General features: G+C 30.9%; 6 protein-coding genes and 1 long non-coding RNA gene across 11 annotated transcripts; 2 read left to right on the top strand and 5 right to left on the bottom strand.

The window, feature by feature from the left end:
* Window positions 1-1,047: 1,047 nt before the first annotated feature.
* LOC110661901 (transcription factor PCF1) lies at window positions 1,048-1,919 on the bottom strand. Its single transcript, XM_021820729.2, has one exon. It carries the CDS (start codon window positions 1,853-1,855, stop codon window positions 1,202-1,204), a length of 654 nt encoding a protein of 217 aa, XP_021676421.2. The 5' UTR covers window positions 1,856-1,919; the 3' UTR covers window positions 1,048-1,201.
* Window positions 1,920-4,951: 3,032 nt separating this feature from the next.
* LOC110661888 (phosphatidylinositol N-acetylglucosaminyltransferase subunit A) lies at window positions 4,952-19,433 on the bottom strand. Of its 2 annotated transcripts, XM_021820704.2 has the most exons (10): window positions 19,296-19,402; window positions 14,232-14,374; window positions 13,880-14,011; window positions 12,820-13,392; window positions 7,879-8,033; window positions 6,733-6,823; window positions 6,488-6,604; window positions 6,288-6,391; window positions 5,687-5,777; window positions 4,952-5,576 (listed from the first exon to the last, which is right to left on the bottom strand). In XM_021820704.2, exons 3-10 carry the CDS (start codon window positions 13,994-13,996, stop codon window positions 5,478-5,480), a joined length of 1,347 nt encoding a protein of 448 aa, XP_021676396.2. In that variant the 5' UTR covers window positions 13,997-14,011; window positions 14,232-14,374; window positions 19,296-19,402; the 3' UTR covers window positions 4,952-5,477. The 2 variants fall into 2 exon arrangements, with proteins under 2 accessions (XP_021676396.2, XP_021676395.2); XM_021820703.2 differs by lacking the exon at window positions 14,232-14,374 and having other exon boundaries at window positions 19,296-19,433.
* LOC110661887 (uncharacterized) lies at window positions 16,024-19,437 on the bottom strand. The gene is made up of 2 exons (XM_021820702.2): window positions 19,296-19,437; window positions 16,024-18,651 (listed from the first exon to the last, which is right to left on the bottom strand). Exon 2 carries the CDS (start codon window positions 18,591-18,593, stop codon window positions 16,434-16,436), a length of 2,160 nt encoding a protein of 719 aa, XP_021676394.2. The 5' UTR covers window positions 18,594-18,651; window positions 19,296-19,437; the 3' UTR covers window positions 16,024-16,433.
* Window positions 19,438-20,849: 1,412 nt separating this feature from the next.
* On the top strand, window positions 20,850-24,446 carry LOC110661886 (ruBisCO large subunit-binding protein subunit alpha). Its single transcript, XM_021820701.2, has 8 exons — window positions 20,850-21,032; window positions 21,245-21,428; window positions 21,875-21,996; window positions 22,150-22,357; window positions 22,448-22,593; window positions 22,695-23,001; window positions 23,266-23,717; window positions 23,902-24,446. Exons 1-8 carry the CDS (start codon window positions 20,979-20,981, stop codon window positions 24,187-24,189), a joined length of 1,761 nt encoding a protein of 586 aa, XP_021676393.2. The 5' UTR covers window positions 20,850-20,978; the 3' UTR covers window positions 24,190-24,446.
* A 13,831-nt stretch (window positions 24,447-38,277) lies between these two features.
* Window positions 38,278-47,295, top strand: LOC110650322 (P-loop NTPase domain-containing protein LPA1 homolog 1). 3 transcript variants are annotated; one of them, XM_021805256.2, is made up of 8 exons: window positions 38,278-38,632; window positions 38,844-38,992; window positions 40,803-41,065; window positions 44,565-44,646; window positions 44,875-45,300; window positions 45,383-46,120; window positions 46,324-46,434; window positions 46,698-47,295. In XM_021805256.2, the coding sequence occupies exons 2-8, from the start codon at window positions 38,846-38,848 to the stop codon at window positions 47,079-47,081; spliced, it is 2,151 nt and encodes a 716-aa protein (XP_021660948.2). In that variant the 5' UTR covers window positions 38,278-38,632; window positions 38,844-38,845; the 3' UTR covers window positions 47,082-47,295. The 3 variants fall into 3 exon arrangements, with proteins under 3 accessions (XP_021660948.2, XP_021660949.2, XP_021660950.2); XM_021805257.2 differs by having other exon boundaries at window positions 38,278-38,725; XM_021805258.2 differs by lacking the exons at window positions 38,278-38,632; window positions 38,844-38,992; window positions 44,565-44,646 and having other exon boundaries at window positions 40,930-41,065.
* Window positions 47,296-47,606: 311 nt separating this feature from the next.
* On the bottom strand, window positions 47,607-49,959 carry LOC110650323 (pentatricopeptide repeat-containing protein At2g28050). Its single transcript, XM_021805259.2, has one exon. The coding sequence runs from the start codon at window positions 49,820-49,822 to the stop codon at window positions 48,389-48,391; it is 1,434 nt and encodes a 477-aa protein (XP_021660951.2). The 5' UTR covers window positions 49,823-49,959; the 3' UTR covers window positions 47,607-48,388.
* A 10,206-nt stretch (window positions 49,960-60,165) lies between these two features.
* Window positions 60,166-61,865, bottom strand: LOC110650324 (uncharacterized). 2 transcript variants are annotated; one of them, XR_002493924.2, is made up of 3 exons: window positions 60,726-61,865; window positions 60,418-60,640; window positions 60,166-60,274 (listed from the first exon to the last, which is right to left on the bottom strand). It is a non-coding gene; the product is annotated as an uncharacterized LOC110650324 (long non-coding RNA). The 2 variants fall into 2 exon arrangements; XR_002493923.2 differs by having other exon boundaries at window positions 60,174-60,282.
* Between the last annotated feature and the right edge of the window lie 363 nt (window positions 61,866-62,228).

Below are 62,228 nucleotides of genomic sequence, written 5' to 3'. Positions count from 1 at the left end.
ATATATCTTATTTTACCCGTTGTATGATATGTGAAAGTATCGACTTAATTTCATAAAATTATTTGGTCTGAATGCTATCTTCTAATAGAATTTTTTTTAATTAAACCTGATTTATTATGGACCGACATTATATATGTATAATAAAATCTACTTATTAAATATATGAATACCATGTCTTTAGTTCACAGTAGACCAGATCTAAATAAGAATTTCACACCTATTAAATACATACATAAATTCTATATGTGTATATCTTTGATTCACAGTTAATTAAATTTAGGCAAAGTTTTCCACTTAGAATATTCCCCTCATACCCTTCAATACATGCGTATGCAGGCTTTGTAATTCTCCGTTATTTCCTTAATTAAAATGTGTTATAGCCGGCGATAAAGCCATGCATAGGCATACCCCCAAAAATATTTGCACCTCTTCCCCTCCATGCACAGTTATGCCTCTGTGGCTGGCGGAGATTGATCCAGCTCCGCCGAGGCTATCAGCACAGAAGTACACTGGCATTGCATAATGAAACGACTTAAGAAGTGTTGCATTGGCATTGCACTGAATTTTACAGCGTTAATTCAGTGATACTGGCGTTGTATACTTGGTCAGTTATGTGAGAGTGGAATAAAAAAAAAAATATCACCTGCAAAATCTGTTGTACCATTCCTGACTGTAAAAAGGAAAAGCTCTCGAGTTTATATTTTTGTTCTTATTCCTCTCCGCGTGGAAATCGAGGTTTGTTTGCAAAATTGCGACAGCAAAAGAAAAATGAATTAAAAGAAAATGGAAAAACCATTGAGTTGGCCATATCCAATTGCCATATGCAACCAAATATGGCAGCAAGTGTGGCTGAACCTTTTGAGACAACATCAAAGAAACTGAAACTTTATTACCAAAATTGGAGAATCTGTGTAATGATAACATGGATAAGAATGAAGTTTAAATTTTAAACGCTCTCTTTTGAAAGAATCAAGAAATGAAGTAGAAGTGAATTGTAAAGACTCACTCTACTCGAGACTTCACAGCCTGAAATAAAACACTTAGAAATTGAAGCTTATCTTCTGCATTCCACAGGCCAATTACATGCACTAAAATAGAAGGAAGAAAGAAAAATGATGCTATTGATCATATAAGATTATTATTATTTCTTTCATTTTAAGCTTTTACAATTCTAAAAGAGCACATGAAGCTGTTCGTTTTCTTACACTTGCACTTGCACCTCTCCCTCATGAACATTCACTGTCACCGATTGGAACATATCGTTGACAGGAAATTCCATATCAAAATTAGCAACCAGATCAAAGTCAAAGGATGGAAAAGCCAGTTCAGGCTTGGGAAACTCACAGTTCTTGAGCGATATCCCCTGGGCTTCAGGTACAGCAACACTTGACTCACAAGGGTACATAACTGTAGGACTTGAAAAATCCAAACAACCCAATGGAAGCTGACCAGAGGAGAAAGGGCTAATAAAGGTTGTGTTGGAAGCGGCAGCGGCAGCGGCAGGAGGAGGAGGAGGAGGAGGAATATTGGAAGAAGCACATATAGAACTGAAAACAGAAGCAATACCATTGCCTGTGGCTGCAATAATAGAAGGCTCAGCCATGCGTAGAAGCCACTCAATGGTCTCACCATCAGTCCTGTTACCAAGCTCACGAGTGAGCTGAAAGATCCTGGCAGCACAGATAGCCGGCAGTCGTATGCGGCGGTCTCGACCATTCACCTTGGAGTGACGGTCTTTTCTGGGCTTGGCATTGATGAGCTTGCTTTTTGAGGTAGTTGGAGTGTTTAGAGAAATGGGTTTTAGTCTTCTTGTTTCGGAGGGGCCAGGAAGAGTCATGACCTCTATCCTACCCATAAACTTTTAAGACATAGATTTAGACAAAACTTGTGTACATTATTTATACTAGTGGATTTGCAAGACTAGGGCTTTTAGGGTTCATAAAGAAGGTGGGCAATTTGAAGAGAGAGAGAGAAATTGAGCTGACAAAATTTGTTTGTCCAATCTGTGAATGTAATCTTCTGGTAGGTTTTGTACAAATGTTCAATGAAATCTTGAGGTGCTTTCTTTGTAACGCCAAAAGTGATGTAAGCCTTCTTGGGTTATTTATCTTCCATGCATTGACAACCATTGGATTGAAAGTTGGTGAATCTGTGATATTAATCCAATGGCTAATACACAAGGTAAACAGGCTTTAATTGATTTCTTAGGAAGGTGTTTGATGCTTTAGTTTCTTACTGAAAATAGATGATGAGAAATGGTAATGTGTGAGTTGTGTTGTTGAGGCTTACATTACCACATTTAAGACCTTACTTTGCTAAATGCACAAAATTGGTGTTTGCATAGGTGTCATATATGAACTTTTAGACTAATTTTTGCAGTCCGTACCTGAATTTTACTTCATGTTTCATTTATATCATTTAACTTCATTTTATTGCTAAAAAATTTTTGAAATTTTATTTTATTTCAAAAAAAGTTTCTCTAATCTGTAACGGTAGATTTTTATATTAAAAAAATTATTTTAAAATTATAGTGTGACGTCCATAAATACAGTTTCATCACTTTTTGTGAAAGGTAAATCCTCTTCTGCCTAAAAAGTTATTATTATAATGATATTGATATTTTTATGAAATAAAATTAAAATTTAAAAATTTTTTAATAATAAATTGAAGTTAATTGACGAAAGTAAAATAAGAGAGAAAATTCAAATACAGGCTATAAAAATTATCTAAATTTTTGCAATGTATTTAGCTTCTCACTTTATGAGGTATAAGTTACGTAGGAAAACCTCAATTTTGTCCCAATTAACTCACAATTTTTAAATAAATTTATTTTTTAAAAAAATTAAAATAATAATTTTTAATAAAAAATTTTTTTTATCAGAACTTTTACTTACTTAAATTTAAAAATTCCGAATTAATTAGGGCAAAAACTTTAAAATAATTTATTTAAACATAGACTAAAAATTCAATGAAAAAAATGAGCTTTCTTCCGATAAGTTATACACAAACCTTTCATATTTATATTTTAAAATATATAATTTTTTTTTCTTTATTTTGAATTATTAAATGTGATGAATACAATTTACTATAAACTCATCAGGTGCATTCTCACTTAAGTAACAAAATAAATTGAAAACAACCTGCTATATATATGTAAAAAAAAGATAAATTATTTTGTTAAAAAACAACTTATTATATATATATACTTGCATTGATACTGTAAGGCATTTAGTGGGTAAATTATATATATATTACTTCAATTTAAAAATGTATGACAGTAAAGTATTTAAATTTTAATTTATAATATACAACTTTCTTATTTTTAATTTGAGTAATATAAAATCACCTTATGAACTTCAGTAACTGATTTTCAGATTATTTATACTGACATGATATTTATTAAATTAAAAAAATATTATATTTTCATAAATTGATAATTTCAACTAATCAGGTTATGAGTTATTAAAATGTCAATATATGTAATTTTAATTGTTATATTGTGCGTAGATAAAAAAACATAATTAAAATTTTTTTTCTGATAAGTGTCAAATTAATGGAGAAAAAATATAATTTTTAATATGACAAATGTCTTATCGTCAAAAATAACCTAAAAATTGACCATTGAATATCATAGAGGGATTTTCTATTATTTAAATTAAAAATTAAAAAAAAATTGTATTATAAATTAAAAGTTACATATCCTATTATTACATATCGTAAATTGAAGTACTATCTATATAATTACATAGTGAATTATCAACTCAAATGTGTAATTTAGAAATGTATAACAGTAAAGTATTTAAATTTTAATTTGTAATATACAACTTCCTTATTTTTAATTTGAGTAATATAAAATCACCTTATGAACTTCAGTAGCTGATTTTCAGATTATTTATATGATATTTATTAAATTAAAAGAATATCATATTTTCATTAATTGATAGTTTCAAGTAATTAGATTATGGGTTACTAAAATGTCAATATATGTAATTTTAATTATTATGATTGTGGATAGATAAAGAACATAAATAAATTTTTTTTTCATGATAAGTGTCAAATTAATAGAGCAAAAATTTAATTATTAATATGACAAGTGTCTTATTAACAAAAATAACTTAAAAATTAATTATTAAATATCACAGAAGAATTTTCTATTATTTAAATTAAAAATTAAAAAATTTTATATTATAAATTAAAATTTAAATATCTTATTATTACATATAGTAAATTAAAGTACTATCTATATAATTAAACAGTGAATTATCGACTCAAATTTATGGTCTAAATATGTCTTTGGAACAATTATATCCTTCAAATTTTGTTTTGTTAAAAAAATCATCCATTCATCTAAATTTTATATTTAAATAATTATTTTTTAAAATTAAAAAAAAAATCTATTACATAAAAGTTAGAAAAGCATACTATTTTCAAATTAATTATTTTTTGTGTTTCATATTTAAATAATTAAATAATTATATATTTTAGTTATATAATTATTTACATTATATAATTGTCTAATTATATATTATTTAATTATTATTATTCTAACATTTTATATTTAAAAAATAAGTAATTACTTAAAATAAAATTTGAATTGAGAGATAATAAATAAATAAAATTTTGAGAACATAATTATTTTAAATTAACCATAAATTAAATGAAAGATATTTTGTTAACGAAACGAAACCTTAAAGATTAAATTGTTTCTCATAATAAATTCAAGCAGTCACCTGTGATTTTTCAAGATGAACTTGTAATTTACCCTATAATCTACTGGAGCTACTGGAGCATATCACTATATTATTCTCATGCATATTCTCTATCACCACAAGATTTCTAACTTATGCATTAGAGTGAAACCTCCAGCACTACGACGGGAGCCCTTTGAACTCTTCTTTAATTGCAGGTAACATTCAGCTTTGCTACATCAAATTCCAGAAACAGTCTGCAATCAAGAAAAAAGTGTTCTTATTTATAGGGCACGATTTTCTTCAGTTTAAGCCCTCCAAAAAATTGGGAAGGGAGTTAATAGCTTTCAGTTCTGAGAAAATAAATCCTAACATTCTGAGAATATCAATTCTTACAATTTTGTCAGACATCAAATGAACATTAAGGCTTTGAAATGCTTTAGGGGACTATTATAGCATTTACAAGCCTAGTCTAGCGGTAAATACACCTCACAACTTGGACAAGGTTCCAAGTTTGAGCCTCCCTCCCCCTCCTTTGTAAACAACACCCACCCACCATAAAAAATAATAATAAAAAAAAAGAGTAGCATCCATGCCATCTCTGTGCAATTTCCACCAATTCAGAAATGGAAGCTCGTCAAGGGATATGATCAGGTGGCCTTTTAACTTGGACATTCACTGTTCAGTTAGTATCTATTATATAAAGGATGACATGTTTCAGAAAAAATCTTCCCTCTCAGGGGCAGAGTCGAATAAAAGATACTCAGGAAAACTGAGTCTTCATAGATATCATCTCGAGCTTTGGACTTCACTGGAATTCAAGAACATCTCTCTATCTTGGTGATTGGAAACAGTAAATTCAGGCACCTCCTCAATATCCTCCGTTGGCTAATGGAATATGAAAAGAAAAAAAAAATTCAAATATCATACACGAAACAAGAGGTTTGCAAAAATGAATATAAAATGGTAATGTAAACATATGTAGGAAAAAGTCATACCTGCAATAATTGCACTAAACGCCATAGCAGAAAATCAATTATCATAACCAAGCAAAAAAGCTTCCCTGCCCAAGCACCACAGGAGAGATACCTAGAAATCAAATAGTTGTCAGCAAGACTGAGAATTCTTGATGAACTTCAATTGACTTCGAACCCTTATACATTGCATTCCAGCAGTTATAACTTCAAATTCACTATAAAAATTTTGGTGAGAGAACCATGCATGGCAGTAGTACAATTGCATTAAGCATCAAAGAATAACAGTACTTTTACGCATCATTGTGCTTCCAAGCAATTCTTAAGGATCTATATCATGAGTGATGACTAAATTTTATACTGGCCATCAATCCACCGCCACCCTCCTCCTTTATCCAGGCTTGAGACCAGCTATTTTTTGCTAACCACCAATTCCAGGAGATTAGATGGTTTAAATACTCTTTATGTTTAGATCACATAACCACCAAATACAAGCACTTCAAGTTCTTGTCATGCAAATAAATTTATAGAAAACAGTTCACCCAGTCGCCAAGATAAATCCATCTTAATGACTTGTACAAAATATGATTATCATCTAATAATAAATGATCTTATTGGTGCATACCGCGAGACTCGCTCTAAAAAATTTTGATTGGGGCATTTCAAAGCACGGTCATAGACAATCTCTGTTCTTTTGGCAACATCATGCCAATTGTAGAGTTTCTTCATCTGGCAGCAAACATTAAAACAAAAGGTTTGCAATTGCAAAAGTTGTAAAAATTTTCATAAAGATCTAAGTTATCATAAATAATGTACTTCACTTACACGCTCATGCATAATTTGTGGGTCAATTTTTGGAAGAAGAGAGATTGCCTTTTTAATTGCCTGTACCATATCACCAGGATCTGGTTCTGCAAGTACAATCATGTCATCTGGTAGGACCTACAAGGAGAAAAAGTTTGTATTTCCAGGAATTTAATCACTCCAACATGGTATTAGAAAAATATTCAAAGCTAATGAGATGCATAATCATATTAACCACATTGGAGAAGATGGCTCATGATACGTGCCTCTGGGACACCTCCGACGCGTGTACTGACTGTCAATAGTCCACAACTAGCAGCCTCTAATATTGCAATGCAGAATGCTTCTGTTAAAGAACTGTCAATAAGTGGCAAAAAAAGGGGGCAAAAAATTAAGGCAACCAAGAAAAAAAATAATATGAGAACAATTCAATGGAAATATGAAGGCATGCTAAAGCAATGGGATAAAGAAATATCTGCAGCGAAACTATTCAACCTGACTTAATAATGCATGAACCTACTGATTAATGCATGTGAATTTCAATTGCTCTCTCTATTTTCTTTTCTGGTATCATGCAGTTATTAAACAAATCATGCATTTGGAGAGTTCCTCTGTGTGTGTGTGTCCTCTTCCAATATCATGCAGTCCTAAAAAGTAACAAAGTATTTGGAGAGCTAAGTAGTGGGATCTGGTTAATTCCATGTCTTAAAAGCCAAGACATAGATTAGGACCATTATTATGTGCTATTATTAGGACTACATTAGATCAATACATGCCAAATTTTTTTTTTTCAGAATGAATTCAACTTTTCCAACTCCTTTAATAGATAGCTGAACAATTATAAACTTGAGCCAGGATGGATATTTCACAGAATCTCCACGCTTTGTGGTTCTATAAACTATTTGGAAGAACATTCACAAGCCAGCAAACTCTTCAAGGGGAGATGATAGATATTTTCATTAAAAGAATGAACCTCAACCCCCCAGTGTTTGTGCAACGTAGAAGCTCTGTTTAAGCTAGAAGTATGTAGTAAAACTGGTATCATTTACAATCTGTCTGAAATGAACTAAAGAGGGGTAGAGGACCAAATTTTCTTACCTTCTTTAAGGATAACAGCAATACACCCACTAGCTATTTTTATTTGCAACAAAGGCCCTACAAGCTATTGTTATAGTACTGTTTGTATTTGAAGTCAAGTCATACTGTCCATGACAAAGGAAGATTAACCTATAGTACACCAAACTATTTTTCTCTCCGACCAAGTGATCAACAGTTAAATCTAACTATCAGCTGATCAGAAATTGAAGAGACCTATCATATTGAAAACTTCACTTTCAAGTAAGTTGATCAAGTTACCAAATCAAATAGTATAAATTAAATTCAAAGTTGAGAAACTGTGGAACCTTTTATACCTGTTCAAGAATATGTGACCAGAAATCAGGACAGATCGCACACGTGCATGTGGCACAGCACCCAACATTTCAACTCGATCTTGAAGAGAATGTTTCTCCCTCATCTCTTCCAGCCGCACACGTTTAGGTCCATCTCCACCAACAATAAAACGAACCTGAATACAAGTTTCCCAATGAGTTGACAGGGAACCAAAATAACTAGAAAGATGGCACAATTCTGCTAAATACAGAGTTTCCATGTCACTATACTTTGTAAATGTATAGCTAATAAGAATAAAGAGTTTATCTCAATTGAAAGAAACACAGACTTCACAGAGGCAGTGCCTAGGTTCAGAACCAAGATACCATCCAGTTTATGTAGTGAAGCCTTGGTAGTTGGTAACCCATAGTTTACACATCAATTATAAAAAATGAAAATTGATGTTAAAAATATGAAATTTTATTAATGGACAATTACGTTGAGATTTCAGGAAATGGCTAAGCATTCTACATAGTGTGTCAAGAAGGTAAACTAAGTTTTGCTGATATAAATGAAACATCCAAAAGAGAATTATCCCTATGCTACAAATCTAATACAATAAAAAAGTGGAAGGGGAAAATAAGCCACTAAAAGAGTTTTCATCAAGAAACATCACTGAATTGAATAACATCCTATCAATCAAACCCAAAAAAAAAAACATCAACTCAACTCAACTTAACTAAGCCTTTATCCCAAGAATTTGAGGTCGGCTATATGGATTCTCTTTCTTCATTCTAAACAATTTTGGGTTAAATCCTCAGAAATGTGTAATGCTTCTAGGTCATGTTGTACTATTCTCCTCCAAGTCAGTTTAGGTCTACCCTTCTTTCCTTTCTATCCTCCAACCTAATGTGCTCTATTTAGGGGTCGCCACGGTTCAAGAACCGCCGGTTACGGTTCCTGAACCGCCGATTCAGGTTCAATGAAATTATGAACCTAAACCATACCGTCATGGGATGGTTTGGAAGATTGTTCCTAAACCGCCGGTTCCAGTTCGAGCCCTGGTTTAAAACGGTTTAAAGGACCGTTCGAAAAAAGACAATTCAAGACGGTTTGGAGGACAGTTTGGAAGCGGTTTAGAGACGGTTTAAGAGCGACTTAAATGAAAAAATTAGAGGAAAATTTTATTGATTTAAAATTTAAGTTATATTTGTAAAAATATTTTAATTTTTCTTAGAAATCTTTCAATCGAAATAAAATTAGAAAAAAAAGAATGAAAATAACTTATTTTTAAGAAAAATTTAATATGCAAAGACTTGAACTTATTAAAAACTAGAGATAAAATTATTATTATTTTTTTTAATTAGAAAAAGGTGCATGAACTTAATTTTGCTTATGTATCCCTTTAGGATTTAGAGGAATAAAAATTTTCAGTTATAAGTTGAGAGAAGAGAAATTGAAGTGATTTAGTCATGTGAAGTGTAGACATACGAAAACTCCAATTAGACAAGTAGAGCACATTGGGTTAGAGGATAGAAAAAAAAGAAGGGGTAGACCTAAACTGACTTGGAGGAGAGTAGTACAACATGACCTAGAAGCATTATACATTTCTGAGGATTTAACCCAAAATCATTTAGAGTGGAGCAAGAGAATCCATATAGCCAACCCCAATAAATTTTTGAGATAAAAGCTTAGTTAAGTTGAATTGAGTTGAGTATTTCTTGCCCTTTTTTTAAAAATTATATGATAATTGATAATTAAAAAAGTATAAAAGAAAAAAAATTAAAATAGAGGGTATTGAAAATTTTATTGAAGGTATAAAATAATAACAGAGTAATTGAGATAGTATTAAAAATTTTAGTAGGCATATAAAATAATAAAGTAGGGGAATTGAAAGAGTATTGAGAATTAAAAGGAGTGTAGAAAATAATTATTTAGAAAATTTGAGAGAAATTGAAAGAGTATTAAAAATTAAAGAGAGTATAGAGAATAATTGTGTAGAGAATTAATGATATATATATAAATGAATTAGGAGTGGAGTGAGGTATTTATTGAACTCTTTTGTATTTAAATCGCCAGTTTGATCCAGTTTCGAACTATCAGCTCAATCCGGTTCGAAATCGCCAGATCATGATTTATAAAAAATATGAACCTGAACCAAACCGTAGAAGGACGGTTTCGGTCCGGTTCAAAGCCGGTTCGGGTTTTGACCGGTTTCAATCCGGTTCAAAGCCGGTTCGTGTTTTAACCGGTTTCGGTCCGGTTTTGACAAAACCGGTTCCGGTTCGGTTCCGATTCGAAACCGGACCGTGGCCACCCCTAGCTCTACTTATCTAACTGGAGCCTCCGTATGTCTACGCTTCACATGACCAAACCACCTCAATCTCCCTTCTCTCAACTTATTCTCAGTTGGCACCACTCCTAACTTTTCTCTAATACTCTCATTACGGACTTTATCTAGTCTAGTATAACCATCCATCCACTTTAACATTCTCATTTTCGCAACTCTTATCTTAGACACATACGACTCCTTTAGTGCCCAACACTCACTACCATATAACATGGCCGGTCGTATGACTGTACGGTAAAATTTTCCTTTCAACTTATTGGGAATCTTGCGATCACATAAAACTCCGGTGGCACCTCTCCACTTCAACCATCCGGCTATAATCCTATGACTAACATCCTCCTCACATCCTCCATCTACTTGAAGGATTGAGCCGAGATATTTAAAGTGATTACTTTGGGGCAGTACCACTCCATCCAAACTAACTCCTTCCCTATCACCAGTTTGGCCTTCACTGAACTTGCAATGCATGTATTCTGTCTTCGTTCTACTTAACTTAACCCTTTAGCTCTAGAGTACTTCTCCAAAACTCTAGCTTTCTCTTTACTCCTCCTCGCGTCTCATCTATTAGAACTATATCATCTGCAAATATCATGCACCAAGGGATACTCCCTTTTATATGTTTCATCAATTCATCTAAAACTAATATAAAAAGGTAAGAATTTATAGCTGAACCTTGGTATAATCCAATTGAGATAGGAAAATCTCGTGTCCCCTCCCACTGTGCTCACAATAGTAGTTGCTCCTTCATACATATCTTTTAACACTTGTATGTACCTAATAGATACTCTCTTTTATTCTAACACTCTCTATAAGACATCTCCTGGAATACTATTATAAGCCTTCTCCAAATCGATAAAAATCATGTGTAGATCTTTCTTCACATCTCTATATTTCTCCATCAAGCTTCTAATGAGAAAGATCGCTTCCATAGTTGAACGACCGGGCATGAAGCCAAATTAATTGGGAGAGAGAAGTGTCATGACATAGTCAATGTTCCACAACTCTCTCCCACAACTTCATAGTATGGCTCATGAGTTTAATTCTCCTATAATTTGAGCAACTTTGTATGTCTCCCTTATTTTTAAAGATAGGTAATAAAAAAAACCTCAAATAATAAAAAAATTGAACTTTAACATTATTTTTAATTTCGAAAATGGAGTCTAATTGTGCGAGGCTTCCTATATTACAGGCTGGAAGGAGAGTCAGTGATGTAGGGCAGGTTAAGGAACCAGCCTATGGATGCTTTATGTTTGACAAATCTCAAGCAATTTATCGGTTTTAGTGTTCTTTTTAAGTAAGAAGGGACACTACACTTAAGAGTATGAATTAAAGCTTATTAAAGAGAGAAAGGAGAAATGCTGGTTGTTTTGAAACTACAAACAGTAACTGAATTGCAGTAGCAGCAGAAGAAAGAAGCAGTGGCAAACTGGAGGTATAGGGAAGGAAAAAGAAAAAGAACAAGAAGAGAGGAATATGAAGTAGGCACCAAGCCTTTCTAATCCTGAAGAAAAAAAACCACTTACATAGGTAAAGACAAACTCAATAACTAATCCTACTCCACTTGGAATTAGGACAACTAGAAGAACTAAAACATTACTAGATGGAAATAACATAATCAGTAATCATAATCATTTTGGGATTCCTCTCATTTTGGAAATAGGAATCCCAAACTAGGAAAAGCTCTAAAATAATTCTAAATAGGAATTAAATAATCATGAAACATCATGTACACTAACTATTAAGGACACTTAGACCAAATTTTGCCTTAAGTTTTCAAACAGGATAAATATCTTTCCCGAAATCTTGCCATGACAAGGCTACTGCATCAGTTTGATTGTAAACAGCCGTCCCCTTGTATTGGACAGGTTGTTTCTGTAGTTTGAATCCATGATCTCCAGGTCACTATGATGACCAGGCTATCTGCTCCCAGCCTCCTAGAAAATAAGTAATTATTTGAAAGACACCACCAAGAGGTCCTTCCTCTCATCCTTGCTAGTTCTACCAGAAGAGATGGGAATGACAAAAGCAACCTTGCTATTGCACACAAATGAGTAAATGATACATGAGAAAAAACTTCTTACAAATTCATGAGAAAAGAAAATGTAGGTGAAAATTGCACATCTCCCATGATTAGACCTGAATTTTCATGAGTTCTACATGAAAAAGCATTTTGGTTTAATCTAAGTGTACATCTTCCTCAGCTGATTCATAAAGCTTAGCTCCTAAGGAATGGAAATTATCAACCATTCTTTACACATTTACCCTCAGACATCAAGTTAACCTAACAGGACAAACATCAATATTTGCATTGGAACAACACAAATGCAAAACTACATAAGATTACAAAGTAAAATTAGTAGTGAGAGTATATCCTTCACAAGAACTATTCATACTTTCTTTTTGGAGTGTGGTGTTGATATGATGGGAGATAATAGTAATTTTGTTGATATATCATTGTGTAGATGGGCATATTCCGCACAGTTGCCCAATATATGCTGGTTTTCAATATTACTAATTGTTTATAAAGAAGCAAAACCATCCTGCCAATAAACCAAGAAAGTTAACCCAAACGCCATGTTGGCGTGAAAGCACAATTAGAAGTCCAAATGATAACATGGTCAGAACAACTTACATTTGGAAACAGATGGCAAACTTCTGGAATGACTTCAACGAGTAAGTCAGCACCCTTCCGATAAACCAATCTACTTATGACAACAATGACAATTTCATTACCACGAGGTCTCTCAGGACCAGGTTTGAACATGGCAGTGTCTACAGCATTTGGTATCACAAAGACCTTTTCTGGAGGTACACCTGATCGTAGCACCGTGTTTTCCTTGCTTGTATGAGAAACACAGATGGCCTGGCTAACATCTGCTAAAGTAAACTGCAATACTTTGTTCATGTGGATGCTTCCAACATCAGCAAAACCATAGAGTGAATGATCAGTAAAAACAACTTTGTATCCCATTGTACGTGCATGCATCAAAGCTTCATGACAAAGAGTTGAGAAAGCTTGATGACCATGCACCAAAGATATTTTTTCACGAATAAGAATAGTCCTTATAATTGGAAGTGTCCCATAAAAGGTTGGTAATGTGTTTTGCATAAGAAATGGTCTCCATGGTACATAGTAAACTTTCAGGCCACCAGTCATGTATCTGACCCCAGAGCGATTACCATAAGCATGAGTCATAACCACCACCTGAAAATTCTTGTATTAATTAGTTTATGCAATCAATAATATCTAAAACCAACTAGGAAATCAATTTTGATACTGATTTCAGGCAGACACGAGGCTCAAAATACAATACATTGGAAGAGAAATGATAAAAAATACCAGAAAAGAAAAGTTATATAAAGGAATTAAGACAGAAATAAAAGTAAAAATTTTAATGATATTCTACTTTTTTTTTCCTTTAGGGGGGTGTGTTGGGAAGCCAAAAAGAGAGCAAGGAAAGATGAGAGGAACCTTTTTAAAAAAGAAATTAATCTGTATTTTACTAAACAAAAGGATAAATATTCAAAAATAATTTATCTCCAACTGATTTCCCCTTTATTTCATTTCCCAACCAAAAATAAGGATATCCAAAATCTTCTCCCTTTTTCCCTGCATTCTACTAATGACTAAATAGCACAGCAAGCTAGAAGGAAAAGTTGCCAAATCTACAAACTGATTGACAACCTCTGACCTTGTGACCAAGCTTTAGTAGACATTGTGATAGGTAATAGATGTGGCTTTCCACGCCACCAAAGTTAGGATAGAAAAAATCTGAAACCATCAAGATTCGGTGCTTCTGATATGCCATTAGTCAATCAATCACCTGCAGTAAAAAAAATAGTCGTCAATAAGGACAGGATGTATCCATGGGGTAAGAACATGAAACACATGGACAAACTCGAGCACCTTACAAATTAAAGGAACACACTAATAAGCAATAACAGCATATACAAATAGTAATAATAGGCTCTAAAATTGTCAAAATCTTTGTCACACTGCAATTCAATCGTCTACATATATATGTAACCAGAAAGCACCCCTACCTTAAATTCTTCAACACATAAGCATGTAAATGATGAAACAAAGAGTTCTTGTCACTCGTTGCCAACACAGAATCAAGAAGTTTTTTTGATCTTCTTGATGACTTGGTGTCATGGCAATCATGGCTACATTTACCTCTTCATGGCTTAGGACAGATAACACAAAAGAATATCAGTACTTCCAACTGAAAGAAACCAATTGAATTTATGATACAAGTTCTACCAACTTACGTTGTGAACCAATATCAGCATGCAGACACATGCGCAAATGGGATCAGAATTTAATCAAATCACGTGGGAACTTAAGAGGTATCCGCTCACCACAAAATAGCCAAAAGCAGTAGAAAACATTCGTTTAAAGCACAGGGTTCAGGGGATGGAAAGAGAAAAAGAGAGAATGGCAATAGATGAGGGACACAACTTGGTGTATTTGGCATTGTAGGTACAGCTTCGACTGAGAAAAGCACTACCCAAAATGTTTAGATTAAAAGCAATTAAAGTTTTATTTTAAGACTTCTTTTCTTGCATGTTTTTTTTGGACATAATAGCTCAAAAACAACTCAAAGGTAGTTTCCAATTGCTTATGGGAAGCAGTTTCAAAAGCCCAAACCAGTTTAACAACGAAGAATTTGTATGTGAAATTAAAATAAGTAAAACCTATAGTTGAAAACATGGCATTCCTTTGGCTTTCTATACATAATGGAAATTTTTTAGATATGGAAAATATTATGAAGGATGATAAATAGCATCTCCCGTCAAGCTTTTAAAAAGTTGGTCTGAAGGCATTCAAACCAGATTTGGTAATTTATTTGCAGACCAATGCTCTAAACAAACATTATGAACTCCAGTCTAGAGAGACATCACCCACATCTCTTTTTTCTTATTCTATAAAAATCAATCCAAACCAATTTAAATGCGAGAAAGATAATTAAAGAATAATTCAACAAAATTTTCTTATGGCCAACTAAAATTTTGGCAGGAATCCTACAGAATATGAAGAAGATACACAATTCTCTGGATCTATAAATAAATGCCTTGTAAATAAGAATGAGTGAATCAACATAATCCCGTCCATCACTTGATGACAATACTATCGCAAATGCATCCTCTCTATTCTATCACACATTTTGGAGCTCTGCCTGCTAGGAAAGCTACTTTTTCCCTCTACTTCTATAATCGGTTTCCTCACACCAGCCAACAAGAAGTGACTTCATGATGCCCATTTCACCCAGGAGCAGGCAGAATATAGGAAATAAATTATTTCCCCCATTCCATATTAAAAGCAACAACCAAATTATGGATGAGAACATGATCACCAATCAGCCAAAATACTATCCAAGATTTTCTTTCCTCTATGTTAAATATTAGGAAAGTGGTAGACAAATTACATATTAATTCATTTCAATTAGGCTTATACAAGTGATCAGATTACTTTACACATCAAAATGATTAGTCAATTTAATGTTACAACTTAATCACTTATATTTATTATCTACCCTTTCATCCCCACGATGTGAAACTTAGATTCCGACACTCCCTTCTCACAATGTGTAACTTAGATTCCAACACAACCTTATGAGCAGCCAAAATCCACCGGCTCGAGTTTTAATACCATTTTAAATTTTAGAAAATATTAGATAAATTACATATTATTATTTTAATTCAGACTTATATAAGTGATCAAGTTACTTTACACATCAAAATAACTAGTCAATTCAATATTATAACCCAATCACTTATATTTACCATGAGATTTAGATGGATTCCGAACACTCAAGCAGTGGAGAGTCAATAATAACAACAAAAAATAGAGTTCTACCAATAATAATAAAGGAAGTGTCCAGATAGAAACAGTTCATTAATATCAAATAATATTATACAAACTGTTTTATCCCAATAATGTAGGGTGCTTGCCTCTCGCACTATCTTCATCTTGGCCCCGGTAATAATTTAAAACAATTAATTAAGGAAACGAATCCTAAAAGATTTCTGAGCTTGTGCAATGAATTTTATTTCCCTACATGAAATTCTTATAATCAGTATAATATCAGTCCCGAACAAAAGATAGGGCCATAAAAACTTTATATCAGTACATAACAACCCACTGTTCCAAACTCCAGGTAGATATGTAGATTGCAACAGCTTTAGCCTTCAGAAGATTGCAAAAGAGCCCAGAAAACACAATCATGTGATAGGACCATAAACTCAACGAATTACAGGTTTGCTGTTATAGGCCTCTCTTGCTTCAAGCACATCTGGGCAGTAACGCTCCACAAGAACTTCAACCTGTTCAGCAAATGACTTATTCCCGTGCTCACCAAGGTGTTTGACCATTTGGTTCCATCTCTTTCGGCACACATCACCAGATCTATGCTCCAGAAGATTATCCCAGTCCACATCTTCCATGCAGCAAGCGTCCAAGTCATAGAGCGCAATCACAAGTTGGTAGTCATCTACATCAAGCCATTCACCTTCAGCTACCATAGGTGAAGTTAATTGGTGATACCATTTCATGCAGCACATAGGAGTAGTTCTGGTCCCCAGCTTGTCACTGATAGCTGTCCAACAGATATTATCTCTCAACATACCATGTTTGGATGATCTCGTTTCCTCACGAGCTTTCATACGCAAATCCATGTTCACTAAATCAAATAAAGTCTGGTACTCCTCTTGGGACCATCGTCCCCTTTTCCTATTAGCAACTTTTATTCTACGCCATGTATCCTTGACATGAATCCTATGTTTGCCAAGTGCTTCAGCCAAAGTTTTCCAATCTGATCCATATTTCTCATGAAACTTAAGCACAAGTTCACACTCTTCTGCAGTCCAAGAACGTTTTTTATCCCTTTCAAACAAGATATGGGCACGATAATAGACACTAACAAAAGGCCTCCAAGGTAAGGCTGCCCCTATTTCCTTCCAACAATTTTTAAGTTCAGGGTACTTTTTACAGTTGAGAACCATCTTCAGGCCTTCTTCACCCAATCCATGAGCACTAATGTAGTTCAAAACGGCTTCTTTAACCATCTCATCTTCCTCACGTGAGAATCGCTTCCCCTGCACCAATTTCTCTTTCTGAACAGTCTCCCCACTTGGACCATCAGATAAAGGGAAAACCTCCACCTGTTCAGAAAAACTTACTCTCTTAGATGTCCCTTTTGGTGTAGACCTTTCTGATGGATTAGTAGCCTCAACACCTTTGCTGATTCTCAGTTCTCTTTCACTACCCTTTCCCTCTAAACCATTTTCAACTGACTTGACCTTCTTCTTCTTGACTTTCTTAACATTATGGCCTTCTATTTTTCCACCTCCTGCCTTATTTTCAATTGAATATTCATTACCTTCATTTTCTCCCATTTGATTGTTTTGGTTACCTAATTTCCCATCCATTCTTTCCCGAGATGCAGCTTCCAAATAAACATTATGCTTTTTCTTTTTCTTACTCTCCTTCCTTGAAGGTTCAACATTTTTCATGATATTTCCATCCAATTCACTTTCATTTCCAACATCTTTTCGATCACTTTCATCAATCATTACCCCAGTATCCCTAACATCCTTCTCCCTCTTCCGCTTTTTTCTCTTCTTTTCATCTTTTCTTCCATCCTCTGCATAAAGAGCATGAGCATCTAGGTTTTCATCTTCAGCTGAATCAATGTTACCGCCATTTTCCTCAATTGCATTACTTTCATTACCAGGTGTCTCAGCCATGACTTTTGGTGACTTAGCCTCCAAATCAACATTATGATGCTGCTGCTGCTGCTTTTTCTTCCTCTCCTTCCTTGGAGACTCAACATAATCCGTGATAATTTCATCCAAGTGATCACTTCCATTTTCATTTTTATCTTTGCTCTTTTTCTTCTTGTGCTTATTTTTCCTATCTTTTAGTACTCCAGACTCATAATTGCTCTCCAGATCTATTTTGGCATCCTTTTGCAGGCTCATCTTCTCCCCTACTCCAGTAAAGGCCTCCTTCAAATCCTCTTTACTTTCACTAACTTCCCCACCAGTATCACCTGCCTTATTTGGCTTCCTAACTGTCTGAGATACTACATAAGATTCAGCATTAATCTGCTCTAACTTCCTTTTCTTCTTCTTCTTCCTATTCTTCTCTATCTCATGATTACTTAGATCTATGTCACCCCCTAGGCTAACATCCTCAGTTTCAGTAGCACTTAGCTCAAAATCATAACCATTAGCCTTGTGCCTCTTAGTGTTCTTTTCCTCATGCTCATTACTCAAAGTCAAACCTTCCCCTATACTCACAGCTGATGAATTTGCACAGGGAGTCATATCCTTGGAGGAATGGACTTCATTTTTCTTTTTGTCTCCCTCACGCCCTTTCCTCCCAACAGTTTTAGTGCCCATGTTGATAAGTATTTCCCGTGAACCTTTCGACTGGTTATTGCAAATCCCCAACACAAATCTGCAAACAATACAGATACAAAGGGATAAGTCAGATAACCAGTCATTTCATAAAAGCCACAGCCTTAAATTTCCAATTTTACAACCCCATTAGCTTAAAATGAGCTACAAGACCAATTTGCATATGGGGTTTCATCACGCACCATCCAAAGCATTTCCAAAACCAGCACATGCAGTGGCTCAATACACATTCTAAATGGGCAATCTAAAGGCGTAAGCTCATCTAAAAGTCAAAAGCGCTCCTTCAATTTTCCACAATTCTACCTAGTGCGCACCAAATTAAAAACAAAAAAAAAAATCACCGCCTCCGATCAACCCTGAATCCTAAAACCCTAAATAACTATATATCTAAATCCACGATACACCCAGAACCTCTAAAACCTCTAAAGTGAACTAACACGATTTTGCGCATCGGCTACGAGATAACCACAAAAACAAAATAAACAAAGTCAGAAACAATCTTCTGAATGCTAAAGGACACAGATCAAAAAAAGCCCACTTAAGGTAAAATGGGTTAAAGCACATGCATGACTTTGAATCTCATCAAAAACCAAAGGCCCCATCGATACATTTTCTTTTAGAAAACAGAGTATAGATCTTACAGAACGAAACAAAAAGCTAAAAGAGACTGGAATTCGGTCTTACCTCGTTATAGAAACAGACTTCGAATTAATCACTGAAAATTCACCAGGGCACGCATTCAATTTTCCAGAGAGCTAGCATTTGCGTGTATAAAGAGGAGGCAGAATATTGACGCTACCATCAGGTTTTCGTTATTTAACGAGGACGGCAACGGCTCTGTCAGTACCCGAGTCCAAACCCGAGTTGGTCTGAAATTCAATTTCGATGACATGGCTTTTTCAGTGGTTGGATGATACATTAATTAAAAAATTAAAATTAAATTATGAAAATATTGAATAATAAAATAATTTTTCAAATTGCTTTTTAATAACATTTTAAAGAATAAAAAAGAATGCCCACTGTAAATAATTTTTTCTTTTTCCTATTTAAATTTTGTTTATTTTATAAAAAAATAATTTATATATAAAAAATATTTTCATAAAAAAATATAAAAATATTTTTTATTATAATATCAAATTAGTAATATATATTTATATATTTTCATATTTTAATAAAACTATTAAAGTTTAGAATATAAAAATAATATTTTTTTAAGTTATTTAAAAAAAAGACTTAATTTGATAAATATTTTACATTAACTTATTTTTATGGGTATTTTAATCATTAAAAAATATAAAAAAATATTTTTTTAAAAATATTTATAAAAATGGAAAAATACAATCACTGGTTACTACAAAATTACTTAAATAAAAAAAAACTACAAAATTACTATTACAAAAGTTTACTCAAATGGACTAACATGAAAATATATAATTAAAATATAATATTTTATAATATAAATTTATTAAAAATTATAAAATATATAAATTAATTAATATATATTTCATTTACATGTATATAATTGACTTAAAACTTGTTTATATTCAGTCTCAATTCAACTTCTTTTAAAATCAAATATTCTCTATATTTGTTTTATAATTTATAAAAAATTAAATTTTATAAGTTTGTAATTGTTGTTTTTAATAATATTTTTTCTAATAATTAGATAATAAATTTTAAAAAATAAATCTTATCACTACACCCAATTCATCACAAATTTAATTTTGAATATATACACACTAAACGAAGTTGATTTAAAGTTTGCCCCAATTCAAAGCTCAATTATAGCATCAACTTAGGTTAAAAATTATTAACAAAACTCATTTTAATCTAAATTATTATAAAATTATAAAAATTTTGAGTCTAATAATTTAGATTTCATTTTTTTTATAATTTAATGATTAAATTTTTTTATAATATATTAAATGAATTGATTAATTTTGTCCTCTATATTTTTTTCTTTTAAAAAAACTTTAAAATTAAAAATTATAATTAATAGTATCATAGCGACATTAGCTTATTTTTTAATTTTTTATATTTTGAAAATTTTAAAGGAGATGAAGTTGATATATTTTTATTATTATTTATGATGTTAAAACTCATAATTAATTTTTATTAAATTTTTTTTTTAATCTTTAAAAAAAAAAATTCAAGCACTAATCGAGTGAGCGCACCCACAAACGTATTCTGGAACTCTCAACGGTTCTACGAACTCTAAAGAATCTTCTGGAAGCCAATCTGTCTCAATAAAACTAAACCCTAATGCCCTCTGTTAGGGTTTAGAACTTGCCTACTCTCCTAATCCGCACGCTCACCATCAACGAGCTTAAACCACAGAAACCCTACTTTCTGTGCGTGATTCTGGAAATGGCAACTTCTAATGCTGTCTCCTCAGCTTCCATTCTTTGCTCTCCCAAACAGGTACTGCTGGGTTGGTGTGATTTGAGTTTCCTGAATGTTTGCCTGGAAAATTGGAGAAAATTTTGATAGTTGTTGGTTGGGTTTTCTTTTCTGGTGATAATCGGAGAATTTTATCACTTAAACGAAGAAAACTAAGGGGAAAATGTAAAGGGTCTTATGGGTTTTCACTTCTGTTTTGATGTGTTTGTAATTATATGGCCATTAACTTGCAGGGGAGCTTGAGGAGGAGAGTGAATCACCAGCAGAATCAAAGGCTGAATTGTGGGCAATCAGTCAGAAGATTTACAGTGCGAGCTAATGCCAAAGATATTGCCTTTGACCAGAACTCGAGGACTGCACTTCAGTCTGGCATTGATAAGCTTGCAGATGCTGTTGGGCTTACTCTTGGTCCTAGAGGTAACTTCTTTGCCTAGTATCACGACTGGAATTGTCTTGCTTAGAGCTCAAATTGTCCTAAGAGATGTAGAAACGTCTGGACTTGGACACACTAATGAAATTATATGATAAGTTAAAATTTTTGGTTTTTTTGAACTGCAATTATTAAGTAGAACGCAAATTACGATATATAAATTTGAGGTAAAATGGCAGATAAAGAGCAAATTCGTTTATAGGAGTAGCATGTTTGTTTTCAACGAAAATGCAGATTTGAAAATGTTTTCATTGAGAACCTTTCAAGGTGTGCAATTTAGTTGAGCAAATGTCATTTTGCAAATTGCAAGTTAATCCTGCTTGATTGTTGTTTTGCCACATCTTAGGAGACTGGCTGGTTGAAATTTGTTGCATGTAGTTGTTGATAGTTATCAATTTTATTTTATTTTATTTTGCTTTTTTTTTTCTTGCAGGGAGAAATGTTGTCTTGGATGAGTTTGGAAGTCCAAAAGTAGTCAATGATGGAGTAACAATTGCTCGAGCTATTGATTTACCTGATCCCATGGAGAATGCTGGTGCAGCTCTGATAAGGGAGGTAAGACCTTTTTTTAACAGAATCCTTCCCCTAACTCACTTCATAGTTTACTCATTTCCATATCATTTATTGTCATCTTTTCTGATAATGAATTTATATGCTGTATGAGTTTGGAATTATTACACTGATCTGTGTTGGATTTGTGGGATGAAGGTTGCAAGTAAAACTAATGACTCTGCTGGTGATGGAACAACAACTGCATCAGTCCTTGCACGGGAAATAATCAAACTAGGGCTTTTAAGTGTCACCTCCGGTGCCAACCCAGTCTCAATAAAAAGGGGGATTGATAAAACTGTACAGGGCCTGATAGAAGAGCTAGAAAAAAAGGCTAGGCCTGTTAAAGGTCGTGATGACATCAAAGGTACTTCTCGTGCTCTCTTCCAATTACATCCGAAACACCTATTATTTTTCACTTCATTGCTTTATAATTTGAATTGGATTATGCCTTCAGCTGTCGCATCCATTTCTGCTGGAAATGATGAGCTTATTGGGACAATGGTTGCTGATGCAATTGACAAGGTTGGGCCTGATGGTGTTTTGTCAATTGAGTCATCATCCTCATTTGAGACAACAGTTGAAGTTGAGGAAGGAATGGAGGTGTGTTTATTCTCCCTCCCTCCACCTTTCTCCCTCTTTGGTCCATGATAATTCTTGTTATTGGTGTCTAAAAAATTATACTTGTTTCTTGTGGATTGCAGATGGACAGAGGTTATATTTCCCCTCAATTTGTAACAAATCCTGAAAAGCTAATTTGTGAATTTGAGAATGCAAGAGTGTTGATTACGGATCAAAAGATATCGGCAATCAAAGACATAATTCCCCTGCTAGAGAAGACCACTCAATTGAGAGCACCTTTGCTTATAATTGCTGAGGATGTCACTGGGGAGGCTTTGGCTACCCTTGTTGTAAACAAGCTGCGGGGTATCCTTAATGTTGCTGCCATCAAAGCTCCTGGATTTGGTGAGCGGAGAAAAGCTATGCTTCAAGACATTGCCATTCTAACAGGTATGTTTTGCTGCACTCAATGTTAAGGATGTTGCTATCAAAGCCCTTGAGTTTAGTGCTACGTTTTGTCAAATGCATTTCGAGCATCTAAATTTTGCTAGAAGTAGGCAGTACAAGAATGGTTTGCATATGGCATTTGGAAAGTGTTATAAAGACATTAATTGTTCATTATCTATTTCCTTTTAGGTGCATTATTAATGAATTACTTATATATTTATGTTATTGGTTGTTGCTGATCTTCAATTGGGTTTTCCTAAATTTTAGGAGCTGAGTTCCAAGCCAGTGATCTGGGTTTGCTTATTGAGAACACGTCAGTTGAGCAGCTTGGTTTGGCCAGGAAAGTGACCATAACCAAGGACTCCACCACCATCATTGCAGATGTTGCATCTAAGGATGAGTTACAAGCTAGAATTGCACAGTTGAAAAAGGAGTTGTCTGAGACAGATTCTGTTTATGACTCACAGAAGCTAGCTGAGAGAATTGCGAAATTGTCTGGTGGTGTTGCTGTTATCAAAGTGGGGGCTGCAACAGAGACTGAGCTTGAAGACCGTAAACTCCGAATTGAGGATGCCAAGAATGCAACATTTGCTGCAATAGAGGAGGGTATTGTGCCTGGTGGTGGTACTGCATTGGTTCATCTCTCAAATCATGTTCCTGCAATTAAGGACAAGATTGAAGATGCAGAGGAGCGTTTAGGTGCTGATATTGTGCAGAAGGTAATGGTTGATTATTTTTAGATGCATGTCTGATAGTGAAATTATGTTTATAACATTCTTAAGGAAATCTAGTTGCGACAGACATGGTAGGCCAAAACTGAGAGCTCATGGATGCTGCTCTTACAGGATTAGGAGCGGGGGTATACATAGTTTGTCTGTACTGACTTGATGTGTTTGCATGTAGGCACTGGTAGCACCAGCATCATTAATAGCTCAAAATGCTGGAATTGAAGGTGAGGTGGTTGTGGAGAAGATAAAGGTTAGCGAATGGGAGATTGGTTATAATGCCATGACAGACAAGTATGAGAACTTGGTGGAGGCTGGAGTTATTGACCCAGCTAAGGTGACAAGATGTGCTCTGCAGAATGCAGCATCAGTTGCTGGGATGGTCCTGACCACTCAGGCAATTGTGGTGGAAAAGCCTAAGCCTAAGTCACCAGCACCTGCTGCTCCTCAAGGTCTAACAGTGTGATCACAGGAAATTTTAGCACTAGTTAGGATTTTCAAGTTGATGTCTGAGTGTTTTGTGTTGGTGAGTGACGATTAACAACGCCGGATCTCCATGCCCCTTTTTGGACAGATTGATATGTTATTGATAAATTGCATTAATGTCCCATCTTTGAAGTGTGCAGGGATTCATAATGTTGTTTTCTTTTCTGATGTACTATTGTTTCACTCTTTGGGAAAATATGAATTGGAAATTACAACGATGCAGAATTCAGAACTAAATCTTCAACTGGCAAGCATTTTTAATCTTTGAACTCTCTTTGGTTGAATTCTCTAGCATTTTATAGCTCCCAACAGCCTGATACCGTGAGTATTTGAAGAAAGATTTGATTTCTCTGTAGTGTTGTGGATTCTTATACTTCATTCAGCTTTGAGCTAAATAATAATAAGCTTGTTATCATTACAAGAGGTTAGAGTTGGTTAATTTTTTTCTCTGAAGACAAAGTCTCATTGATAGAAGGGGTTTAATACCCGAACCACACAAGATCCACGGCCCATTAATTCAAAAAGGTCTGGGCTAACTTTTGGATGAAGAAGATTAGTCCAACACACAGTTTACGATTGCCCCTTCTCAACCCGCCAATTGGAGGGACAACAATGGCCTCTGGCATTGAAGTAAGACTCAAAGCTTCCTAAAAATCTAAAAATCTAAACTTAGACGCACAGCCTCAAAGAGCAACTCAGAAACATTATCCTTATGAGTTACGGCAAGGGTCGAAGACCAGAGCTTCCATTGGTTTTTTGTCTTCAAGTGTCAAGAACTTGCAAATCAAAGCTGCATGAAAGGACTCCAAAAATAGTCTCTCACATAATATTATTTTGCACCCTCTCGTAGAGCCAGCAGCCACAACCTCTCCAAACTCAGAGAAACACCATAGCAAGTCACCTAAATCAAGTACTCTCTCCAGTTAACAAGCAAGCCTATATGCAACATCATATATATACTCTCTTCACTTTTGGGTTGGATATATATATATATATATATATATATATATATATATCCAACCCAAAAGTGAAGAGAGTAAATCTATGTCAAGTAAGGATGTCCTCTCCTACCTGAAAGGAATAGGGGAAAGCCATCAGAGGCCATGGGAGAAGCTCCTAACAGCAAAAAAGCACAATGAAACTAAAAAAGGAGAGAGAGAGAGAGAGAGAGAGAGAGTACTTCCATTTTGGTCAATTCAAACATGAACATTAGTTAAACACTTTATCATATTAATGCATCGTAGTAGTTTATTTTAAAATTAAAAATTTATAAATAAAATATATATTAGTAATATATTATAAAAGTTTATTTCTTTAAAATGCATTACGCATACTACAATGCATTTATTGATTAAATTGATAATTGGAAAATTGCTACTTCCAAGTCAGTGATGCAAGGAGACATATGTAGAAAGACTTGGGCCTAATACAATTTGAGAGTTTTCAATAGTTTTTCTAGGTTGGCCCATCATGATAAACGAATGGTGTTAGCAAAGGTCCAAAGCAAAAAAATTGCCACGTAAAAATAAAACTAAAATTAAATAGATAAAACTAAATTAACAAAAGCACAAAGTATATATATTTTTTTATGTTTCACAGTATCCCATCAAGACTAATCATGTTCGGGTCGAGTCGGTTCACTAAGGGCTCTCTTGATGGGTATTTTCTTTATTCGCGAACATAAAACACTCGACTTCGTTTAAGGGATAAAAGTGTTATACCACTCAAATTAAACACTTATAGAGAACACAAAGTATATAGCAAATTAAAAATTAATATATTTTGAGAATAGATAACATTTAAAAAAAAAAAACATTAAAAGCAAAATCGTAATCTAGGAAGATGTTCATAAAGCTATGAAAAGTTAGGGGGAAAAAAAAGATGAATTATGAATGGAGGTGTAGAAGGACAAGCATTGAAAATGTTGAAAGGGTGAAGTGGGGGAGTGACCTCCCCATTGAAAATGTGAATTATTTGAGTGCCCATTCCATTATATGAATGACAAGTGAGTAATGATACCCCTTTTTATTTATTTTCATTTGTAGATAAAGGTGGAATACTAACAATTTTGATTCCATATTAATAGTTGAGTTTTTCCTAGAGAAATATTTTTGTAATTAATTGGAAGTAAAACAACATGAAAAGTTTCCTCTAAATCTTTAATGTATGAATTTTTATTTGATAAAATTAATATACATATAATAATTTTATTATAATTATTAATTATGATGAGACTTATATATATGAAACTCATCACAATTAACGGTAGGGCTGAACAGAATTCGGTTCAAACTAAAAAATCGAACTGAACCGAGTCAATTCGGTTCAATCGGTTCGATTTTAAAATTCAATCAGTTCGGTTCGGTTTTAAATTATAAAAATTTCTGTTATTTCGGTTCGATTCGGTTTTGAAGAGAAAAAATTGATTAAATCGAACCGAACCGAATAGTGATTTATATAGTCAAATTAAACTAAATCGAACTAAATCGATTTTTGAATTGATTTATTTTTTATGAAAATTTTATGAATTATATTTAATTTTATATATATTAATTGTTTAATTTCATTGATTAATGGTTATTAGGTTCAAACCAAAGTTAAAATTAAACCAAATAACTTGAAAATCAAGTCTAAATTAAAAAATCAATAAAAAATCAAATCGATCGGTTTAAACCGAACTGAACCGAACTGAAATAGAGCGGGTCGGTTCGATTCAATTTTTCACCCATTTCGGTTCGGTTCGGTTTCTAAAATTTACGGTTCGGTTCGGTTCGATTTAAACTGAATGCTCACCCCTAATTAACGGTTATAATAAAACTGATGTAAATATATTATTTTCATTATATAATTTTTATTAATGAACCATATGAAATTTTGAGGCCAATGGGGACAATGCTATATGTGCTAGGATTGGAACCTAATTAAAAAACTAATTCTGAAATTTGAGAGGGCCTAAAGAAAAGATTACAATTAAATAGGTTGAAAAAGAAAGAGATTTTATATATATTTTTGGGTGGTGGTAGCTCTTGATCATAATAATATGCTACTTCAAGCATCTTTCCTTATAATCACTCAATGTGTAGTGACAATATATTGCTCTATATACATACATAGTTGCTTTTTCTACATTTTTTAAAGAATAATATGGTAATATATGGAAAGTATGAAGCTTAATTATTGTATTTTTTTATATATATAATTCTAATCATGTATGAAATTCAATAAATTTATTCTAATAAAATTGAATGATAAAAAAAAAAATTGTATCATCAACCCCAATTAATTCTTAATTTAGAATTTAGGACTTAGTTTTTGTTTTGTGTTGTGTTGACATAAGTCAATTAGGCACTAAAGTCATAGGCAATTGACATGCCCATCTTGCTACGGTATCCTATGTGACATTTCCCGTCAATTGAGGGTAGTCCATATTGTGGTGGGGTAGGAAAAATCTTAATATGTACAGAGAAGCTTCCGAATCAATTTAAATCTAAATTAATTAATAATTAATTTAAAAGATTAATAAAATTTATTTTATATTTTGTTAAAGAGGATTCAAAGTACTCACGTATGGATGATGAGTTTATTGATTTAAATGTGAGATTATAAATATAATTATAAAAAAGACTAAATAAATTTTTGAGCTAAATAAATTTAAAATTAAGTTTTAGGCAAAATAAATCGTTATACTTTATAATCAATGTGAAATAAGTTTTTACTTAATAAAATATTATTTTTTTAATAATAAAAAATTATTTTCCCATTTTAAATATTAAATTATTTATTATTTTTAATTAAAGTAAAATTTATAGAAATTAAACAACATGTTGAAAAATATTATTTAATATTAAAATTATTATTTTAATATTTTATTATTAAAAACAGAGAAAATAATATTTTATTATGAGAAAAATAATACTTTATTACGTGAGTACTTATTTAGCCTTAATTAGAAAATATATAAACTTATTTAGTCCAAAACATAGTTTTAAATTTATTTGACTCTCAATTAAAAATACAACGACTTATTTGATCTTTTTTAAAATATAATTCAATACAACGACTTATTTGATCTTTTTTAAAATATAATTCAATGTGAAATTAAAAAAGGGAATGAAATTTTTTTTCAAATTATAATTCAATGTGAAATTAAGAAAAAGAATGAATGATATGAGGCTTGAAAATCTTGAGAGAATGGTTTGTGAAAGCTCATAAAGGTCATGGATGATGGTCCCCTTATTGATTCAATGTTTCTTTATCAGTATGTTCATTTTTCTTTTTTATGAGGACAAAGCATGTTTTCTGGGGTATTATGGTGTAGCGACTTTGACGTTAGTTAGCTTAGCTGCATTAAAGACCCAAATGAAGGGTGAAAGTGACCTAACATATTTCTCTTTCTAGAAGGTTATATATTATCCAAGTTTTGTGTTAAGCCCTGAAAAAAAGTTTCAGATTGATTTAGAGCTCGTTTGGCATTGATATTAATATTAAAATTGTTATCGATAAAATTATTTTTTAAAATATATTAATTAAATAATATTAAAAAATAATTAAAAATTAAATTTAATTAATTTCAATTATAAAAATAATAAAATTATTTTTTTAAATTATATTTTTTAATAGTATTTAAAAGTATGCTTTTATTTAAAAAAATAATTTTAACTTTCAAAATTAATACCAAACAAGCTATTAATATTATTTTTGAAGTTGGTATAGAAAAAAAAAAGGTTAAAGAACATTAAAACTTAATTTAAAAAAATAAATTTGATATGTTTTAACTTAAAAATAATAAAATAATTTTTTAAAATTGTTTTTTTAATAACATATAAAATAATAATTTTTAAAAAAATATATTTTTTGATATTTAAAACCCATTTCTAAACAGACACTTTATCATAAAAAAAAGTTTCATAAACACTTCAATTTGAAATAAATTATATATAAGAAAAAGAATTAAACTGAATTCATACATAATCAGATTACTTTTATTTTCATTTATATTTTTTTAAATAAATATTTTTTAAGTTAAAATAATTAAATTATTTTACTTATTTATGCTGTCAAATATAAAAACTAAAAGAAAAAAAAAAGAAAATTAATTAAATTAAATTCTTATAAATTTATAGTTTCCAAACATGTAGTAGTTTTTTAGATGAAAATTTTTCAATTGAGTTCTTACAAATTTTCAAAAATGTTGGTAAATTTTGAGGGGAAGAAAAATTTATCATTAATGAAAATTAAGTTCAAGCAATCAATAATTAAGAAAACATTAAAATTAATAATTTATAAATTATATTGCATTCAACATGAAAAGTAATTATTTCCATTAATTCAATTTAAACAGTACTCCAATACGATCATCTTATTTTAGATTCAATAATGACACAATCGTAATAACCATAGACTACATAATAAACTAAGTAATTACTTCCCTTTTTTACTATATATATATATAATATTTGAATATATAGATTAATCTTTGAATATATTTAAACAGTTAAATAAATATGCTTAAATTTAAGATCTTTTCACTTCATATAATTAAAAAAAAAAATTTGATTAAAATATTCTCTGAATGACTCTAATATGATTATATTGACAAAGTGATAAATTTGACATAAATTAAAATTAATGATTATAATGAAATTTGACATAAAATTAAAATAAATGATTATAATGAATGTTTTAATTAAAATATTCAATTTTATTAAAATACTCATAAATTTTCAGGGTAAGAAAGGAAAAAATGTAGTGGAGGGTGGAGCACGGCCTCCATCTCCGCCGCTAACCAAAATAAAAAAAGTAATAATTTTTTTTTGTCTTTTCCTTCCATGATAAGAAGGATGATTATAAAATGATCACTACCAATTGGAATTTCTTGCTTTTCTTGAAAAGAATATATAGAAAGAAATAGAGAAGAAAGCCGCAAATGAAGTAATGATTCCTGGTTTTTTATGCTTTCCCAACCGTCCATGTAAAGTAAAGCAAAATCATGAGATAAATTTCAATAATTATTTTTAAATTTATATAATTATAATATTATAATTATTTAATTTTAAAATATAGTATAAAATTTTTTTAATTTTTAATTTATATATAATAAATTTTATTTAATTTTTAATAACTAATTTTTAATTAGAAATTGATATAAATAGTTTTAATGTGATATTTAATTAATATTTTTTTCTCATTTCTTTAAGTAAAGTATAAAATTATTCTCTTTATATAAAAGATATTAAATGAATTAATTCACACATGACTTGAGAGGAGAAAAAAATACTGATTAAGTGTCACATTAAAACTATTCAGTTCAGTGTTTAACTAGAAAATCGGTGATTAAATGTTAAAGAAATTTTACTGTATAAAATTTAAAGATTTAATGAATTTTACGTTATATTTTTAAGTTGAAGTGTTTATGGTGTTACAATTATATAAGTTCAGGGATGATTATTAAAATTTATCCTAAAATCTTGCGGGGCTTATCCTATATATTTTTAGAAATTTTTATTAAAATTTTATTTTTTATAAAGTAAATTTTTATAAATTAACTATTTTAAAAATTTTACTATAATGGAAATCGTCCATTATATATTTTTTTATTATTTTACTCTTAAAAGGGGCATAAGGTCCATTACAATGACATGTTTACTAATCTTAGAATTATTCTTTTATTCTTAATACCATTCTCAACATATCTACTAGCCCTTCTTCTTTTTGACATGTTTACTATGACATTGGGTGATTTTCCTTGAATCTATAACTCACCAATAAGGTATGTTTGGATAGTGACAATTGAGAAGTGAAAAGAGGAACTAAGGATATTTGGTGTCTTTTTAAGTTTTATTTATAATAATAATAATAATAATAATAATAATAATAATTATTATTATTATTATTATTATTATGACAATCATAAAAAAATTATTCAACAAATTTGTTTTATTATTATCATTATAATTATTACTAATTCAATGTAAATTTTATTATTATTTTTATATACATGAATAAAACTTAATTAATTTACCCTCTCTTTTAAATATATATTGCAAAGAATAATTCTGTAGCTTCATTTCTTTTGAAAATTTATTGGCTTCACTTGGAAAAAAAATATTTGCAAGAAAATAATTCAATCCAATAATTATATTATTTTTCATGATTTCTATTTTTCTAAATTAAAAAGAATTGATTCTTCGTCTATTATGCTTTTAAACATAATAATTAATAAAAAATATAGTTAGGAATTTATTCTCCTTCCTTCTTTATGATTTAAAGAAATTAAAAGAAATAATGTGTTGAAAATAATGATTTCTTTCTTTTTTTTATTTGTTTTCTTAATGGTGTTTTTTCCTCCATTAAAATAAATTTAATTTATAAATAAAAGGGATAAAATTAAAAAAATTATATTTATAATAATTTATTTCTCCTTTTTATCCTTTTTCCTTAATGGTGTTTTTCTGTCCAAAATCATTTTAATTTATAAGTAAACAAGAGATAAAATAAATAATGTGTACCTATGCATAGAGAGCTCATTATAGTTAATTTTGAAATAATTAAAATTTAGAAGAAAAATTAATTCTAAAATTGTAATATTTTAAAAAATGAATTAAGGAAAAAAATTAAAATTATAATATTTAAATACTTAAATATATAAAATAAATTATTATTTTTAATAAAAAACAATAATGTATTATTATCGAGCAAATTATAAAATTCATAACGACAAGAAAATATTTTCGTCCTCATGCACAATATCAAATCAAAATAAAGGTAGGAAAAAATTAATTAACTGCAGCGTTGAAAACATTTTCCATTCCTACAAAAAGAGAAATTATATAATATATTGGTAATTTTATATGAAATAATAAATAAATAAAAATTATATGAATAAGTATATGCGAGTCTCATAATATTCAAGTTTTTTAATATGTCCAAGATAATAATTTTTTATTAAATAATAATTATCTATTATGTTTAAATATTATTTTTTAATTAATTTATTATTTCATGTATTAATCTTATATAAAATAGTAAGATATTATAAAATTACAGTAAGTTATTTAATTTAACCCTTAATTTTAATTTAACTTATTTTTTTATTTTTTATCTAAATTAATTTAAAATTTTCAATTTAAGTTTAATTTAGCTTAAAAATTAAATTTTTTAAGTTAAATTTCTTAATTTTTTAATTTGAATAAAAATTTAAAATGCATAATATTTTAATTTTGAGACTGAATTTCTTTTTTTTTATTTAAATTTAAAAATAAAAAAGCTTATTGTCTTAAGTTTTTTATTAAATTATTTAAATTAAAAATTTTAAATTAAATTAATTAAAAATTAAAAATAATTAAATTAAACTTTTTCTATATAAACACACACATAAATTAATAATAAAAATAAAAATTACTTTTAAAATTATAATAATTTTAATAAAATTTTTATTTTCATATAACTCACAATCTATAATCAAATGTGAGATCTCAATGACCAACTTTGAGCCAATCACTCCGACCAAAAGCTACCTTTGGCTCCAAAGCCATGTCCAATGGCTTTTACCCTTTTACTTTTCAAATTTGAGGAAAACCGTTTGGGTGTAGCGGATTCCATTTCCATACTCCGCAGGATTCACGTTTACACGTGGGATGTTCATCGTTCGTGCTGGTTATCCACATGCACATGGTTCTAAAACCTTCCTTTATATATATATATATATATATATATATATATATATATTTGTGCCCTTATTTCCACCTCTAATTACGTTTCTTGCCATCGATGCCCCATATCTAGATTATTTGGCATATTTATTTACCTTTTTAATTCTATATTTGAATTTGAAAATTCAAATTATATGATTTTTTTGTCTCATTAATTAATTTTAAAAATACATAATTATTATAATTCAACAATTAAACAATCACAATGTAATACTAAAGATCAAGTGTTAAAATTTCTTTTCCTTTTATTATTTTATTATATAATATATATTGCAATTTGATGTAGCGAATTAAAAAGAAATTAATAGAAAAGTTTATAATCATGATCAATTTATATTTTTTTTAATTAATAATATTTATTCATTTTAATAAAAAAATATATTTAGAAAAGTTTTAAGTATACTTTGGGTCTTTGACTCTATGCATTAACAATGACATATTTCAATTAATTGCAAATAAATCAACTAAGTTGACTCCAAATATCAAGTGGTTATTAACTATTGATGTTTACTTTTCTTACATTAACAAATTCATGAATTCATAATGAGAAATGACAATGGAGTGAGTAAGGGGCAGAGATCGCTTTTCTTATTCCTATCTCACAAGAATTTAGAGTTAGAACGAAGACTTTTTGATTGAAAAGTGGAGTATGATTAGAAAAAATTAATCAAATTTAGAACGAGTCAAATGGGGTTCGAGAATTTTTATCATCCTTGATTCATAGTGATAAATCTCAATGTGATATGAAATATGTTACGAATTAATTAATTAATAGGAAATATAAATTTTGAATTTATTTATATTAAAAATAGTAAAATTTAATTTTAAATAATTTATTTATTGTGTAATTTTTTTTTCTTAAAAATAGACTCTTTTTTTTTTAATAAATCAAACAGTTAAAAGAACTAATAATCATCACCTATGGCTTAAAAATGATCGGGTAAAGTTGTCAACTTCAAAAGCCTGAAAATGAGCATGGGAAGTTTTCCCAGAGCTTGAACGATTCAAATTCTTTTGACAAATTCAAACGCCTTTTGTTGACATATATATATTTGCTTGTATATGTGGGGGAGGGGAAGTTTGAAATTGAGTCTCTCATATTAGGTACGATAGCTAAGTACATTTCATTATTATTATTTTTGAATTTTTTTATGAAAAATCACTTAATATTTTTACCTTTTAATTGCATTTCACAAAAAATTAAAGCATGTGGCATTAACTAACTATAAAGATTAAATAGTTACATTTTTATAAAACTTCAAAGAATATCACATATATAATTGTCATTATGCTATGTCCACTGTTGTCCTTTTATTAATATTATTACCATTGACGCAAAAAAATAATTTTACTGTAGATCTTTATTTCAAATTAGCTTTTGATATGAAATGATAAATTAATAATTAAATTAATTATAAAAAAATCACTAGTTATTTGTTTTTTTTGGAAATCTACTATTAAATAGTTATTATTTCAGGGTACCCATTTTTGTAAATGTATTTATATTCTATTGATTTGCCATTCTATGTACATTATCCTATATAGAATGGAATATCAGGGATAATATGGAAAGGGGGAAAGAAATAAAACATATTTGTTTTATATTCATTTAACATCATTTAACTCTTATTTCGTTCTATTGATCCTTAACCTTGAATTGGAATCACTAATTCCAATCTAAAATTGCTTACTGGTCACCCTACGTGATGTTGAAGGAAATGTTTACTAATTCTAACTATTACTATTCTTGGTGAGCGATATGTAAATTTTACTATCATCTTTCAAAGAGATTAATGGTATATCCTAATTCTAAATTGGAGAATCTCTTTTCAACTCAACTCAACTCAACTAAGTTTTTATTTTAAAAATTTAAGATCGGCTATATGGATTCGCTTTCTCCACTCTAAACGATTTTGGGTTAAATCCTCTGAAATGTATAATACTTCTAGGTTATGTTGTACTACTCTCTTTCAAGTTAATTTAGGTCTACCTCTTTTTTTTTTTCTATTCTCTAACCTAACGTGCTCTACTTGTCTAACTAGAACCTCCATATGTCTACGCTTCACATGACCAAACCACCTCAATCTCCCTTCTCTCAACTTATCCTCAATTGGCACCACTCCTACCTTTTCTCTAATACTCTCATTACGGACTTTATCTAGTATAGTATGGCCACTCATCCACCTTAACATTATCATCTCTGCAACTCTTATCTTAGACGCATATGACTCATTCAGTGCCCAATACTCACTACCATATAACATAGCCGGTCGTATAGCTGTACGGTAAAATTTTTCTTTCAACTTATTAGGAATCTTGCGATCACATAATACTCCCGTGGCACGTATTCACTTCAACCATCCGGCTTTAATCCTATAACTAACATCCTCTTCACATCCCCCATCTACTTAAAGGACTGATCCGAGATATTTAAAGTGATTACTTTGGGACAGTACCACTTCATTCAAACTAACTCATTCTCTATCACCAGTTTGGCATTCACTGAACTTGCAATGCATGTATTATGTCTTCGTTCTACTTAACTTAAAGCCCTTTGACTCTAGAGTACTTCTCCAAAGTTCTAGCTTTCTATTGACTCCTTCTCGTGTATCATCTATCAGAACAATATCATCCGCAACATCATGCACCAATGAATACTCTCTTGCATATGTTTTGTCAATTCATCTAAAACTAATATAAAAATGTAAGGGATTATAGCTGATCATTGGTATAATCCAATTGAGATCGAAAAATCTCTCGTGTCCCCTCCCACTGTGCACACAATAGTACTTGCTCCTTCATACATATATTTCAATATTTGTATGTACCTAATAGATACCCTCTTTTATTCTAACACACTCCATAAGACTTTTCACTTAAACTTTTTATAATCAAATTCATATATTTATTAGATGCTGATTGTAAGAATACCCTCATAATCAACAAAATAAAATGCAAACTCATTTACCAATAGCTTTATATATATATAATGATTTGATCTTTGAGATTTGAGCAAATATGATAATAACTTCTTACATTCCAATGGATGAATAGTAAATGTCAATCTTTTTCACCCACCAACACGAAAAAAAATAAAATCCCCTAACTAATACTAATAAATAAATAAATAAAAATATCTTAATTATTTTATATAAATATTGCATATAGAAATTAAAAATAAATATATTTTTAAGTAAAAATTGATGAAGGAAAATGAATTAATCAAATATTTTAATTTTGATTTAGCTAAATTTAATCTAACCACTAATTTGATTAAATTTAATTAATTTTTTTCCTTTAAAATTAAATATATTTAATTTTATTAAATTTTAAATAAAATTGAATCCATAATCAACATTTGCCCCCAAAAAAAATAAAAAAAAAACCCACTTCTCTTCAACCATACTTCAAGCACATGACTAATAAGTTGCAACCCTATTTCTATATAATATTAAAAATAAATAAAATTCAACAATTTCTCAACAAATTAATCATCAAATTTTAATATCATAAATTATCTTATATTTGTTCCCCATTTGACCACTATAAAACGACACACATATTTTTCATTATTTTTTTAATTGAGAAATTTGATAACTGAATTTTACTATATATTACATTTAATCCATAAATTTTAAAAAATTAATTATTTAATTCCTGAGTTTTACACTATATTATATTTTAGTCCATAAATTTTGAGAAATGAATTATTTACTCCCTTTGATTTTAATATATAAAACAATTTAGTTTATGTAATTTTAATGTTTATAATATTTTCATCAATTCACAAAAAAACTAAATTATTTTATATATTAAAATTATAGAGACTAAAATATAATATAGTATAAAATTTAGAGATTAAATAATTAAATTTTAAAAATTTAATGACTAAAGTATAATATAGTATCAAATATAAAGATTAAATAATTAATTTTTTAAAATTCTAAGATTGAAATATAATATAGGGCAAAATACAAAGACCGAATTTTAAATTTTCCTTTTAAATTTGATGTCATACAAAAAAAAAATTATTATGGACATAATGTGATATTTTTAAATAAAAATTATTTATTTACTTAAAAAAAATCTCATCCCACCCTTTCAAATTAATTATTAAATTATTGAATTATTGAAATGGTCTCATCCCTCCCTCTACTCAAAGTTAAGATATATTTGTTATTTGTTAACTTCTTTAAATATTTTTCAATACCCACAAAATAAAAATTTCAATTAACTAAATTAATTAGCTATATATTTGACTTTTTTTTCCCCTTGAAATTACCTCATAATTATATTATAATGGAGCATATAGCACGGAAAAGAATGACATACAATTAAATTATTGAAAATAAATAAAATATAATCTAAAATTTTAAGAAATACAAAATTTAATTCAGAATTAAAAAAAATACTTTTATAAAAAAAGAAAAAATTCATTGAATAAAACTCATCTAATAGATTTTAGTTATATTTGAGTTGAAGAAAAATAAGGTAAGAAGGAAAATTATGTAAGAAAATAAATATATTTTCTCTCTTCTCTTGTTTGGGAATAAAAAAAAATTGAAAATGATAGAAAATAAAGGTAAATAATAATAATAATAAATAGATGTTAATATTTATTTTTTTATATTTTAAAGAGAAAGTGGATAAAAAATAAATAAAATTATTTTTTTAAATTTTATATTCATTTATTTTTATTTCAAATAAAAAGGATAAAATTGATATCTTATTATTTAAAAAAATTACTTTTTCTTCTTATTTTTCTCTTTAATATTTAAATAAAGAAAGAAATATAATTCTTATAACACTTTTATTTTCTTTTAATATTTTCCCTCATTTAATTTTTTTTTTCTCTAAGAAAGTTTTCAAATAGGCTTAAGTTCACATTCTCCAATACACTTATTAAAAAATTTAAATTTTGAAGAATTTTTATTACAAATATTATTATAATATTATTCAAATTTAAAATTAAAGTGTAATTTAATTTAAGATATTATTGATTACATTATTACATAATAATAAATTATAAAATGAAATTATTAATTTTAAAATTAAAAAATTATTATGATAAAATTGAGAATTTTTTGTAATTAATTAATTATTTGATTTTATTTATTTATTTATTTTTACAATGAGAAAACACAATAAAAACGCTGACATTTATCGGCAGGGGTCATTTTCAGTGTCCTTCACTTTCTTAATGGTAATAAACATAAAACGACAATTGCTGTTTGTTGCGGAGTCTCCACTGCAACTATTTACCCCTACTGTAGAACAAAATTATAAGTCTTGCCACTCATTGATATCCGGGCCTGGCCCCACCATCCCTTCCTCCCGCTATAAAAATCCACCGTCTTTCCGGTTCTAGATCTCAAAGGTAAACGATTCTCGCAATTTCTTTCGTAACAGAAGCCCAAATTCGTCAGTTGGATTTTTTTAGAGAGAAAATAAACCGAGAGCGGTCTTTTAGTGAGAGAAAGTTCGTATTAAAGAGACTTGTGGAGTCTTTGTTCGTGCGATGCGTGGAGGACAGGTGACACGGCAGAAATGGCGAGATCATATAGCTCTTCTACATTCTTCAAATGGCAGATCGTGAAGCTTCTCTGCTGCTATAAACCCTAACTGCTTGATTCTATTAGTCTGCTCTATCTTCATCTTTTTTCTCTATTACACACTCGAGAGAACTAATCTTTCGATTCTGTACATACTCAGGTTCCAATTCTCTTTCTGAATCACTCGCATTGTTACACCTGCATTGTTCTTCGATTCTCTCTGTCTTTATCTTTCTGCGTTTCTCTTGCTTTGGTATGAGATTCGTGATTTAAAACGCGTTTTGAATGATTTGTTATGTGCATTGCATGGGTTTTGTTTGTTTGTTTTCCACTGTGAAATCGGATTTTGGTTCTGTTTGTGGTGGTTGCAGGAATGGCGGAGGTGGCAAAACTGCTGTATATAGTGGTGGTGGACGAGGAGGAGAGGAACGAGAAAGGGAAAGATTCATTCCGATATACGCGTCCGGTTTTGCAGAGCTCTCTGCAACTCATGGGATGTAAAGCGCGTCACGCTTTCAAGGTATATTTTATATTATATTATATATTCTGGATAGTTTGTTTATTTATGTACTCTGTGAAATTCTTTGAAATTTGAGATGCTACCTTGGTAGTTTAGGTCGTTACTCCATTTATCTTTTCATTGATTGGCTAGATTTTTGCTGATAATTATAAGTATGGCTTCATATGTGGTTATGATTACTCGTAATGATATTTTATTGTCGGTAACTAGATGGTAGGGATTGGCAGATCTGCACTGTAATGTGTTCTGCGGAAATCCTGAATTCAGCTCCCTCCCCCCTCCTTTCTACTTCTTTCTTTTTTTTTTTTTCTTTTTTTTTTCATCTTATTCAATCTATTTTTGTTTAAATTTTGTGCTGTAATATATAATTCAGTTCTAAGCGTGTTCTCAAAGACTTCTGCTCAACTATAATTAATTGAAAGTATTGTACCGTTCACATCTTATATTCTGTGGTAATTTTGTTATATACGGTCCCTGGTGTGTTATTTATGGAGTCACTTCCTCCATTCCCTGTTTTCAATGTTTATTTTTCCTGTAGTTCCTCCAACTTGATGTGTGTGCTTTGATAAATTGAATTAATTTATTTGCTCTTATAGCAGCTTGTTCTCTGTTGGTTTTGCCTCTGAATTTACTGGAAAGGTTATTTTTATAAAAATATGGTTAAACCGTGTGAAATTGGACTTTGTTGAGTAATTGCAATATTGCTTAACTGCTAAGTAGTTGAGCATTTATAATCAAATTACTAGGCTGATTATGCAATTTTAGGTATTGCACAAGCAATGGCATAGCTGAGTGATGTGATAACTTTCGTGCATTTGCTGAATTTTCTAATTAAATAGTTTTATGGATTGGTGACCTAACTTTCTTGTTCACTTGTTAAATTTCTGCAGCAGTTATTTATACAAACATTCTTTGTCAATTTTCATTCTAACTCGTATATCTAAAAGGGATCTTGCAATTATATTTCTTGAGACTTTGATAACATTGCTAATATTTAACTATTTTTTTTATTCAGCTTCAGGGTCCCCCACCCCTCTAATTCCACTACTCTGCTATTGGACTGTATGAAAGGGATCTCAAAATTATTTTCTGGCATGTTCAATCATTATGTGAAGCCTTATTCTTTAAGGCGTTATTTGTTTCATGAAAAACAATTTGTGCCTATGCAATTTTTTTTTTTGAGAAAATGACTTTTTTTTTCTTTTGTTGTTTGTTTAACATTGAAAATTATTTTCTAGAGTCTTGATAAACAAATTACTTTCAATATGTAAAATTAGGAAAAAGTTTGTACATACAGAAATTTATATTTCTTCTATTTTATTTGAGTAGGACTAAAAAATTAACATGAGATAGGGGTGAACTGTGGTTGTCTCTTGCAGCCATTGATGGTTACTGGGTACTGGTAATGTGTTTATTTGGTTCTGTTATACACCTGCTTTTTATGAGATTGTGAAAATCTGGGATATGGCTTCTTAAAATATAAGTAAAAATTATTTTTCCCATTTACTCATCAAATCACTAATCAATTCTCTGAAGTGCCTCAAACAGTAGAGTTGTGGAAAATATTTTTAATGAAACTGAAAAGCCTCCAATCCGAGGAAATTGATGCTGCATTTACAATGTGTAAAATTTCTGGTGTGCTTTCATTGTTGTGTCATGTGATTTCTTTTAGTTTTATTAATTAATATTTTGGCATGAAGTTGCTAGTTATTCATTCTTTAATTTGGCATTGCTTTTGACTGGCGTATTCTAATGTTTTAGTAAAGAAAGTGGACACTTTTGCTGAGTATCCTCTTTCTTTCCTTTTCAGATTAGCCAAAGGGTTTTTGAGCTGATGAGAAATGAACCTTCAGGTGATGCTCTACTTCCTGAAGAAGTGGAAGTAAGTGGGGTTGATGTTTCAAAAGGAAATGGGCAGAAGGAATATGGAAGCAGGAGTTCATTTGAATTGTACAAAAGGCGTACAACTGTAATGGTTAGAAGAGAGGCTTTCTTAAATGTTGTTTGCGATTCTCTGACTGAATATAAGTATGTGGGTCCTAACCAGAGGGCAGACTTAGTTTTGGCATGCAGGTAATATATAAATATTTCATACCTTCACTTAAAATTATTTGTATCTATAAGCAGCAGCAAGATATCATCATATGGAACCTGCATTTCTTCTTTTAAAACTACTTGTCTTGTTATAAGTTAATAGTAATAATGGAGTTGAGTTGGACAACACTTATTGCTAGTAATTAGTAACTTTTGGTATGCTTGAGTGCCAATTTTGCTCATATCGTTACAAATCACAATTGACATATTTCTGTCTCATGCTAATTGAGCATTATTCTCAAAAGATAATACTGATAATACACTTTGAGCTGTTGTAAAATGAAAACAGTTTTTACTGTTTAAAGTTCCTTGGCGTTTTCATTCTGAACTTTTTGTATGGTATCTATCTGTTACATGTCTTTTGTGGACTTTTTATTGGTGTTTGTGTTGCATGTGGAATGTTACAAGTCTCAATGGCTTAGCCGCTTAGGTAATAGGTTCTCTGAGCATTTGATGATGGCTTTGAAATGTAGATGCTATTTAACTAAAGCAAAACTTATATATGACTTGGCAGATTTCTCTTGGTAGTGTGTTGCCAAGTGTCTTTTAAGCTAGATTGTGTCACTGTGCTTTATAAATGTCGCAATTTTGTTCTCTTTTCTATTTTGTCAGGTGTATGTAAGTTTTTTTTTTTTCCCGGTGTAAGTTTTTTCATTGGATTTTTCCTCCTTTTGGAATCTTCATGAAGGTTTTGAATGATTTATTACTAGAGATGTGGTGATTACATTTTAATCGGTATAATTTCTTCCTCTCTAAAAGATGATTGCCATATGTTCATTTATAATGAGTTTTAGTCCATCCTTATTGTTGATATTTTGGTTGAAGATCCATAAGCATGCTTGAAATCCTTTTTTGAGAAGTAATCAAAACAAAACGGAGTTGAATTAAGTTGGTGGCCTATTAGTTTCCTTTAGACATTGTCATGACCCAACCTATGGGCCGGACCGGCACTAGGACCTGGGTCAGCCTAAAGCCCCCGAGGCTCGTAGTAAGCCTAATTATTTCTTAACTCAACTCTAAGGCCCATTGGGCCCAATTTCAAGAATTCAACTGGACAGAGTTCGGCCATAAAGTGGACCTTTCAACGGGGAGTTTTTGACTCACCCGACCTGTAAACACGATATATAATCAACTGGGGAGCTCAGCTCACCTTCCACATACTCAATGTCATAAAAATAAAGGGGAGCTCAGCTCACCTTCCACATACTCAATGTCATAAAAATAAATGGGAGCTTGGCTCTCTCATCCAGTCCATCAAACATGCATATAATAATACGTTTACAGGTCCAACATGATAATTGTATTACATACCCAAATCAAATAAATACTTCTAACATATGCGAAAATTCTAAGAGTTAACAGGTTTATACAAACATTAATAAACGACCTGCGAGGGAGAAAAATAGGTTAACCTCAAAAATATTTTCCTGTGGCCTTGAAAAATATTGAACAGGAGTGAGCGTTCGACTCAGAGAGTGAAATGCACCTTATAGAGTGAAATGCAATATCAGCAATATTTTCACATCATAACAGCAAAAAGGTAATTTGGAACACTCACACACTCATTAATGTCAAATACTCAAATCATAAATATATGGGAGCTGATTCCCTATACAGCTTTCTTAAATTCAACCTGTGTCAGCGAAGAACTCAAGCCGGACTTTCGCTTAATAAACCAAATTGGAGTCCCAGCGAAGAACTCAAGCCGTGTCTATCCCGAAGGACCGGGTCCCAGCGAAGATCTCAAGCCTTGTCTACCCGTCCTATCCATAGCCAACACCATATCACACGACCGCCAACGCACGCACACTGCTCTAAATTACCACAACAACACCCATTGCACTTTAACAGTTGTGAATGCAACATAAAACGTGCCTATGGTTTAACTACATAGATATATGCATATAAGTGATGCATGGGCATGCATTACACATATAATAATATCGAAATTACAATTAAAATTAATATTTTACTGGAGGAAGAAGGGACAATTTTATTACAATTGTTTAATACAATTAACTCAATACAAGCTAATAAAAGACCAAATACGTCTTAAGTCGTGCCGAAAATCTGGCAGAGTTTCCTCTATACCTAGGATCTACCCAACCTGCAAATGGGTTTAAAACACACTTCTATATTCGCATACCATACACCCACAACTCAATCATATCACACAGCTCCTCCTGGGCCTATCCAAACAGTCATCAATCACACGATGTAAAATTACAATTTAGTCCTTATAATTGACCCTTTTTGCAAAAACTACTCAAATAAACTCTAAAAATTCTAAAACTTTGTCTCGCGGTCCTTAGCAATATTATTAGGCTATTGCAAAAAGAATCATAATTTTATGAGCTACCACGAATATTTTATGAATTTTTAATTCCATTTAAGCACTAGAAAATTACGAAAAAGCAAGGTTCGGGTTTACCTATGCTAATTCCGATCTCGGGAACGCGCTCGGGGCGTCTGACAAAGGTGGGATAGCCAAAATCCCGATCTAATTCCAAGACTTTAATTGAAGGTACCTACACGAAGTCCACAACACGGGGGTTAGTAAATAAATTTTTCGGAATTTTCTAAGCTCATTTGATACTCATAAAAACACTACGAAGTTCCGTGTCGGAAAATTCGAAATTTATATTGAGTGGAGCGCTTTGATACTCTCGGTTTTCTCGTGGAGTTCACGGTTTGCGAGAAATTTAGTCCACAAGTCAAAATGGGCTAAAACTTCCCGGACAAAAATTGGACAAACCGCTCGATGGATTTTAGTGTTCTTGGTGTCTATGGAAAGCTCTCGAGGTGTAGATAGTGTTTGACACAAGACTAAGATGAAGCGGCGTGCCGCGCCCATGGCCAGTTCCCACTTTCAGGGGGCGGTTGGCGAGGTGGGGAGGGGAGGAGGGAGGAGAGAGAAAGAGAGAGAAGGAGAGAAATAAAAATGAAGAAGAAGCCGGTCCAATTTTGTCCGATTCAAGATACAAAATTTTGAATTTCGAGGCCCAAAAATTTCGAAAAAATTCTAGAAAACTCAGAAAAATTCGTAGACTCTAAATATATTTTTAATTTTGCCACGTGGTCTTTAAATTAATTTTTAAAAATCATCAAAGTTTATATTTTCGGAAAATCAAGCCCGATTTTTAAAACCCGAAAAATTTCAAATAATTTTCTAAAATTTAAATAAAATAAAATATTAATATTTATCCATAAAATAATAAATTAAAAAATTAGGGGTGTTACAGACATGTAGAACATTTAAGGCATTTTTTGACACTCTCGAGTTCGAAACCTTCGTTTGATGGTTATTTCCTTGTTTGGGGATTTGCGCGGGGGAGGGTGGTGGGGGTGGTGTTGTTTACAACCGTCATTGATGGATGGCGGTGATAATGTTAAGTGATATGAATTGTTTTGTTATAATACTGTTTTGTCCATTTTTTACACTGAAATTTATCTTTATGTCATTTCCTCTATGTTGCAGAATTCGAGAAAGGAAGGAATCTGTAACTGTGCTATTGTGTGGTACTAGTGGCTGTGGCAAATCTACTTTGTCTGCATTGCTGGTATCCCCTTACCCTGCAAACCAGTGATCTTGTTTGAATTTGTGATTTAGAGAATACATGGTTTTCATCCCCCATTATCATCTCATTGTCTATTGATATTTTTTATTATTATTATCATTATTATTATTTGCCTTTTCTTGGTTTGCCACGATAAATGTATACGTAGACAAGTTAAATTATTTGTCTCTGTATTTGTATAATACGAAGTTTCCCTCTTGTTTCATGCAGGGTAGTAGACTAGGAGTTACAACAGTAATTTCTACTGACTCTATTCGGCACATGATGAGGAGTTTTGTTGATGAGAAGCAAAATCCACTGCTCTGGGCTTCAACATACCATGCAGGGGAATTTTTGGATCCTAAGGCAGTTGCAGAAGCCAAGGCTAAAAAAAAGGCAAAAAAATTGGCTGGTATTATAAACTCATATTCCAACGATGAAGTATCTGATGGTTCATCCTTGGTGAAATCAGATAGTCAAGCAGTGGATATGAGTTCTGGTGTTACTGAGTATATTAGTCCTAAACAAATGGCAGTTGAAGGATTCAAGGCACAGAGTGAGATGGTGATCGACAGTCTTGATCGTCTAATAACTGCATGGGAAGAGAGGAAAGAATCAGTGGTTGTTGAAGGTGTTCACTTAAGCCTTAATTTTGTGGTAAGTAAAATTAATTTGGTATTCTTATCATCAGATGCATTGCCTTTGTGATTAAGCACTTAATTTTAATCCCTACATGCAGATGGGGCTTATGAAGAAACATCCTTCAATTATACCATTCATGATATACATTACAAATGAAGACAAACACTTGGAACGATTTGCTGTTCGTGCCAAGTATATGACATTGGACCCAGCTAAAAACAAATATGTGAAATACATTCGGAACATCAGAACAATCCAAGATTATCTTTGCAAACGGGCTGATAAACATCTTGTCCCCAAAATCAACAACACAAATGTTGACAAGAGTGTAGCAGCCATCCATGCAACAGTTTTCAGCTGCCTTCGCAGGCGTGAGGCAGGGGAGCCACTTTATGATCCTGCCACAAACACAGTGACTGTTGTTGATGAGGAGTACAGGAACCAGTGTGCTGCCAATTCAATGAGCTCTAAAGGGATGTTTCAACTTATCCAGAGGAAAGGTTCTTCTAGGCATTTGATGGCCCTTGTTAATACTGATGGGTCTGTGGCAAAGGCATGGCCTGTTGATTCAGTGGATCTTAGTGGGAAGTCTGTAATGGGTTATGGGACCGACAATGGAAGAGGGATCCCTATGTATGGACCATTACAGGTTGGTAAGGCTGAACCAGTTAATCTTCAGTTTGGCCACTTCGGAATCAGCGCTTGGCCCAGTGATGGTGGTACCAGTCATGCTGGAAGTGTTGATGAGTCAAGGGCGGACTGGACTGATACTGGAAGTAAATATCACTCTTCTTGTTGTAGCTCACCTCGGATGTCTGATGGACCTGCGAAGGAGGTATTTTGAACTCCTTTTACTATTTATGATTGCTTGAAGCTATTTATTTTAAATCTCAGGAGCCATTGGTTACGATCAAGCTAGTGGTCAAGGGAGCTTAAATTCAAATCAGTAGTGTAGGTTATCTGTCTTAGCATTAAGTTGAAAATATACCGGGTTCTGGTGCCTATTTTTCTGATTGGATTTCATTTTTGCCTCTGCAGCTCAAGGAGGAACATTCAGTGCATGGCAGTGACGAAGAAGTAGATGATCCACCAGAGGTGGATAGTGATGAGGATTATAGTGATGATGGTGATAAACATGTCCATGAAGAGGTGTGTGCCAGAATATTTATTAAATAATTAATTAGGTTTATCAAAATCTGAGAATTTCTCTCATCATTTCTAAGAGAAGAAAATTGCTGAGAACCACTGAAATTTGGTGTATTCACACTATCCTCCCAAACAACCTTGCGCTCATAAAAGTAAACTTGTAGTCAAACTCGTAAAGCTCGAAACTTAGATCCATTACTACTGGAACAATGTCTTGCACTTTATGTTAATCCTTATTTTGAATTTCTGGAATTGATATTGAACAGATTGGCTCAGTTGATGAGGAGTCCACAAAATCTGATGAGGAGTACGATGATCTAGCAATGCAGGATGTGCTACAGAATGGGTATTGTTCAGATGACGATGAGGAGTCCAAAGATAAGGTTCTGCCTATTACTGTTAATAAGGCAAACCCGTTGAAAGGCGATAAATATATGCAGAATCTAGACCGGTTCCTTAGAACTAGAAGTGAGCCACTGGGTGAGCCATTATGCTCGTTTTACTCTTCTCTGCTCGTGGAAAAGGGAGGAAGAAGATTGTCAAACGCTGGTAGTGTTAAAACCAGAAAACGCTCCCTCAGCATTCCAGCCATGGGAAAACATGGGTCCGTGGCTAGTGGCCCAATACTATCTGGAACTCCACAGAGGTAGTAGATCAATTTTGTGCCAACTTCTAGTTTTCCACCCATTTTATTTTGCCTCCTAACTTTGTAGCTGAGAGTGATCTGGCGATTGCCCATCATTGTCTATAGTAATGCGAGGTACTATTGTAAGATTTGGAATGACTTCGATTTATTTTCTGTGTAAGCAATCAAGCCAAATGGAAATGGTTCTAATAAATTATAAAACAGCTGTGCTTTTGTGACCTTTGCTTTGCAAGTGCTAGGTGGCATAGCTTTGTGGAATCCTTCCATAAATTGATAGGAAATGTTCAACAAAGCAACCAGAATATTTTGAGATTAGCTAACTTGAAAATATTCCGATACAAATCCGTTGGTAAATGTAGAATTTAATTGAAAAATCAGAGATGAAACCTCAAAGTGAGAAAAATCAATGCACTTTAGCTCGCTTTTTCGTTTCCTGTGAATTTTTTTAGCAATTATTCGGCAAATCCTTTGGCGTTAGTTTGAAATGTGTTATGCTCTATCCATTCCAACAACTTGATAGAACTTGACATTGTGCAACTGAGTTTTTATGTCATTTTCCAGGCACATAATATGGCCGTTTTTAGAGAGTACCATTTGAAACATGCATATGGGATTACACCATTACAACAGAAAATTCCCATACCCTTCTTTTTACCTTAACTACCTTAACTTTTATCTGAAGCTTTGCCTTTCTCGAACAGAATTTTACTCTGCTTATATGGAGTGCCTCGTGCGATATTCTCATAGACATCTAGTCCTCAACTGAAAACCTTTCGCCCTTATTTTCCAGGATTTTCAAGATATCAAGCTGAGCAGCACACCGAATTTGATCACCTTTCCGGATCATATTTCGCAATTTCTTGAAGCTGAGCCAATCAGATAATGTGCCAAATATTACACTATTTGACTGTTATTGCACATTACAAACTTCTTTCCATTGACAAAACTTAAAATAACTTCCGTTAATGAATCAACATCTTGGGCTGAAAATATTGTACATGGAGATTCATGAAATAATCTAGTGTACACTCTCTTTTCCTGATAAGCATCAAGGATAAATTCACTTGCTCATGTAAGAATTCTCGCTGGTATATTTTCGAGCTTTGCTCATGCTCCCTTTTCATGGCACCCATTAATTGAAACATTCAAAATTTCAGAATAGAGAGAACACATGATTGAAAAAGAGAACCCAAGAAAACACTTGCATTATCAGTTTGCTTGCTCTTTCTTACTGTCTCCACAAAATCCCCTTCTTTGCATCATAGGTTTTCATCTCTTTTAATCATTATGTTCACCAGCATCTTTGCTCTCTTAAACCAGGTTTCCACCTGCTTTAATCAAAGTTGTTAACTTTTCAGGGCTCTCACCTCTTTTAACCATCATGTTCACCAACTCTTGTGCTTCCTCAAATCGTTTTGACTTAAATAGCCCACCTAGTATTTTGCTACATAAGCAAATATCACATGCAAAACCTTTCTTCTCCATCTCAGTCTGCAATGCAAAAGCTTCATCTATCATTCCCACATTGCAATATCCATCAACCAATGTATTAAATAATGCCTTGTCTAGCTCAATTCCTTTGCTCTGCATCTTGCTTACATATACCATTGCAATCTCCATCTTTCCAGCCTTGCAAATGCCATTTATTAAGGCCCAAAAAGTATCAAAATTGAAGTTAACATCTCTAGTTGTCATCCTATCAAACACAGAAAGCGCTCTATCCACAAGACCTAGTTTACAATACCCATTTATAATCAAGTTATACATGTGGGTATCTGCTTTTAAGTCTCTATCATGCATATCCAATACCAATTTCTTAGCTTCTTCAATTTTGCCAAAGCTTGAGTACCCATCTATCAAAATTTTATATGTATTGACATTAAATGCCTCTCCTTCCTTTTCCATTAATGCCAATATGGAATCTAACTCCTCAAAATTCCATCTCTTAGCACAAGCATCGATCATTATGTTATATGTTATAATATTGGGTTTAATCCCTTTACTTAACATTTCCTCCACCAATTCTCTACACCTCTTGATCTCTCCACTCTTACACAATCCATCAACAACTACTGTCAATGAATACACAGAAATCTCAATACCAGATTCAACCATTCGATAAAAAAATTCAAGGCCTAAACTCATCTCATCATTTCTCTTAAGAGCGAACAAATGAACAGTACAAGTTCTTTCATCAATGCCAATTCCATTATTCTTCATGTGATCAAAAGTCTCCAAAACTTGGCCAAATTTTGCATTATCGGAATAAACCTTAATTATCAAATTGAATAACTTTGCCACAACTTTCGGTTCAAAACAACAACAATTCTCAATAGTAGCAGCTAGAAAAGGAAATGGGTACCTGGGATATTCATCGATTGACACAGATTTCAAGAGATTCTCTGCATCTGAGAACCTTCTTACCATTAAAAGCCTGCAAATTAGAGTCAAATGCGCCTGAAGATCGGGTTTGAATGAGATCAATGATTGGTTTTCTATGATAAAGTTGAAGAAATGCAAGCATTGTGAGGGTTTGTGATCTGGGCTAGCTAGAATTTGGTGGAGCTTCGTTGGGCTGAGATTAGAGAGAATCGTAGAAGAAGAAAAAGAAGAAGAAGAAGAAGAGGGGGCAATCAGGTTTTTAGAGATGGAGTGAGGGATTTCATAATAGGGTTTTGGGGAGAGATTTTGGGGGAGAGTCCTTTTGACAGTTTTGAGGGTTCTGAGAAGATTTTGGATTGACATATTTGCAGCAAATTGAAAACGGAAGAAGCTCGGATCGGAAAACAACCAACCGGTTTTGCGATTGAATCTCTCCACACACCCACACACTACCAAGCAGGTCTTGCTCTGGAAAGGGAGATTTGCAGGACTAATTGGGTAAATACTGTACTATATTTAAATTACAAGTTAATTAAAAATATTAAATGTTAAATTTAATATTTTTTAATTATAATTTAAAAAAAATATAATTTTTATAATATTGTTTCAATTACATCTATAATTATATTTTAATATTTTTAAGTAATTATAATTTCTTCTTTAATTTATTTATATGTTTATCAATATATTATATAGAATAAAAGTGAAGACATCGACTTTACTCAAAATATTTTTTATTATTTATAATTATATTATTTATTATTTAATTCAATTTGAAAATATAAAGTTAATTAACTTGTTCACTTATTTAAATATAAAATTTAGGGATTGTTTTCATTTATTTTTCAAAATATAAATGTTAATTATAATATAAAAAAAACCTTTTTTTTTTCTAATATGAAGAGGAAATTTTATATTAATGAGATATAAAAATGGTCTAGCTTTTTAGTATACTCGCTTTATTATTAGGTTAAGGGATCAATTATTTGATTTACAACAGGCTCTAAATTATTTAAATAACTTTATTTTTTTTCTATTAATTTGGTGTTTGAATATGATTAGTAAATTAAAATATCAATGAATTTTGATTTAGAATATTAAAATTATATTTAAAATTATGAAATTTTAAATTATAATTTAATGAAAATTTTAAAAAATATATGAAAAAATTAGAGAAATGATCTCATGCACCAGAAGTATATTTTCTTTCTTTCTGAATAATTTTATAAATTTATACTATTATCATGATTTCATAATTATATAATAATAAATTAATAGTAATAAATTTTATAAAATAATTATTTTTTAATATGTTAGAGTATCCTATAATTAGCTAAAAATATTATTAAAATGTTGAACAAGGATGAATTATTGTGTAAAAGTAAAAAAAAAAAAAATCTATTCTAAAAAAGTCAAACACATTAAATTAGATTGTGTATATCAAATGGCTATAATAATTAAATTAATTTATTATATATTTAAAATAAAAAATATATAATAAAATTTATCTATTAAATATATGAATCTTATAATATTTTAAATTTATAATAAATTAAATATAAATAATATTTTAAATTTATAATAAATTGAATATGGATAAAAATTTTTCAATTAAACTCAATTGAGTTGTCAATTGGGCTTGATGCCAATTTTTATGCATTTACTCTTTCTAAAATTTTCTTTCCATGGCGAGTGAAAAATCTCACAATATTTATGAATGGAAAACAGGAATTTAATGATGAGGACCCTCTATTCGATTTTTATATTGCGTACACAAAATAAAAATGAACAGTGATTTTCATAAATAATTTAGTTGGTTTAAAAAAAATAAATTACTTCTTATTTTTAAATTATGTCAAAATTAATATATATATATATATATATATATATATATCTTAATTTTAAAAATTTAATACTTTAGTCTATGTATTTTAACTCCATTGAATTGAAAATCTTTGTCAATATCTAAAAACAATATATTTATAAAGTAATTGAAGTTATTTTATATTTAAATGTGTTTTTACAATGAAGGTTCACATTGTTTGCAAAAGAAATGTTTAGATTTATTATGAGTTTTGGTGACTTGTACCCGTTCCCTTAGCGTCAGTGGTGGCCTCAAATTTAATCGACATTAATGATATAAGGGGTATTTGAGTGATAGCTGATAGACACATAAACAAATAAATTATGATATTTAGTAACTTTAAAAAAATTGAGCTGATAAATGATAGGCAATTAATATAATACCAATCAGCTACAACTTGTATAAACTCTATTATTAGAGTCGTTTCTCATCAGCTAATAGCTGATTTAATTTTAATTTTTATTTAAACTATATTATCCTTTTTCATGTAACTCGAAAATCAATATTATTAATAGTTTGCTTTTATCTTTTTATTTTATAATCTTAACACTTTAATTAGCGTATTGCAATTTTATTAAAATATTTTTTATTAATAACATAAAATATATAATATTTATTTATTATAAAAAATAAGTTTTTTTTCTAAAAACTTAAAATTATAAGATTTTTTCTTTATAAACAAAAATAATTACTTTATTATTATTTTTAAAATTATTTAATTATTTTTTAAGGGATTTAATTATTTTCTTTTTTTAATAATAAAATAAATAATATGATATAATAAATCAATAATTATATTTTTATTTTAATAATATAATAAATGATATAATATATGAAATTAATAATTATTTTAATAATAAAATAAATAATATAATATAATAAATTTATAATTTTATATTTATTTCAATAATAAAATAAATTATATGATATATACTCTTATTAGTCATTTTATATATCAACAGCAATATCTAAACATAGTTTTACTAAACACTTAACATAAATTCGTTATTATCAGCTACCAGCTGTCAGCTATCAGTTAACAGCTAAACTAAACAGTCAATATATTTGACCCAGTAACTTGAGTTTTCGGATAGTTCATGAGTCTAATCATATTTAATAATTCAGCCATGAGATTTATTTAGTCGGTTCAACACTGTAAGACCCACTCAATAAAAGGAAATAATATTGATTAAAGATAAGCAATCTTGGTAGGATTGCCAAATATAACAATATCTATAATTATGTACTATAATTAGAAATATAATCCTATAATTATGCTAGCTAATAATATCCATATAATTATATAGTTGACTTACCATAATCAACCATTGTCTATATTATATATAAAAAAGATCAGATCATCTATAGAGGTATGTTCTTCTCTCTAATCAATTCGATATACTATTCTTTCGTATCAGCTCTAACTTGAGCATCGGGAGTCCTCACAGGGTCTATACCTGGTAGACCTTTGAACCATTTATTTTCTGTTTTGCAGATCTATACCCATAAGAAATTTACATGGACTGCAACAGTTGTGTCATATGTGGGAACAACATAAAAAGTTTTGTCTCTTCGCTTTTTATATCTGCAAAAAAAAAAAAGAGTTCCAACCACCTTCCTACTTTTTATGTTCGAGAGCTCAAAATGGGAGAAAAGCACCAAATAGTGGATGGTTTGAGGTTTGCAATAACCCAACTAAAAATTTATTATCATGTTTGAAATGTGTTCTAAAACTTTTTTAGGTACGATCTTAAAAATTTATTTGCGATTATATAAGACTTGCTCTAGAATTTTTAGTTTTCAACATTGGTGAAATATTAGTTGTTAAAAATATTAAAAACAATATCATCTATGGAAAACAATCGTCTCGAAGCCCATTTGTTTGAATAGCAGAGTCAGTTATGTGGTTCTACATGCATAATGTGGGTACAAGAGGAATAAGAAGGCCTATCTAAAAATAATATGTTGCCATTATGTTGAACCATTGGTTTGCTTTGATTTTATTAAAAATTATAAAAGGATCAATTAGTTGTCATTTAATAAGAATGCCTTTGTCTTTGATATATATACATTAGCCATTTTCTTGCAAATAAAACAGCCTCAGTTTTATTTAAAATTATAAGTGAGCCATTGATTGTAAGAGGACTTACGTTTTCATCATTTTATTGTCTAGAATTGCATGACAGAACAAAACACCACCAATTAGAGATTAAAAGAAAAGGTTTTTGATTTTTATCTTTATTACAAAAATACAAAAGTTCCTTTAATGAAAGAAAGAGCCCTAGAAGGTGACAGCCCATTTTCAAGGAAATTACAATTATGCCATCATTATTTGCTGCATGCTTTCTTTCTTACCATTACAAACGCACTAATTTGTGACCAAAAGAAAAGCCTTAATTCTGGTTTTACTTATAAATGTGCCATTGATTAATAGAAGCTAAGATTTTATTAAATTGCCACCATTTTTAGTTTTGAAAAATAATTGCCACCATTCATACTAAATGAAAATTTTATCATTTTTCACCACTATTTAGTGGCTGGTTGAATTTTGCTTTAAATTACAAGAGTACCATCTCCTCCTTATATTGAATGTCACCTGCATCATGACACAGGCTGTTGGAAGAAAAACTTTAATCTTTACTCTTTTTACAGATATGCCATTGATTAAATAATGCTTTTATTGGCACTTGCTTGTGCAATATAATCAATGTGCCACCCATTGAAAATGGAGATATATAGATTTCTTTTGGAGCTAAATTCAAGTTCTTATATTTTGGAGATTTAAATCATTTTGTTTGATTCAGAATTAAATTTAGAAATTAATTTCTTAATTTAATTTGAGATAATTGTCCATATTAAATGGTTTAAATTATTTAGTCCATGTAACTTTACATGATAAATGGTAAAATTCTAGGCATCTAAATTTATCTTAGAATTAATAAATTTACATGTGTTAATATTGCCCTTGATCTTATATTTGAAGTTTACTTATCATGCTCCAAGTTTTAGCCTTTAATTAATTTCATTTAATAAATACACATGCATCAAACTACTGAAACTGAAGTATGGCACATCATTTTCATGTCTTCCTTGAATTTGAAGGCCTTTATATTCAGTTAAAAATTAGTATACGGATCTCTTTGACATAAATAATATACACTTGATATATTGTATTATTTATTGAGAAATGTCAAATAAATTTATAGCTTGAATTATATGTAATTGTCTTCACAAAAATGTTTGTACAACATTATTTTTGCAGATAATGTCAAAAAAGCCAAATAGCTCCAAGGCTATAATTCGCTATTATCAAGGCAACAATTTTCCAAGCTAAAAATAAGGGTGCTTAGCCCATCTATGGCGATAGTCCGCTAAGCTAAATAAACTAAGGATACTTAGCCTATTCACGATGATAATGCGTCAGGCTAAATAAACTGAGAGTGCTTAGTCCATTCCACGATGATAGTCCGCAAAGCTAAATAAACTAAGGGTATGTAACTCATCCACGATAATAGTCTACCAGGGCTAAAAAATAAAAGTGCTAAGACTACTCAAGTCAATAGTCCACTAGGCTAAATAAATGAAAGTGTAAGCCTACTTAAGGTGATAGTCTGCCAGGATAAGTAAATGAAAGGTGAAAATTCAACTAAGGCGATAGTCCGCACTCTAAAAATTGTAAGGTGATGGTCAAAATTTTATTATCTAAGTACAACGAATCTAAAGATTCGTACTTGAAGGGGGGGACTAATCATATAACCACCCATATATATATATGACCTAATAACTTTGGTTTTTGGATAGTCCATGAGTCTAATTATATTTAATGATTCAGCTACTGTAAGACCCACTCAATAAAAGTAAATATTGTTATTAAAGATAAGTAATCTTGGTAGGATTGCCAAATATATCAATGTCTATAATTATATACTATAATTAAAAATATAATCCTATAATTATGCTAGCTAATAATATCCATATAATTACATAATTGACTTACCATAACTAACAATTGTCTATATCTTATATAAAGAAGATCAGATCATCTATAAAGGTACATTCATTCTCTCTAATCAATCAAATACACTATTCTCTAATACTATCTCTAACTTGAGCATCGAATAGTCCTCACCGGCCCATACCCTGTGGACTTTTAACTCACTAATTTTCTGCTTTGTAGGTCCATTCTTACAAGGAATTTCTGTGGATCGCAACAGATATGTTCATTGATTTTACAAACTCAATGGTTTAATCTAGCGGTGAGCAGATTTCGGTCTGAACCGAAAAACCGAACTGAACCGAGTTAATTCGATTCAATTTTAAAATTCAATCGATTTGGTTCGGTTTATAAATTTTGATAATTTCAATTAATCGGTTCAGTTCTATTATTTTCATAAAAAAAAAAACCGAACCAAACCGAAATTACTAATATATATATATATATATATATCAAGGAAATCCTAAGATTTTTGAGTTTTGATTTCTAAGTTCTTTTTTTTTTATGTTTTTGTTATTGAGATTTAATGTTGAAAATATGAAATCTTACAAAATTCGGTTGATCAATTTAAAATCGAACTGAACCGATATTTATTAGTTTGGTTTGGTTTGGTTGTCTCTTAATGATCGGTTTGGTTCGGTTTTCAAAATTCTTGATTCAAGTTTCGGTTTTATCGGATCGGTTCAGTTCAGTTCAGAATTGAATCGACCGTTTGCACACCCCTAGTTTAATCTCTGTATTTTAATTCTATTAAATTTAAAGTCTCTCCATCTATATTTGAAAACAGTATTTTTTTTTAAAAATTCGACGAAGTTAAAATATAAGATCAAACTATTGATTTTTGAAAAGTATGGAGATAAATCTTTTAATTTTAGCATAATATAAAGATGAAAAAGTAATTTACTTTTAAGTGTATTTTGATATTTTTCAGACCATTAACAAAAAATTGAATAGATAGACTTTCAACTTGTTGGAGTTAATATATAAGAATTAAATCATTGATATTTTTAAAAATTGTGAGATATATTAATTTTGATATAATTCGGAATTTATCTTTATAAAAATCATGAATCAATACCTTCGATTGGGGGCAAAGCCGAATCGTGCCCACCAACCCATTAGCACAAGTGATTCAAGTGGAAGGCCAACAAGTAGAAATAGTGATGCATGGGAGGGATGGGATCCAAGAAAGGTCCCTGAGTTGCATGTACGGCATGTGAATGCCCAATGGAAGGGCATCAAATGGGACCATTAGAGGACATAATGGATCACCCTTTGCTTTTTAGGACCCTTTTTTACGCTAAAGATTTAATGGCAAAGTATCTTTTGGAGTCTGTTTTTCAGATTCTTTTCTATTACCAGTTCCTTTCAATCATCCATCCAGTTTTCCAGTTAGTCACATCTTTTTAAGGGAAATTTTTACTCCACGTGGCTTCTCTTCTCCTCTCTTCTCATTATGCTCTCTTCACCATGCATCCAACAAAAAATCTCTCTCCTGCAAATTAAAGCAAATGAAAATGATTTATTTCTTTGCAGGAAATTAATGAGTTTTTCATGCACAACTCTTTTCTGCAACATATTTTACTTTTTATATTATTGAAATATGTCCTTTTCACTTAAGTTCAAGTTATTTAAATACTTATTTTTTATATATATACTAAATAAGAATAATGAAATTTCCTTTAAAAAATTAGAAAAATTATTGTGTAAACTCAGTTTATCATGGATTCAAAATATTAATACATGAATTTCATGTGTTCAATAGATTTAGCATTTTGAATTCATAATAAACTGAGTTTAAATAAGAAAAATAAAATTAATATATTTTTAAGCAAAAAAAATTCTAAAAAATATGTCCATTTTATTTTTCTTTTCTTTTCAGAATGAATCATTTGAGAGCTTCTTGTACAATTTTTTTTAAGAAAAAAAAAATTGAAATATCATTAAGAAAGATCAGAATTAACAACATTACAAGTGAAACTGAGAGTGACAGAAACCTGATTTACAGAAGGAGACGTCGTAGCTAAATGTGCTTCTTGTCAACTTGAACTAATTAAGCTTCTTACCTTGTTTCCTTTGTGTATATATATATCAGAAATTACAAGAAAAATTTCCAGTTAATTAGATCTAATCTATACATACTGCATTGATGTATGAGAAGAGTACTATGAAAATATCAATATTCTGAAAAAATGGTTCCCTCTTTTCATGACAAAAGCTATATACACAGATATACATTCTCCATTGCTTTACACTTCCCAGTACTTTTGCAGAGGGTTTCCTCTTTGCAAGTATTCCAAGCTTTAATTACTTCACTTTTGCCATGACTGTATTTCTTCATCTCCCAAACTGCTGCAAAATAGGGATTTCAGCAAAATTAGTATTAATATAACCTTTCGTTCAAGAATCATCTGCAATAAATTGTTTTGTACTTGATCATATGAAACTCTGCTGAAAGGTAACTAACAGAACAAGAGATTACAATTAAAGAAATAATAATAACAATAAAAAACACATCAGAGTAATAGGAAATTACATTGGCATTAAAGTAGCATAAACAAAAATCAAATTTAGCTGCTGCAAAACTAGACAATGCGTGGTGACTATTTGGCATTATAGTTGGAGAGTTATCAAGAAAATAATATCATTTTAGGTATTGTTGAAACAAAGTAGTTAAAAAAAGTTATTTTATTATTTTAGTACTTTTATAACTAAAACTTATCAAATTTAATTTTAAAATATTTTTAATACTCTCTGGCTAAAATATTTTTAAAAAAGGTGTTTTTCTAAAGCGTAGCTCCAACAACAATGCCAAACAAACTTGTAATGGTGTCTTAGACGTGTTTCATTTTTCTTTTTTTTGTTCACTGTGTTTCAAAGAAAAAGCAGTATAAGAGATTAGAGGAAGAGTGCCTGCTTGAGGATTGAACCTAATCAGCAGAAAAACAAAAAGAAAATTATAGGAAAATCTTTGAAGTAATCATTAGCAAATGTATAGCAGCACCTTAAAACCAAGTTAAAAGAGAAGATGGCCTTAAAAGAACAAACCATTTGTGAAGCCAGTTGCAATAGGGAAGAACAGACACCATTAAAGAAAATGGAGTTGCAGATTTATAGTTCTTAAGATTTGTGAATTGAAGTTATAAAATGAACAGAAATAGGAGAAAAGGCACCATTTTGGTAAAAGATTAAGAGTAGAAAATTTTATAAATAATAATTAGCAAGAAAATATAAAGATAATAACAAAATTATCTAGTTAATTATGAAAACTAAACCACGAATATATATAATCATCCATCAATGACTATGGAACTCCATAATTAATTATCTTTACAAGTCATTTCTTCATCTGAACTAGCATCAAGGTAAAATTGTTGATATAAGCTAATGCAAGAATCAGGCTCTTGGATCTTAATCAAAACAAGACAATAATAAAGACCCATGTGAAAGATAATGTTTCTTGTGCCATACTAATTAAATGATAAGTCTCATTCTTCGAAGATTTTAGAGCAAGGAAACAAGGATGTACTTAATGATAATTATGGGGCATGTATAAAGATCTAAAGCTGCAGAAAGGATATGTTATAGTTATTATCCCTAGTTTTTTAGACATGAAATATTGATGCCAATTAATTTACCATGAACATATATATATATGTAAACTGTTGAATTTTGAATGAAGATCAGAAGCTGTCCTATATGGCTTTAGATTCATGCAGGTGAATGGTTCCACTAAGTTAATGTGCAAATAACAACTGGAACCTCATGATGAAAGAATGATATAATCTGTATGAGTTGAAGAGCAAAATCTGAAGATCTTATCAGGAACTATACATGGAGATTATGTTAGTGTAAAAACTCAAACCAAATACTACAGAGAATCAAGAAATTCACTTGTATAGCAAAGACAGGGAAATTCTCCACAAACCACTATAATCTTACTCCCCATTTTATGAAAATATTTTTTACAGTGAAAAGTGATATTTAACATAATTTTCTATTGAATATCCCTCTTTGATGAAAAATCTACATTTTCTTCGTGAAAGTCATTCATTTATCTTATTCTAAAAAATAATCTTGTAAGTGATAGCTAACAAAACCCAATTAAGCAAAAAATATTCAATAGGAAAACCCCTCTTGACTTTCCAAATCAATAGATGGTTATTATTATCATCAATCGTTGCAATTTGTTTTGTGGGGATGGAGCGAATGGAGGCTTGCTGAGCTGAATGAAGTTAAATGAAGGAATATACCCCATATTGGATCACAGACTTGGATAGTGATAAAGGCACACCGATTTCCACAATCTTGAAAATGACTGAATTATCAATATATATCAAGAATCACGAAGATTATTTGCTGGGAAAAAAATTAAAAAGAAAATTTAGATGTATTATTATTATTATTATTATTATTATTATTATATATGGAAGAGGTGGAAAATAGATGGACTGAAAATGTCTGCAAGAGGGAGAGTGAGTAAGAGAGAGTACAAGAAGGGGTCCAAGTTGCAAGCAAAATAGTTTGGTCCACCAACATTAGACTGATGGGTAACACAGCAATGGCAGTGACAATGTAACCTGTTCCCATTTCGCACCATGAGAGTTTGCAGATATCAAAGTTTTTCTCATATAAAGCATAAAATAATTAGTCTTTTGTAATTTTTTAAGAACATAATTTCTAGTGAAGGCAAAGGTTTGTGTGGGATGGAGAACCCAAAACTCCAGTAAACTAATTAAGCTGAGATCATCAACATACTAGCATATAACAACAAAATCAGATAAAAACTTGATATATATATATATATATATATATATATATATATATATATATATGTATGTATTTTATTCTTGCCTTTATTCTCAGCTGATTCTGCTCAAATAGTTAAAAACTGGCCACCTAAGAGTTTCTTCAATCTTATGAGCCAAAACCCTCCATAGCATAGCTTGGAATTTCCCTGAAAATCTAGAAATATTTAATTTATCAAGAAGAAAAGTCAAGATCAAAGATCTATCATCTATGGAAACATAGTACATAAATGGATCTAAAACCAAATACCCATTATAGGAAAAAGTCGATTGATTAAGGAAATCTAATAACCTTTCCAATTAAAGAATATGCATCATCATCAAGATTTTCTTCCTCTTCTTCTTCTTGTTTCTTGAGCGACTTATTTGACGAAGTCCCATCACATCTGCAACAAGAAACTAATAAAAGATACGATTTGCGTCCCAGAATAGTTTCCTAGCAGGGGAATAATCATAGATCTGCAAAGTCAGCTACCCAAAGGTCGTTGAATAACCTATAAGATCGTCACAGTTCTCTGCAAACCATAAAAAAAAAACATATAAAATTACAAGAAACACCCATTAAATCCATTAGTTATGATTCATAATATCCTTTCTGACCTCAAAAAGAAAGAATCCACACTCCAAAGGCCAAAAGAAGAAATGCTACTGAGTAATATCCACCACCAACTGACAGCAACAGAAAGAAAAAGAAAAAAAAGAAAAAGAAAAGAATCACCTTTCTAAACTGTGTATGAGTCTTCCTTTTGTATAGTCGTTTATTGCCGATGCAGCATCATCAAGATTCTCACTTTCAAAGAACTTTGGTTCATGGAGATGGAGAGAGAGAGAGAGAGAGAGAGAGAGAGAGATTGATAGGATCACCGCCGTGCATTTGCATGTGAATCTTGATGATGCTACACCCGCAAACAACGACTGTCAATCTATCCATCCATGCACAAGGATCCTCCCTTTATATATATACATATACATAGAGGGATTCAAAGACGATCAAAATAATATTTTTCCAAACTAAATTTTCATGTATTTTGTGATTATTAAAGAAAATCTTCTGCAACCCATGTAGCAACAAAGCCACGAGCACTATCTGACGTGGCCAGTTACCACTGGTTAAAATCCAAAAGGATTACGTGAAGGGTGCCGGAGAAGAATCCACCCTCCAGGGCTGAACTCATTCTTCAACATATTAGCTACCAAAGAAAACAAAACAAATCCTGCTTTCGGTAATTCAAAATTATATTCAAACTTTATTATATAAATATCATGAATAAATTGGGAAAAACAGAAAGCACAAAAGAAAAAGAAAAAGAATAGAAAGCTAGCTATGTGATTTCAGAAGTCACAGATTTTGGTATGTGGGTCTGATTTCTCTGGTTAGATTGTGACAAAAAGATATATTTATGGAAAATTTCGAGTAAGAATAATGCCAAAATCGCCAAAAAGAAGGGATTCAAAATTTGTTCATGATTGCTAATTCATAATCATATATCTATATGACCTCCTGTAACCTGTAGGTAGATCACATACTGCAAATAATTAGTGAAAAACATAAAATATCTGACATACAAGAACCAGTTAATTCTTGAAAAAAAGAACAGGAAAAAAAAAGGAAAAGAAAAGGCAAACCAATCTTAATTTTCTTGTGATAAGCAAGAAAATAAAGATGAAGCAAAAATTTGATATATAAAGGTTTGAGGGAGAGATGGAGAAGAAGAGGAAAATAACACCTCAAAGAAGGATAGTAACAGTAAAAGGACTGGTCAAGAGGTGTTTATATACATTGATTAAAGGAATTTTTCTAATAAAAATTAAATTTTTTTATGTGGTTTCGATTTATACAAGTTCATGTGTGTTTTACTATAATTATGTGTTTCCTTGTGATTGGTTGATGCTTAGCTGTATAGTACTGCACAAAGTGTTGCCGCAGTTACACATCGCCATCTTCCCAAAACCCTAGTTTTTATTTTTGAGTGCTGATTCAATAAGGCCTCCCTTGTCCATCTATCATGCACTCTCACTTTTTCTTTTATTATTATTATTATTATTATTATTTGATTTAAATTATTTCTAATGAATAAAGACGGTTCTAGTTAGGAGCATTTT

This window comes from Hevea brasiliensis, chromosome 6 (assembly GCF_030052815.1).
Source record: "Hevea brasiliensis isolate MT/VB/25A 57/8 chromosome 6, ASM3005281v1, whole genome shotgun sequence".
Classification (NCBI taxonomy): Eukaryota; Viridiplantae; Streptophyta; class Magnoliopsida; order Malpighiales; family Euphorbiaceae; genus Hevea; species Hevea brasiliensis.
Note: the sequence above shows the minus strand (reverse complement) of the source record. Positions and strands in the feature narration are given on the sequence as shown.

Excerpts from the sequence above, each read along its gene's own strand:
- LOC110661888 (XM_021820703.2), bottom strand. The coding sequence starts at position 13,996 with ATGGCATATCAGAAGCACCGAATCTTGATGGTTTCAGATTTTTTCTAT. Across the intron at positions 6,824-7,878 it reads GGTCACATATTCTTGAACAG|TTCTTTAACAGAAGCATTCT; the intron begins GTATAAAAGGTT and ends ACTTATTGACAG. Across the intron at positions 6,605-6,732 it reads GCGTCGGAGGTGTCCCAGAG|GTCCTACCAGATGACATGAT; the intron begins GCACGTATCATG and ends TTCTCCTTGTAG.
- LOC110661886 (XM_021820701.2), top strand. The coding sequence starts at position 20,979 with ATGGCAACTTCTAATGCTGTCTCCTCAGCTTCCATTCTTTGCTCTCCC. Across the intron at positions 21,997-22,149 it reads GTGCAGCTCTGATAAGGGAG|GTTGCAAGTAAAACTAATGA; the intron begins GTAAGACCTTTT and ends TGTGGGATGAAG. Across the intron at positions 22,358-22,447 it reads AGGTCGTGATGACATCAAAG|CTGTCGCATCCATTTCTGCT; the intron begins GTACTTCTCGTG and ends TTATGCCTTCAG.
- LOC110661887 (XM_021820702.2), bottom strand. The coding sequence starts at position 18,593 with ATGGGCACTAAAACTGTTGGGAGGAAAGGGCGTGAGGGAGACAAAAAG.
- LOC110650323 (XM_021805259.2), bottom strand. The coding sequence starts at position 49,822 with ATGTCAATCCAAAATCTTCTCAGAACCCTCAAAACTGTCAAAAGGACT.
- LOC110650322 (XM_021805256.2), top strand. The coding sequence starts at position 38,846 with ATGGCGGAGGTGGCAAAACTGCTGTATATAGTGGTGGTGGACGAGGAG. Across the intron at positions 41,066-44,564 it reads GACTTAGTTTTGGCATGCAG|AATTCGAGAAAGGAAGGAAT; the intron begins GTAATATATAAA and ends TCTATGTTGCAG. Across the intron at positions 46,435-46,697 it reads ATAAACATGTCCATGAAGAG|ATTGGCTCAGTTGATGAGGA; the intron begins GTGTGTGCCAGA and ends GATATTGAACAG.
- LOC110661901 (XM_021820729.2), bottom strand. The coding sequence starts at position 1,855 with ATGGGTAGGATAGAGGTCATGACTCTTCCTGGCCCCTCCGAAACAAGA.